At 43.2% G+C, this 72089-nt stretch overlaps 1 protein-coding gene across 1 annotated transcript; it reads left to right on the top strand.

Moving 5' to 3' along the window:
• Positions 1-49831: 49831 nt before the first annotated feature.
• NRN1 (neuritin 1) lies at positions 49832-57417 on the top strand (the record flags this gene model as incomplete). The annotated part of the gene is made up of 3 exons (XM_080709889.1): positions 49832-49886; positions 54017-54161; positions 57189-57417. 3 exons carry the CDS (start codon positions 49832-49834, stop codon positions 57415-57417), a joined length of 429 nt encoding a protein of 142 aa, XP_080566015.1.
• Positions 57418-72089: the final 14672 nt, after the last annotated feature.

The raw sequence follows: 72089 nt of genomic DNA, 5'->3' as shown, positions 1-72089 counted from the left end.
TTAGGAGTCCTGCTGTGTCCTAGCTCTGTGGAAAACCACAGTGATTTTTGCATCACGTGGGTAGATTTCTGCTGTTAAACTGCTGGACTGAGTGGCAGGGGCCACACTAAAAAGCACTCGTTGCCATAGGTTGCCCAATCTGTCCATCACGTCCTTTCCAAGACAAAGAAAATATCGAATTAGGATATAAGAGGACAGTGAATCCAGATGCCCAGCCAGTAGAAAGATGGGTAATGAGAAAACAGAGCTGACCTCTTTCAGCAGAGCTAGGAAATGGCAGGGGAATGCAAGAGGCAGCTGCTCACTTCTGGCAGCTGCAGCGAAGGGCAGTGTTGCGGAATGTCAGAAACCGGCATCTTCTATGGAGCCTTCTCCACCGGCCTTTAATGATTCAGAAGCAGAGCCATCTTTAGTGACACTTGGCAGGCTGTCTGCTTTAAAGGCAAATAAAATGTCCTCATCTCATCAGCCTTTCCAGACAAAGAAAATTTCTAAAAACCAGGAAAAAAAGTTAATGGCCCAAATATGTCCTTCTCATGTACCACTTGAGTATCAGCCTGTTACCTGGGACATCCATCTTTGCTCATGAAATAACTTCCTACTTTGCTTGGAGAACATCCAGTAAGCTACTATGGCATCTAGATATGCTAAGTAATATAGATTAGAGTTTGGGAATATAACACTAGGTCAAAGCTGAAAGAATTTTTTGTTTTGTTTTTAATTTATTTATTGTGCTACTGGCAATTGAATCCAGGAGCATTCTACCTCTGAGCTATTCCCCCAGCCCTTTTTATTTTATTTATTTTAAAACAGGGTCTTGTCAAGCTGCTGAGGCTGGCCTTGAACCAGCTATCCTCTAGTCTCAGCCTCCTGAATACTGGGATTATATGTAAGTCACCACATCCAGCTGTGGAAAAAAAAATTATAACCAATGGCTTTACCTAGGACCTTCCTACTTCAACAGCAAACAAACCTGATTACCCAGTATAGTATGTTAATTTCAATGAGCTCTTCCTGAAAGGTATCCTTGCCACAACAGTTTCTAAACAAAATGTATGAAAATGTTTTCTTTGAGTTCAGCTCTATGTTTATAGTATGGATATAGAGAATGTGATTATTTACTCAAGGAGAACCAACTACTTTTGTTAAATAAGTCAACATAAACATCACAACTTAAAATTTTTACTTAATGTTCACTAGACCCAGATTCAACAAAAGAACCTTAGAAGTTATTTAGTTGACATCATTTCTGTCATTATGACATACAATGCAAAATTTCCAACATCAAATGGATTATGTTACATGAAGTCATTAATTTTCAAAGTGCTGTGATTTTGAGACAGTTGGCTTGTCAATATCAATTCTGAGGTGCATAATAAATAATGTGTCACGTCTAATTATTAACGTACTGGAGTTTTTTAATAAATTGTCCTATATATTGACCACATAAATAATTCTGTGTGTAAGTGTGTGTTTTAGAGGACACCCAAAGTTATCTATCCTTCACATGCCATTACTCTTATTACACTCTAACTTGTTTTCTTGGGAAAGTCAGAAAAGAAAGAAAGAGAACTGGAAAGAACAAAATGGCAGTGGAGAAATAACCATTGAGTCAAACCTGTACATGGGCAATGATAACTCGTCATTGTAAAATCCTTCAGTAATTGTGATGAAATGTGCCCTCTGACTTCCCATTCCACTCCGCAGGGACCTCCCACAGTGTTCCCAGTGGGTATGTCTCAATAGAAGGCCAGCTGTAGAGCTGCTCTTATAGCCCACCGCATCTGAAGGAGTGAGAGACCAGGGTCTTGGGAAGCGACCTGCCACAGCTGAGCAGATGGAAGGGAGCGAGGCCCACCAGAACCCAGCCAGTGTTCCCAAAACATTGGCAGAAACCACACCATCTTCCCAAACCGAACAACCTACATTTTAAGAATACAAACACAAAATAGAATGTTAAAGCAATCTAAACAATTGAATCCCACAGAAATGAAATTAAAACAAAAAAGGGTGGAACTCCTGAAATAGTCCAGTTGGGATCCTCAGTGAGACTGAAGAGGTTTAGGACAATGGGACAAGATCAACAAAGGGATGGTATGAGAACAAGAACTAATCCTCGGGAATAAAAAAATAAAATAAACAGATGAGATCTTTTCACTTAGAAAAATCCACAAGGGTTAGCTGATAAACCATACATTTTTTAAAATTATTGAGTTTAAATTTAGAAGTCAGTGATAGAATTATTGAGTTTTTTAAACATCCTAAATCCCCTCATAAAACAGAAAATAGAATTTAAAAATCATATATTATGGTTTGGATTTAAAGCATTCCCCCAAACCTCATGTTTTAGACAAGGCAGCCATGTTGAAGGTGGGGATAGGTTGTTGGGGAGGGTTCCCTAGGGACATGGCTGGGGAAAGTGTCTTTACAGGCTGTTGTGGCAGTATCATTCTCCTCTCACCTTCCTCTCTGCTCCCCACAGTGATGCCCTGAAATCAACTGTGTGGGACCAGGATGTCTGAGACCTCCAAAACTGCGAACAAATAAATTTCTTCCTTTGAGTTTTGTATGCCAGGTGTTTGGTCACAGGAAGAATGCTGACTGCAACAGTGTAGTCCCAAAGCCAGCAGAAGGCAGAAAATTATTAAAATCAGAGCAGAAATAAATGAAATAGAGAACAAAAAAAAAATTCAGCTGGGTGTGGTGGCACAAGCTTGTAATCCCCGCACTTGGGAGGCGGAGACAGAAGGATCGCGCTGGTTCGGAGCCAGCCTCGCTAGCTTAAGAGACTCTGTTTCCACATAAAAATGTTAAAAAATAGGTCTGGGAGTGTAGCCCGTGGGAGTGTATCCCGGAGGTAGAAGGGCTCCCAGGAACTCCAGTACCACCAAAAAAAATTTTTCAAAAAATCAAAATAACAAAAAAAACAAAAAGCTGGTTCTTTGAAAAGATTATTAAGATTGACAAACCCCTGCTCAACATAACCAAAAGAAAGAAAGAATCAATGAAAATTATTAAAATCATAAATGAAAAAGGAGACATCACTACAGACAGTGGGGAAATTCAAAGGATTATCAGAAACAATTTGAAAATTTATACTCCAATAGACAGGAAAACATGGAAGAAATCGATAGATTTCTAAGCACATATAACTACTTAAATTGAACCAAGAGGACATAGCCAGCCTAAACCAACCAATAGCAAGAAAAGAAATAGAAGCAGCAATAAAAATTCTGCCATCAAAGAAAAGCCTGGGCCCAGATGGACTGACTGGTTTCCAGCTGAATTCTACAAAACCTTCAGTGAAGAACTAATCCCAACACTTCACAACTTCTTATAGGAAATTGAAAGAGATGGAATTCTCCCAAATTCCTTCTATGAGGCTAGTATCACATTAATCCCCAAACCAAATAAAGATACCTCAAGAAAGGAAAATTACAGATTAATATTCTTGATAAACATAGATGCAAAATTCTAAACAAAATACTAGCTATATGCAATCAAAACCATATCAAGAGAATTGTACACCATGACCAAGCTGGTTTTATCCCAGAAAAGCAAGGCTGGTTATATGTATGCAAATCAGTACATGTTATTCACCACATAAATAGAACTGGGAACAAAAACCACATGATCATATCGATAGATGCTGAAAAAGCATTTGACAAAATACAACACCCATTCATGTTAAAAAAAAACTGCAGAAAATTGGAATAAAAGAAATATATTTCAACATCATAAAGACAATATACAATAAACCCAAAGACAACATCATATTGAATGGAGAAAAACTGCAAGAATTTCCTCTAAAATCAGAAACAAGATAAGGATGCTCACTATCACCACTCCTTTTCAATATAGTCCTCAATACTCTTGCCATCACAATAAGACAAGAGAAGGAAATCTAAGGAATTCAAATAGGAAGAGGGGAAATAAAACTATCCTTATTTGTAGATGACATGATCCTTTATTTAGAAGACCCAAAGAACTCAACCAAAAGACTTCTGGAGCTGAATAACCAATTCAGCAAAGTTGCAGGATACAAAATCAATCTAAAGAAATCAGTTGCTTTTCTATATGTCAACAATGAATCCACAGTGAAAGAAACAAAGAAAATAATTATATTCACTATAACCTCAAAACCAATAAAATACCTAGGAATAAACCTAACCAAAGATGTAAAAGACCTCTACAATGAAAACTATAAAACATTAAAAGAAAGAAACTGAAGAAGATCTTGGAAGATGAAAAGATCTCCCTTGCTCATAAATAGGCAGAATAAGTATAATCAAAATAGCCATTCTGCCAAAAGTTATCTACAGATTCAATTCAATTCCTTTCAAAATACCAACAACATTCTTCATAGACCTAGAAAAATCAGTCATGAATTCTATATGGAGAAAGAAAAGACCCAGAATACCCAGAGCAATCCTCAGCAATAAGAACCACACAGGAAGCATCACAATCCCGGACTTCAAATTATACTATAGAGAAATAGTAGTAAAAAAAGCATGGAATTGGCACAATAGGGATATATACCAGTGGAACAGAATAGAAGATACAGAAAGAACCCACACATCTATAGTCAATTAATCTTTGACAAAGGGGCCAAACTCGTACACTGGAGAAAAGACAGCCTTTTCAACAAATGGTGCTGGGAGAACTGGCACCATATTCATTTGTAGAAAGATGGAACTATATCCTTACCTCTCACTGTGCACAGGAATCAACTCAAGATGGATCAAAGATTTAGAAATTAGACCAGAGACTGTGAAGTTAGTAGAGAAGGGCATAGGCTCAACACTCCAACATATAGGCACAGGCAGTAACTTTCTCAACAAGACCTCCAAAGCACAGGAAATTAAAGCAAGAATTAACAAGTGGGATGGCATCAAACTAAAAAGTTTCTTCTCATCAAAAGAAACCATCAAAAACCTAAAGAGGAAGCCTACAGAATGGGCAAAGATATTTTCCAGCCACCACTCTGATAGGGGGCTAATATCCAGAATATACAAAGAGCTTAAAAGACTCTACACTAGCAAAACAAACAACCCAATCAAGAAATGGGCAGATGAGTTGAATAGACACTTTAAAAAAGAAGAGATAAAAATGGCTAATAGATTCATGAAAAGATGTTCTTCATCACTGGCCATCAGGGAGATGCAAATCAAACTATGCTGAGATTCCATCTAACCCCAGTCAGATTGGCAAGCATAAAGAAATCAAATAACAACAAATGCTGGTGAGGATGTGGGGAAAGAGGAACTCTTTTACACTGTTGGTGGGAATGCAAACTAGTTCAGACACTATGGAGATCAGTGTGGAGATTCCTTAGAAAACTGGGAATGGATATGTTGAATCCACCATATGATCCGACTGTACCACTCCTGGGTATCTTTCCAAAGGGGTTGAAATCAGAGAACTACAGTAACATATGCATACCTATGTTCATAGCAGCACAATTCGTAGTAGCAAAAATATGGAACCAACCTAGGTCTCCATCAACAGATGAATGGATTGCAAAATTATGGGAAATACACACAATGGAATTCTACTCGGTTATAAAGAAGAACAAAATCATGTCATTTGCAAGAAGAAGGAAAGACCTGAAGAACATTATGTTAAGTGAGATCAGCCAAGCACAGAAAGAGAAAGGACATATGTTTTCTCTAATATCCCCAAACTAGAGACTATTAGGAATACCAGAGGGACTCCAGATAATGGAGGGGGACCTCAGCAAAGCTAAAATGGAAGGAGAGGAGACAAAGAAGGCTGTGGTTGATTAATGGAGGAGCTACATCTGAATATTTGTAAAAGTATGAATGTAGCATGGTTAACCTGGACACTCATATTTGGGGTGGGGAGAAGGGGAAGTGGGGGTTGGAGAGGGCACCAAGCAGAGTCTGAATGTATGCCATTTTAAATATGATCCACTTAAAGATTTTTTAAAAGATAAAAAAATAAAATAAGAAAATTAAGAAAATAAATAAAAAGTCAAGGAAAAATAAACACATGAAAAGAAAAAAAGTAAAATATATAAATAAACAATTCACAATCCCTGCAATAGTTTGGATCTTGAGTACCCTCCAAAGTTCCATGTGTTGAAGGATTAGTCCCCAGCATGGCACAGTATGAAGTGATTTTGTTGTTTTCTTGTTGTTTTTAATGCAAAGTTGACTGTGTCACTCCTCTAGTTAAAGTCTTCCAATGGCTTACCATTGCTCTTAGAATAAAGTCAATAATCATTAGCAGGGCCACACTAGTTGACCTGCCTGTCTCCGTGTCCTCCTATTAAACTCTTCTGTGTGGCAGTGATTAAAAGGGATGGTAGATCTGTACGTACTGACATGGAGAGTTAACCAGATTATTTTGTTAAGTTTTAAAGTAGGTTACAGAATTATCACACTTTAAAAAAATAGTCCCCAACTTATTATGGCTGACTTATAATTTTTCAACTTTCAATGGTACCAAAGCAATATCTGTTGAGTAGAATTATTTTTCCTTATCCATCCATCTTTAAATATACTTTCATTGGTGCATTGTAATCACATGTTATAATAAAGTTTAGAGAGATAGAGATATACATACACTCAGCACTTGTTAAGGATCCCACTCCACTCCCTCTCCTTCCCCATATATGATACTGAGATTGGCAGTGAGTAGAATTTTGAATGTTGCATCTTTCTCAGGCTAGTGATGTGTGGTCTCACCCTCTCTTGATGTTTCTCAATGCTGGACAGAGACACCAAGCTATAACTCTCAGGTAGCCATGTAAATTGGGGAGAATTTATTTAAAAAAAAAAAAATATATATATATATATATATGAATGAGGATCTCCAAAGTGTTTGTTTTATTTGAAAGAGTGATTATGTAGCAGGGAAGCCAACTCTCTACATTATACACTTTGTCTTTAGATTATATGATACACATGTACTACTTTTCATAATAAAAATAATAAAAAACATTTCATTCAATTTAAATTTTTCTTTGGGAATTAGGCATGTTTGTATTGCTTCTCAGTTATAATTTTGCATACAATTTGATTTTTTTAGTTGATCTAAGGGAGAATGCACCAATGGGTCTTAAAAAAAACGTGATTTACAGATATATCTTCAGTGCACATGAGTAAGAAGGGTTCTATAAATGTACTGTTTAGTTACATCTTGACTATGTCAAAATCATAGCTAGATAATTATTATACATGTGAAATCAGCAATAGTATTTATAGTAATTAGTGTGTTGAAAATCAATAAATCTACGTTATAATCTTGACATGAAGTGACTTTTATTTGTGTATATTTCTTAACAGCACATACTTTCTAGTATGTTAATATTACTTATAGAGTGACAGTCTAAAAGCATCAAATCTCTTTTTGTAAGTTCAATCACTTTTTTCAAAATATAACCCATATTTTATTTGTAAAAGGACAAGTTTTTATATCTTTAAGAGGCTGATTCATTATTCACATGGTTATAAAATATAGTTTATGGCACCATAAAAATCACAGCATTATTTGCTTTATTTCTCTGCAACATTTTGTGGAGATTCATAAAAACTCAGAAATATGTGTAGTAATATGTGGTGCATGTAAACATCAACCATCATGTGTTTGGAAGAAGGAGAGAGAGAAAAGTAGAGAACTGCCACTGGTCTAACAAGCAGAGGGCAGAGCCACATGATTGCCCTCTCAGCCTTAGTGCCCATTCCATGGCTGACTTCTGTAAAGCTGAAATTCTTTAGCTCCTTTCTCTCCATCGGAATATTATTACAATGTCAGTATCACAAGATCAAAATTCTAAGTTCAAAATCCTCAAGTAGAAGGCACAGTACATAACTATAGAGAGATAGGACTGTCATGCTCTTAACCTGTCATGAAGATAGGAATCTGGTGGTGGAGCAGCTCCCTACGAATATTTTGGAAACAGCAGCATGGATGTTTCAGGTTCCAATCTGATACCACTTGTCACCTGTCTGAGTACCTACAGTGATGGAAATGATTTTGACTAGTAATTGTCATAAGTAATGTGACTCCAGAGTTTAGAAAGAGCATGGAATCATTTTTATTTAAATCTCTGCCTGCTAGTATTACACATAAGTTCATGAGATAAATGTGAAGCCTTAGGCGCATGTTTTTGCACAGCTGTATCATTGCTCAGTTAGTATTCCATTCCTCCTGAAAATGTCATGGGCAATTGTTTTGTTACCAACACAATCTATTTTCCATCTCCCATCTGCTTATAACTCCTAGGAGAGAATGGCACGGGAAGAATATATTGTGTTTTGTTTTCCTTTCTGTGTTTATGTTTTTTTAATGGGGCCATTTCAAGTATTAATGGTGGGGGATTTTGTTTAGAGGTTTTCTATTTATTGATTAATTCTTTATCCAAGATTCCCTTCTGTATATAAGCTTTGCTTACAATGAACAGTTAGCCTTTGGCAGCTAGTTCAGTTCTTCTGCTGTATGGACCCCAATCAGTAGAACCCTGATAACAAGTACGAACAAGAGGCCTCCTCTCCAAATTTACGACTCAACCTATACACAACTGTTTCAATCTGCATTCTAATTGCTGTGACCCAAAATACTTGATGACCACAACTTAAAGGAAATAATATTTATATATTCACAGTTCTAGATATTTCAGAGGGTTTAATCCATGTTAGCCCACATCTGATGAGCTGAGGGCATAGCAGTGGGAAGCAGAGAAAGAGAAAAGCAGATGTGTTCTGCTCTCACATTATAGAGACCAGAAACAGAGAGAGTCAGAGAAGTGGGTTCAGGGACATATGCAGAGTCCAAAGAAACCACATCTCCAGTAACCCAAACTTTCTAGTCACATGCCACCTGCCTAAATTATCACCCAACAAATCCATTACAATGGATTTTTTCCACTGTTGAGATTATAATTCCCATGACTCAACTATATCACCACTGGATATCAATACATGAGCTCTTTAGGGGACATTCTATATCCAAACCATAACACAAACCTATACCAGAATTCATTCTTACTATCCTTATTCTTCACGCTTTTTACTTTAATGGTCTCTAAGCACTCCAAAATATTTTGGCCATTGATGTGGGATGAGGGTAAACAGGTCCAACATGGCATTGTGTAGTTGTCACATGAGCAGGGCTACATGGCTCCAGGTCCCTGCTGTGCTCTGGATACACCCCAGGGTTATCTGAATCCCAGACAGATGTAGTTAGACTTGTTCAAGCATCCATATGGAGTCTCTCTAAGATATCCATTCTCCTCATGGATTGACCAATAAAAAAATTCAAGCTCTGAACTGATTTCATAAGTCCTTTCATAAGATACATTAGCCCCCTTCCCAGTACTGAAAGAAGGAAATAATCTGACATCAACATGTCCATTCCACAGGTGTTCATGACAGAGCCCCAAAATACATACCACTCCCTCTACTCCAAGCTACTTTTGGATTTAGTGGGTCATATGAACTCCTATCAGCAGCAGGATTAGAATAGGTGACCCGAGGTTTTCTAGAACCAGTCCAAAGTACAGGGGTGCAGTGAGGACCTCTAGAGGGTCAAGTCACCATGCACTTCCCTTTCATCTCTTGGGCCATAGCATTAAAGAACAATTTGACCTCCTGAACTACAGAAGTCAGAGAAAATATACCTTCACATGCCTCCTACCTGTACTATACACACTGGCTCATTCATATTCCAATCAGTGCAGGACAACCTGGAAAGAGAAATTTGGAGCCTTTTGGTCTTCAAAGCGTGATGAATAAAGCTATTACACACTTTTTAAGTATAGTTTGGGGCTCTGCTCTTTATCTCACAGTCCTAAGTTTCTCCATAAATAAGATAGAAATAAAAGTAAAAAAGAAGAATTAAAATAAATGGCCTCTATTATCATTTCCAGCACTCCCACAGACAGAATCTGGGTGGTCATGTTGTGTGTGGTGAAAGGACATATTTCTGGAACCCACTGTCCATTTTGCTTAATGATCAACACAATTCATGCATCAAATCCAAGCTTTTTGTTATAAGTCTGTTGCAAGTAAAAGACTTCTATTATTAGAAAAAGTTGTTATATATCTCTAATGTTAACAGATGTTCATAATTTCCAACTTGAAGCACTACAAAATGTTGATACCATCAGAGGAAAACATAGATTGTGTGTGTGTGTGTGTGTGTGTGTGTGTGTGTCTGTATGTATGTATGTATGTATGTATGTATGTATGTGGCACTGGGGCTTGAACCCAGAGCCATTATACTTCTGAGCTAAACCCCTAGCTCGATTTTATTCCTTCTATGGAAACAGAGTCTCACTAAGTTGTTGAGGCTGGCTTTGAACCTGCAATCCTCCTGTCTCTACCTCCCAAGTACTGGGATGCTCAGCCATTTAGTTTAGTTTTGAAAGACTTGAATATAGTCTTTGGAAAATAGGTTCTAATATCCCTCTTCTTAACTTATCAAAACATTTCAACCATTCTGGAAAATTTTATAAATAAGTCAACCTGGGCTTTCATCAGTGATGCAAGTAGAACATTCTGACACCCTGGCTTTCTGACTTCAGGGCTGCATTTTGTGAATATTCTTTTTCTCAGTCAAATGTCAAGAATTGATCTTGGCAAGTCCACATAGGGGCTGGTGGCTGCCAGAATCTGGCAACTCTCAGAGACCAACTCCAGCAAAGAAGTTAATCTTATCAAACCAGTAATTGTGGAAAACCAACACCAAAAGCAATCACTTTCTTCTCTCTACTCTTGATAATTCTCCAAACCACACATTCAAATCACCCAGCTAACTCCTATGCTGCAGCTGATCTCATCTGGACCGAGAAACTTCAGACTCTTCCGGCAGGGACCTGATCGGCTACAACGGAGCTTGTCAAGATCATGAGTTTATAAACCATTCTAGAAGGAGCCTGCACAACTGCAGAGATTTTCATGGCAAGGAACAAACCCATGGAGTCTGTAAGTTTGTAATTGATGCAGAGGTGAGGTGGGAGGTACAGACAGACACAGCAGAAATGTGAATTAGCAGATAGTCCCTAGGAACACTTCAGAGGGACACACTGTTTGCAGTTCATCCCATTATTGCAAGGTCTTCATTAGTCACCATAGGATTATCATCAGTGGTATCTTTGGGGTGAAATAACTCAGCCAACTGTGCTATAGACACAGAAGGATATAAATCCTCTACCAGTGGTGTTTGGGGATTACAAGTATCAAAGGTCTCACATGATTGCAGCTGCACTGAGCAACAATGTTTCTAGGAATAAATAATTTGGCCAACCAAGCTCCAGGTTCAGAATAGTACAATCTTTCCCTGGTGAAGTTTGAGCCATAGAGGCCAGGAGCCTGCAGGGTTTCATGTGATCACAGTTGGCAGAGCAGCAGCACTGTCTTTGGGGCAGTTTCACTCAGCCACACTCAAAGTTGGGAATGCAACACTCTCTCAGCCAGACTCAAAGTTGGGAATGTCACACTCTCTCAGCCAGCAGATTTTGTGTCTGGTAATTATGCATGCCAGCAGCTCATAGTGCTCCATGTGATCACAACCAGAATATTGGAAGATCAAAGTTCAGCTGGCTAGGCCACAAGCTTGGAACATCATCATCTCTGGCCATGCTAAGCTTGTGCCTCGTGACCACAGAGGCTGGAAGCCAGCACTCTGCCGCATTTCACATGTTCATAACCAGAAGACTAGCAGTAGTGTTCCTGGGCATTAATTTTCATCCAGTAGACCACAGGCTAAGAACAGAACATTATAGTCTCTGACCTAATGAGTTTGGGCACAGAAAGCATGGAGGCCTGCAGCCAATCAGAAACTTCTGCTTGCCTGCACTGACTAAGAAGTATATCCTGTTAAAGAGGTTCTTGGGGACTAACTCAAAAGTCCAACTATTTGAGACATATTCATTGAGGCAAATATATATACCCCCAGCATAGGCCTTATTATAAAGGAACAACAAATACACATAAGACTGACACTTAAAAAGGAAAAGGGTGCCAAGACAACACAGATACAACCCTGAGAATTCTGAAAACATGAGAATGAAGACCAATTAGGAAACAATAAGCTCCCACAATCCAACAAAAAGAGAGATAACCAATATGGACTGAAGAAAATGCCAGGAGATTTCAGAATTTTGATTTTCAACATGATCAAATAGAAATGGAATCAGAGAAAATATGCAGTATATGAAAAAAATCATTATTAAAGAAATTGAGGTTCTAAGTAAGGACTAAAAGTAGGATCTGAATAAAATAATGGAGATAATTAATGAATAAAAGACCTCACTAAAAATCACCTCTGGCAGACTAGACCACATGGAAAATAGACTCTCATTCTTCTAAGAAAACTAATTCAAATCTGACCACTCATGGTGCCAGGCATGGTGGTAATACTTGTAATCCCAGCATTCAGGAGGCAGAGACTAGAGAATCACATTTTGCGGACGGCCTCAGCTACTCAGCAAGGTCCTTCACAACTCAGTGAGAACCTGTTTCAAAAATAAAAATACCAAACAAAAACTGACCACACGGTCAACAATATAGCAAACATAACATGACAAAATGACCAAAACATCCAAGAAATAGAGGCTAAAATGAAATGAGCTAACCTACAGAAATAAGCATGGAAGATGGTCTAGAAGCACAAACCAAAGGCATTAGAAACCTTTTCAGAGAAACAATATCAGAAAATTTTCTAAACATAGTAAATGAGATGGAAATCTAAGTACAGAAGACATTCAGAACCCAAATAAGACAAGATCAAGGAAGGTCTTCGCCACACCACATATTAATCAAAATGACTTTATATAGAGGCCAAGAAGACAATCTTAAATGCATTAAGAGAAAAATAATGGGTGACATGCAGGGGCAAAACAATAGTAATCACTCCAGACTTCTCAACTCAAATCATGAAAACCAGGAAGGACTGATATGATGTACTCCTAACCATGAAAGAAAACCACTTCCAACCAAGACTGCTATATCCAGAAAATTTTCTTTTGAAATTGATGGGGAAATAAAACCTTCCAAGATAAGCAGAAACTAAAAGAATTCATGACTACCAAGCAAGAACTAGAAAAAATATTTAAAGAAATAAAGCACAAAGAAAAAAATAGAAAGAAATACCAGAACCAGAGAAGGGGGAATTCCACCAGATGTGAAACTAAGTGAAGGTGAAATAACAATAACACTGTATCAAACAGAATATATAACTTAAAATAACAAGAAAAATTATCTCTCAATTATGATACTGAATATCAAAGGTCTAAACTCCCCAATTAAAAGGCACAGACCATCAATGTAGATTAAAGAATATGATCCAACTATATAAAGAACACTATAAACTAAATTGACCTAATAGACATATTATTCACCAAATAAATAGAACTAAGTACAGCAATTGCATGATTATCTCAATGGATCTGAAAAACATTTGACAAAATATAACACCAAATCATGTAAAAAAAAAAAAAAAACCTCTGCAGAAAATTGGCCTAGAAAGAACTTACTATGGGAATTCCCTTTAAAATCAAGAACAAGACAAAGACACCCACTATCACTACTCCTTTTCAATATAGTACTTGAAATTCTGCCAGAGTGATAAAGCAAGAGAAATAAATAAAAGAAATACAGATAGAAAAAAAGAACTGAAATTATCTCTTCTTACTGATGATATAATCCTATACTCAAAAGATCAAAAAAATTAACCAAAAGACTTCTAGATTTGATTAACAAATTCAACAAAGTATCAAGATACAAAATCAATCTTTTAAAAATCAGTAGCTTTTCTATATGCCAACCATAAATCCATGGAGAAAGGAACACAGAAAACAATTCCATTCACAATAATTTCAAAAACAATAAAGTATCTAGGAATAAATATAATCAAGGGGGTAAAAGACCTCAACAATGAAAATTATAAAACATCAAAGAAAGAAATTGAAGAAGATCTTAGAAAATGGAAAGATCTCCCATGCTATTGCATAGGCAGAATAAATAATATCAAAATTGCCATTTTACCAAAAGTGATCTATGGACTCAATCCAATCCCTATCAAAATACCAATGTCATTCTTTATAGACCTAGAAAAAAGTTCTAGGCTTTATATGGAAAAAAAGACCCAGATTGGCTAAAGTAATTCTCAGCAATTAGAACCGTGCAGGAGGTATCACAATAACTGACTTCAAATTACACTACAGAGTCATAGTAATAAAAACAGCATGGTATTGGCACAAAAGCAGACACACAGAACAATGGAACAAAACAGAAAGTTAGAAACAAATCCATACACTTATAGCCAATTGATTTTTGACAGAGATGCCAAAAATATACATTGGAGAAGACAACCTTGTCAACAAATGGTGTTATGGAAACTGGTTAAGCATTAGTAGAAAAATTCAATTAAATCCCTGTCCCTGCCTCTCATCCTGCACAAGAGTCAACTTGAGATGGATCGAAGGCCTGGAATTCAGGACAGAGGCTTTGAAAGTACTAGAGGAGAGCATAGGTCCAACACTCCAAAATACAGACACAAGTAGACACTTCTTCAAGACCCCCAAGGCAAAAGAACTTAAAATGAGGATTAATGAGTGTGATTGCATTAAACTAAAAATCTTCTGTTCATCAAAGGAAACCATCAAGAGTCTAAAAAGAAAGGTTACAGAATGGGAAAGGAACTTTGCAAGCTACTACTTTGATAGAGGACTAATATGACGAATATATGAAGTACTTATAAGAAATAACAGTAAAACAAAAACCATCAAGAGATGGGGAATCTAACTCAATAAACACTTCACAAAAGAACTACAGATTAATAATAAATATATGAAAATATGTTCAATATCATTAGCAATCAGGGAGATGAAAATCAAAACTACACTGACCTAGCTCAATTCAGATAGGCAATTATCAAGAATTCAAACAACAATAAGTGTTTGTGAGGTTTGGAAAATAGGAACTCTTTTACACATTTTTTAGGATTACAAATTAATGCAGCCACTATGGATATGAGTGTGGAGGTTCCTCAGAAAACTGGAATGGATCCACCATATGATCCAGCTATTCAATCCTGAGTATCTTTTCAAAAGGATTGAAATCAGAATATTTATAGTAATACATGCATATCTGTGTTTATATCAGTATGATTCATAATAGCCAAATTATGGTGTCCACCAACATATGAATGGATTACAAAATTATGGGATATACACACAATGGAATCTACTCAGCAATAAAGAAGAACAAAAGCATGTCATTGGCAGGAAAATGGATGGACGTGGATAATAGCATGTCTCCTGAGATTAGCCAGTCACATAAAGTGAAGGGTCATATGTTTCCTCTCACATGCAAAAGCTAAGGAATAATTGGGATACCAGATGGGCTTTAGATAATGAAAAAAAAATTCCAGTGGAGTGAGGGAGGTGATGTAGGGAAGGGAGGGAGAGAGAATTAATGAAAAGACATTTCCATTGACATTATACACATATGTGAGAATACCAGTGCCAATTTAAATAACATGTATGAAGAAGGGGAGAGTGGGGAGAGAGCCAGGGAGGGAAGCCCACCAAGTGCTGTGTGCACGTATGTCACTATTACTGTGAACAGTAATGTGAAGACAAAGATGTGAAACTATAATGCACCATAAAATGTATGAAACTAACTAGCTAACTAAATAAATAAATATGTCAAAACTATGAAGCATTCATAAGAAACTCGTTTTTACCCTTTGCTATAAAGTGTTAATCGGGATAAGTATAATAACCTTCAAATCTAAAATATAAAGTATGACCTATTTTTTCCAAATGTGAACAAAGTACTAAAAAAGGGAAGAAAAATGCCAAGTGTTGTGATGGGATCTGAAGACTTAGGTCAAATGGAGCCTTTATAAGGCCTGTAACAAAGTCTTGATTTTGCCCCCTACGTGTGCATTGATTGAAGGTGAATCACACAGCCTACCTCTGACTGATAATGCCTTTTGAAAATTCTCAGTTTTGAAATGTTTAGGGTCTCCCATTGACCTCAGGAGAAATGCTTGACTTTACTTTGGTGACAACTGACAGCCTCTTCATTAACAGGTTTATAATACTATCAATACGATTTGGTATGGTCCCCAAAGAGCTAGGCTTTTATATTCTAAATCAGTCATTCATTGGCCACCTGTCATCATCAAGTTACCTGGCTGGGAAGGTAGATATAATCTTCCAAAGCCTGGGTACAAGAGGATCCTATTTATGAAAAGGAAATTTCCAAAAAGATGTGGCTGTGAGCTTCAAGTTAACCAACACTCACAGCAGTTGATGAGGATGGTTGATGATGGCGCCCACAGCATCTACTCCACAACAACAGACCACATCTGGTGCTAGGAGAATAGAGAAAGTTGTCCCCAAAGTAAAATCAAGCATCTCTACTGAGGTCAGTGCAAGACCCTGAACATTTCAAAACTGAGAATTTTCAGAAGGCTCTATCAGAGATAGGGAGAGAAAAGAACAATAAATTGCCTCTCTTAGAAACTGTCAGATTTGTCCATTGATTTATTGATTTAGAAAATATGTATGTAATGGATGCTTAATTTTGCTTAGCTCAACTTTAAACCTAGTGGGATAATTAAGCTTTTACCCTTTCCTTGATATATTCATCTAGGAATGAGTACAGGCATTTAAGTAGATGAGGACAGTTGTGTTATGGGATGTGCTCATGATAGATATATGGAAAGACTTACAAGGGAGAATTGCTGCCTTATTTTGGGTTACTCAGTTCCAAGTACTACAGATTGAGATAGACTATCTCACTTTAACCCCACAGTGACTTTGTCGGACAAGATCTGTAATCCCCATAAAGCTTAATCGGCAAGCAAGGCCCAGAAAGAATAGTTAATTTGCCTGAGATCACACAGCTGTTAAGTGAAAGGTCCTATTTTCTTACTCATGACTGACTCTCAAGCACATGACTGTATACTTCTGATTATATACATGCTGTTGTATAGTAAGCAGAGCAGGCAAAGAGAAGAAATAAGAAGAAAGCCTCCTAGTTATTTAACATATAAATCCAAATTAAGGGAGTTCATTGGGAAGAGAAAATATAATGACTTCTAGGATCAAGTACAATGAACAGTGTGTGTGTGTGTGTGTGTGTGTGTGTGTGTGTGTGTGTGTGTGTTGCATTCTAACCAACCGGCATATTTTATGAGTGATGTCATGAACTGCTATACTACAGTTTCAAAGAAGAAGGAAAATAATGTCATGTGCCTACCTGTTATGTGTTACTTGCTGAAGCAAGGTAAAACTCTTAAGTACATTTTTTACTCTAAAATAAAGAATATATATTATCAATGAGGCTATCAAAATGTCTGTGAATGCAGAATTGTTTATTATTTATATAGAAACATAAATGCATATGGCCATTTACTATACATAGCACCTGCTGAACAAACAACTCCCCCAAAGAGCTGAAAGAGTACAATAGAGAACAATACAATGCAGGAAAAAAACATAATTTAGGCAAATCGAAGGTAGTTTGGGTCTTTATGGCCAGAAAGCTTTATTCTATACATATAATTCTCTGTTAAAAGTATTCAATGCTCAGACTCTATACAGATTCACCTAATCAGATCTATCATTTTTATGTACTTCAGGAAACCAATAAACCTGTTTTGAAATCATCTCTTTGGGAGTCGGAGGTGACAAAAGGGCAGTGGTTTCAGAAGTGGAATTGAGAAGTGGATAGAAAAGACAGAATAGGATGTAAATATTAATAGAGAGCTGGTCATACTCTCAAAAGCTTTTGCATGAAAGATTATAGAAGAGTATCTGTTTCCAGAAGATGTGTTACTGGACTGGACTAGGCAATGGATCCGTGTGGTCAACAAGGTTCCGCAGTTATTTATTCTTATCTGCGGTCACACGATCTCCATCGCCTACACAGTCAAGTCACAAGTGCAGCTTGTGAATCACAAAAGGGAGGGCTAGCATTTGGCTTGAGTGGAACAAGTCATCCCTATTTTGTTTTTTCTTTTTTGTTTTTTCCGGTCTGTGGATGGAACCCAGGACATTCGACCTCTGAGCTACACCCCTACCTTATTTTTTTATTCTTTATTTTTTGAAACAGGATCTCACTAAGTTGCAGAGGGCCTCACTAAGTAGCTGGGGCTGTCTGTGAACCACGATCCTCCGGTCTCAGCCTTCCAAATGCTGGGATTACAAGTGTGAGCCACCACGCCTGACTAAAGTATCCCAATTTCAAATATGCTTTAATGATGATGATGATAATGCATCTACTGAGCTACTACTGAGGAGTTGTTTACAAACCATTATCACTTAAGTTACAAATATTCTTTAAAATGGTGTGAATATATCATCAATATGCCTTTGTGCCAATTATCAGTAAAGATAACCATATTATCTACTATCTAAACCAGAACATATTAGGTGGCCGGGATGTAGCTCAGTGGTAAATTGCCTGCTTTGTAGGTGTGGCACTCTGGGTTCAATCCTCGGTTCCAAAAACACAAAAAAGAACCCTTTTAAACCAGAAAATATTAGATGGGAAAAGGAGGCACTATTACTAATAACTCTGGCACAATATGGGCCAACCATGACTATTTCAGGCAAACATAGATATGTGGTCACCCTAACTATTGATAAACCATGTACAAATAGAGGAAATCAGCCAGATTACAAAGAAAAATCCTTGAAACTCAAATCTTCATTCAACTCCAGCCTTCAAGGAAGTCAGTTACACACCAGGAAGTAGGCTGAATACAAGAAAGACTATACTCTACAGAGCCTACTGGATAGCAGCCAGAATTAGGTTTCAAACGAGTTTGAAGAGTGAGTTTGTCCTCACTGCCCACTACATTTCTTCACCGTTTTTACTGACTTCAAAGAAGCTTTGAAGAAAAAGAAGAATCTTTGAGATGTGTATGAATATCATAGTGTAAAGGGCATATTTGGCAGAACTTCTGACTCATTGCTTAGGAAATATACTACCTGGCAAGTGTGAATCAACATTTATCCACTCAGCAGCTCTCTTCACTGTTCAACAGAAGATAATGAAATTGTTAAGGACAGAACCGCATTTTGCAACCTCACTACTATCAACATTTGGGGCTGGCTAATTCTTTGTGATGAGGGCCTATGCTCTCCAATGCAGGACAATTAGCAGACAAATGGCCAGTAACAACCTCCCCTTGTTGTGACAACCAAAAACATCCCCAGATATTACCAAGTGTTTCCTAAGGGGGCAAAAACACCTGGGAACCACGAGTATAGACCATGGCGCTTTGCCATTTCAACCACTATCAACTTAGCCCATCCTCTGAAGGTCTTCAGATCCTTGCATCTTCCAGTCAATAACTCAAAGTAAATGAATCCTCTTTTCCATGTACTTAGTAAAATACCTGTTATATTCCTGGTAAGTGATCATCCAGATTCTGTTTGCCTCTCCCAATATGAGAAAGCTGACTTCCTCATGGGATAATCTAGTTCATGACTAGGCATTTTAAATATGAGAAAGTTTATTAATGCTGAGCTGAAATTAGCATCCCTATGATTCCTGCTCTCCTCCTAATTTCCCAAAGGAGTTCTATACAATGTGTGTCCTCCCTCGCCTACCATACAGCCCTTCTAATATTTGTAATCTCCTTTCTTCCCAGTGAAGATGTTCTATTTCCTTCCACAATACCTCCCTTAAACAATTTACCAATTTATCTCCCTGTCTCTAGACTTCCCCAATAACAAAACTGATCATGGTAATAAGGATGATGGTGATGATACTGATGGTGGTGCTAGGAGTGATGATCATGGTGGTAATGATCATGGTAGTGGTGATGATGACAATGGCAGTGATGATGATGGTGGTGGTGGTGGTGATGATGATGATGATGTTGGTGATGATGGTGGTAGAGGTTCTGATTATGATGGTGATGATGATCATGGCAATGGTGGTTATAATAATGGTGGTAGGGATGATGGTGGTGGTGGTTATGACGATGGTGGTGGTGGTTGAAGGTGATATGGTGGTAGTGATAATGGTGGTGGTGATAATGATATTGATGATGATGACAGTGGTAGTGGTAGTGGTAGAAACAGTGTTGGTAATGGCAGCGATGGTGTTAAACACTATTTGCGAAGCTCCTTCAACACACTATAAGTTCTTTATCCATCACAATGTAATTCAATGTATCAAGTATACTAGCTACCTCAAAGTTGTCAAAAGTTAATCTATTTAAAATACTGTTTCCACCAATCTTTCCCTACTTCATGGATCTATCCCAGTTCTCTACTATATAGTCCACTTCTATAATTTGAAAGCCCTTCATAAGATGATTACACTTTTAAAAATCAATAATTGACTTCTACTAGTATGCTGCTATTAAGTGGAGAATACATTTTCACATTTACCCCTGAGAGGGTAATGTGCCAACTGCCATCTCTCACACCCTCTCACCACCCCCACACTCACACCCATCTAACCATGAACAAATGCTAACTTTTTCCAGAATGTTGACAAACAGTAAAAAAAAGGAAAATACTGCTCTTTCATATCATCAAAAGAAAAAAAAATCATTCTTTTATACTCTCAAAATACTTGGCAATGTGGGAGATACAAAAAATAGACCATAAAAAATACATGTTTGAGCAATGTTGTTTCCCTATATCAAGGGATGAGCACCCATTTCCCAATTATTTCATAATGGCCTTGGAGCAATGCTCAATAGTGGGACAACAATATAATGTTAATACTTTCAGGCAAGCAGGCAAGCATTTCTACTTTTGATTAATGGAGAGGAAAATCAACAAGAGGCTCATTTACCAGGCTTTCTCAGCATCCCCAAATATCACTTAACAATCCAACACATTGAGACATCCACGTTGACAAGTGCAGATAAATGCTATTTGTCTTCAGTGGTGAAAAAGAAAAACTCTCATTTCACTGACCATCACTTTACTCCCTCCACCCCCAATCAGTTGTTCCAAAATTATAGTAGTTGGTTTGAGTAAAGAATTTCCATCTGTATTCTGTAACCAGTGGGGAGGGCCCAAGAGGAAATCAATGATATTGCTTGTTCAGTTAAGTCTGTAGTGATGCAGAACATCAGATAACATAAAGTCCATCCTTCAACCAGGCCCTAGCAGCTTACTGTAGTATCAGCTTTCTCACAGGAGGAGCATTTTGCCACAAAATCACTTCCAGGGCACAGGTAGAGTAGTCAAAATTGGAAAAGAGCAATTAAGCTTACTGTAGAAGATGTCTGAACTTCAGTGAGGATATCATGGGCAAGAAAGGGAACCTGTGATGACCAGAAGTGGGTCATTTGATTCAAACGTCCCAGTACCCTGGCTTCTTGCCAATGAGGATTAGAATGTTCTTGTGCTTTGGCAAACCAGAGATGAAATCTTCACTGATAAGTTGGCTCCATTATAAAATCAAATCTTGGACACCCAATTTTATGACATGTTGAGACTTAATCCTCATCATGAGGTATTAAAAAGTGGGATCAGGTGAAAACTTTAAGAGATAGTTAAGTTATAATGGTTCTGCCCTTGCGAGTAGATTAATCTATTTGTTGTGGATTCATGTGTTATCTTGGTCTGTCATAAAAGCCAGTTTGACTCTGTTGTATATGTAGCCTTCTAACCATATGATGCCTTGGGACTTTGTAGAGAGTCTCCACCAGCAAGAAGTACCTCACCAAATGTGGACCTCCCAGCCTCCAGATCCATAAGCTGAATAAATCTTTATTTATTATAAAGTACTCAGTCTGCAAGATTTAGTTATAACAATAGAAAATGGACTAAGATATATTTCTGGGTTATAGCCAGTTTTCCCGATAGCTGATCTGTATTTATTTATCTATGTATATGCTTATTTAGTATAATAAAACTTAAGTATCATATTAAAGAAAGGAAAGTTGTTTCATTATGACCAAAGTCAGATTGAAAGAGTATTGGTCAAAATTTTTTGGATTTCACAACATGATAGAAACTTGGATAAACTAGTGATCAATCATCTCATTACCAATTTCTCTCCATTTTATTTCCTTCAAAGAACTTCAATAAGACAATCCTACTCCCTAGTACAAATACTACCAAGTTCTTAAGAGAAAAATGATGAATACACATTAACAAAAGTACCTTTTCTATCAAAAAAAAGTGCTTTTCTATCAAAATAGCATTGTCGGGGACAATGGTGATTTGAAAGGATAATGGTGTTTTGATGGAAAAGCAGGAAAGTAGCTTTATTAATATATATCTGCATATCGACAATAGCCAAATTATGGAGCTAACCCGGGTATCCATCAAAAGATGAATTGATAAAAAAAATGTGGTATATACATCCAGTGGAATTTTACTCCACCATAAAAAAGAACAACATTACGTCATTTGCAGGAAAATGAATGAAACTAGATAATATGCTAGTCTCAGAAAGTCAAAGCCCATATGTTTTCTCATATGTGGAAGCTAGAAAGACACTAGGAAACAAAAGGGACTTCAGATAAATAAGGAGAGTGACTAGTAGAATAGTATAAGGGATTGGGGAAGACAGATGTGGTAGGTCAAAAGGAGGATCAAGGAAGAGAACAGTTCAAATAATGCAATGTCCACATATGAAGTTTTCACTGCTAATAGCAATAGCATGTATGGAGAGGGGAAAAGCATGGTACAATCCAACGGGACATACACTTAGTGCTGTGTGCATATATATTTGTGTCACTCTGAACCTATGATATATAATAATAATGTACCAATAAAAGTATATATATATCTTTTTGGTGATACTGGGGTTCCTGGAAACCCTTCTACCTCCGAGCTACACTCCCAGAGTCTCTTAAGCCAGCATGGCTGGCTTCAAACCTGTGCAATCCTCCTGTCTCCGCCTACCAAGCATGGGGATTACAAGCGTGCACCACCATGCCTGGCTAAACATATTATTTTTTAAAACACTGTTAAGCCAGGCGTGGTGGCGCACGCTTGTAATCCCCGCACTTGGGAGGCGGAGACAGGAGGATGGCGCAGGTTCGAAGCCAGCCGCGCTGGCTTAAGAGACCCTGTTTCCAAAAATAAAAAATAGGTCTAGGAGTGTGGCCTGGAGGTAGAAGGGCTTCCAGGAACCCCAGTACCACCAATAAATAAATAAATAAATAAATAAATAAATAAATAAATCACTGTTGTCACCACCATAAAAGAGGTCTATAAATGCCACCTCAATGCTGGACTCAATTCAAGGCAAATTGCAACTAGGAATAATCTGCCACAAGTTTTTGGTGTATTTTGTCCCATTTTATGGCCTCACAGCAAGTGATTAGGTCAAAACTCAGTAAAGTTCTAGAAGTCTAAACAGTAATCTGTCTTTTGTCTTGCTGCTCATAAATATTTCATTGTTGTTTTAAGTAGAAATAGCAATTTTTTATGTGACTATCCTATTAACTATGAGGAGCAGAAACAAAACTTACCTGTTTGCCTGTAAATAAAACCTCACTTAGATATACAGCTAGTATCCCTCTAAAAAGCTAAGTAAGAGATTATTTCACTTAGTCATATCCAAAGAAATAGGTGTCATGCTTTGAAAATCCTTTGCTAAGAAGACATTTGTTCCCATAGCTGAAGTTTTCTGCAATTTATAGTTCCTCATAGCTTCATAACTTAGAGATCAGATCATGGAGAAAATATTCAAATCAATTTTTCAACGTATTTATAATTACTGAAGGGCCTCATCTTTCCAACAATTCTAGGAAATTTCTAGTTTCTTACAAAGATTAAAACTCCCTGAATACTGCAGTTTAATGCAAGTATTGTTTTTTTAAGATGGCATCATGTTTGTGAGAATCCCCAAAAATGTATTATACACTTGCCTGGTTCTTAAACAGAATATAATGTGCATATAATATAATCCTCAGTTATTAGAAAGGCTGCCAAGACTTAGTGGAGATAGTTACAGGGGAGAAGGACTAAAAGGAAACAGGAGAGCTATTGAATTCAATACTTGACCCTCTCCATGGGAGATTTGCCATGCTTATGATTCAAGTTCATAAAACTTCCAGAGAGAAAGACATTTACTCTGAGTCTCAAATACTCAAGGATCCATCCACTGCCACACACGCTCACAAAGAAATATGCAGAGGATTCACAAAAAGGAAAACTACTCTGCTTATCATAACTAGGCAGAGAAGCTAACTCAATCCCCAGAAGGACCAAGCAGGATATGGTAACTGAGGAAAGTTCTTGGGTGTAGAACAGGGGAAGGAGTGCAGACTGACAACTGCAACGTGTTCTCTCTTTGGAAAGGGGAAGCTACCACTCCGTTTTAGGTAACTGGAACCAAGAAAGATTGCAATTCTCACTGTTCCAGCTTTTCCAACTTTTGCAAGAGCAGCTAGAAATCTAGGTTTCTGTGTGGCATCCTATTATTAAAATACCATTGCAGAACAAACCAAAGCTGTCTCCGTCAAGTCACAGCTAAACTGAATGCCATCTTTGGTCATTACTTATACAAAGGCATGGACTCTGGCTCTTATGTAGATATTAATGAAATCCACTGAAGTGAAACTGATCTGTGAAGTTTAAACCTGTGAAAGCTCCAGAACTTCCACTTTAGACCACTGGCTCGAGACCTATATTAGGAATAAATCAGTCCAAAATAGTCCTGATGATTTCCTGATATTTCAGGAAATCTTCTACTTCTCTCCAGATCCATGGCCACAGAGTCATATCCCACTTACCACCTCAATAGTTGCAGGGATGTCCTTCCTCTCCATCCCCAACCCTCCTGGACCCACTCTATGTTCCAGAGAGTTTCGTTGTTATACGCCCCTCTCTGCCTTCTCGTGATTCTGCCTTCTTTTTAATCCCTTCAGTGGCTTCTCATCCTCTTAGAATAAACTCTGAATTCCTTGAGAAGGCATATGAGGTTTCTGCCTGGGTCCCATCTCTCCTTCATTTCACTCTACCTTCCCTAGATGGGCTCTCTTTCAGCTCACATATGCAAGTTCCTTCCCATCACAGTCCCTGCTGCAAGTTTATTTTTTCCTGGAATATTCTTTGCCTAGCTCTTTGGCCAGCTGTTCCTATTCTTCCATTATATCTCAACTTAAAGATCTTACCTCCTCTAAGAAAACATCCATGATTCCTGTAGTGGGTTGAACTGTGTTGTCCAAAAGATACGCTGAACTCCTAGCCCTGGGTACTTGGGAATCCAAATTTATTTCAACATAAGGTCTTTTCAAGGTAAAAAGTCATGCTATGATACAGTGCTCAAACCCAATGGTTCATATCCTTTGAGGAGAGGGATATTTAGAGACCCAGAGACACACTCCAAGGGAAGATTACCACATGAAGACAGAGCAGAAATTGGAGTGACAGCTCTAAACTGAGGAACACCAAGGATTTCCAGAACATCCGGCAGCTGAGAGAGAGGCAAGGAAAGATCCTCCTCTAAGATCTTCAAGGGATCACGGACATGAAGACCTTCATTTTAGGCTTCTGGCCACCAGAGCAGTGAGATGACATTTTTGTTGTGGTAAGACACAGATTTGTTGGCAATTTGTTATGGCAAGCCTTAGGAAACCGACACAGTCAATTGGAGGGTTGACTAGTCGGTTTCTGTTAGTTCTTCCATCTCACAGTTGGAGAAGATGTGAGCACCTTTCACAGTTTGTACTTACTTGTGTAAAATATGTCTCTCCCACTAGGCCATAAGAGGCATGCAGTCAGAAACAGAACTGTGTCCACTCTGTTCACCTCCATATACCTGTCTTATAGAGGATGCTCAGTAAAAGCTGCTCTCCTTCTTTGAACTGGGCTTTAATCTGTATTCCTTTTGGGATCTTGAGATGTGTAGATGATGTGTCCTAAAACTAAATAGTCTCAGATTGCTGTCCTTACTAGTTCTTCTGTTATCCCAAAATCATGGAATCGCAGAGCAGGAAAAAATTTTAGGAATCACCTATCTCCCTTCTACCAACCCCCATGGGTTTTTCAGATGAGAAAATTTTGCCTTCTCCATATGCTACTAGCTGTCACTTCTTACAGCTGTCAGTATATTCCTCCTTCTCAACAGCAGCCCTATATTGGCTACGGCTGCCTAGCCTGAGGGTCCAGAGGCAGCTTTCCCTCCCCTGCAGACAAAAGCACATGACTTTGACAGCTATTCACAGCTCACTGGCATTTTTGTTTAATTAGAATGATAGAATTTTAAGCCTGGAAGTGTCCTTAAGACATCATCTGAGCAACCTCATTTAATTCAGTAAGAAAAGTCTCAAGTTGTATACACTTTAAATGTAGAAATATTGATTGCTGTGAATCACCCAATTAACCACTTTCAAGGAGCTCCCCAGATATTTTTAACATTTCTATGAAGTCCACCTCCAATGAACTGAGAACTTGCCCGTCAGACTCCTCTGTTCAACACGACCCCAGGTTGTCTGGGCCAATCATGGCCAGCTCTGCCATGTCCTGGTGACCTTCTGGTTACTTCTGTTGATTTCTCTTTTTTCAATTTTTTTGTTGGCACATTGTAGTCATACATCTTAATGGGTACAATATGGTGGAGGCATACATGCTCACATCACCCAATTAGCCCTTACCCAATTCCCACCCCATTCCCTCCCCCTCCCTTCTCCTCATGTTTGGCTTAGTGATTGATATTGATATGTTTGTTAGTGTACATCATGAGCATTAGAGAATTTCCCTCTTCTCCCCTGCCATACCCTCAGTTAGGTCACCTTATTTGCTAATCTATAGTATCTCCTTCTTTATCTAGAGTTCCTCCTATGACCCATTTTCTCCCTAGCTTCCGCATATTAGAGAAAGTGTCTGATTTCTTATTTTTTGTGACTGACTAATCTCACTTAGCATAATGTTCTCCAGTTCCATCCATTTCCCTGTAAATGACATAACTGTGTTTTTCTTTGTGGCTGAGTAAAGTCTCAATGTGTACACATCCCATAGTTTTATAATCCATTCATCTGTTGATGGACATCTTGGCAATGGTGAATTGTGCAGCTATGAACATAGATATGCATGCATTAGTTTGGTAGTTTGGTTTCCATTTTTGGGGGTAGATACCCAGAAGTGGTATTGTTGGATCATATTGTCAGTTCATTTCCATTCTTCTGAAGATCCTTCATACTGCTTCCCAAAGTGGTTGCACTAATTTTCAATTCCTTAAACAATGGATTAGAGTTCCCACCTCTCCACATCCTCTCCAGCATTTGTTGTTTTGTGTTTTGAATGTCTTCTGTTGATTTCTTGTCTAATTCGTCTAAATTGTGGAGCATTGTTCCCCATAGTACATCAGATACTGAACTAATAACTTTTAGTGATATTTTTTTTAAAGTTTAGGAATAATAGAAAGGAAATCCAACACAGAAAATAATACAGATGGTCCTCAATTTAATAATGGCTCAACTTGGGATTTTTTAACTTTACTATGGTATAAAAGTGATATGCATTCAGTAGAAACCACATTTCACACTTTAAATTTTTATCTTTTCCAAGACTAGTGATATATGGGTACTATCATCTTTCCCAGTGCTCAATGGTAGGCTAATGTATGTGTTCTGAACACATCTAAGGCAGTCTAGGCTAAGCTAGGATGTTTAGTAGGCTAGGCAGATTAAATGCATTCTCTACTTGATGGTATTTTTACCTGGTGATGAGTTTACCAGATGCAGCCCATGGTAAGTCCAAGTACATTTGTATATGATTATTGCCTGTCCCCATCACTCTCCAAGGCTCTTCCTGGCCTTCCTGTGGTTGGAGAAGTGCCTCCACTTCAATGGAGGCTTCCCAGATCACAAAGAGCACAGGAATCTTCCTACAGCTTAGTCAAAGACTTGCCTCACTTTCTACTTCTAGATTAAAGACCCCACAGAACTTCATTCCCTTAGCCAGACATGGTAGTGCACACCTGTAATTATAGTACTTGTAATTGCACTTGTAATTTCAGTACTTGGGATGATTGCATGTTTGAAGCCAGCTTCAGCAATTTAGCAACTTAGTGAAACCCTGTTTCAAAATAAAAAATAAAATAGGGCTGAGGGTGTAGCTCAGAGGACAAATGCTGGTGGATTCAATCTCAGTACCACAAAAAAGAAGAAATAAAAAACTCCATTCCCTGTTAGGAAGCCACACACCCATTCTCAGCACCATCTTCTCTCATCATTTGTCAGGGTTACTATAACAAACTAGATGGTTAAAAAAAACAAATCTATTGTTTCACAGTTCAAGAGGCTAGAAGTCCAAGACTGGTAAGGTTGATTCCTTCTGAGAACTGTGAAGAACAGTGTGTTACAGGGCTATGTCCTAGATTCTGATAGTGTGGCAGCAGTGTCAGGCATTTCTTGGGTTGTAGATGCATCTCACCAACCTATACTCCACTGTCACATGACTCTAAATCATATTTCTTCCTATGTCTGTCTCAGTGTACAAATTTCATCATTTTGTAAGGAAATAACTCATATTGGCTCAGAGTTCACCCCGATGTCCTCATTTTAAATTGATTTCCTCTTAAAGATCCTATTTCCAAATAAGGTCACCCTCTTAGGTACTGGGGCTTAGGAATTTGACATATATTTTGAGGGAAACACATTTCAGCCCATAGTACCTTATAACTCCAGCAAAACAATCAGATCATAGTCTAACATCAATCTGTTTTTCAATGTCTAAGTTATTACAGTTTCTCATCAACAACCTAATCCTAGTTCAACTGCTTCAAGTTCATTCAAATTTCCTATCCAACTCTCTCTCTCTCTCTCTCTCTCTCTCTCTCTCTCTCTCTCTCAAAAATCCTTGGGGTCCAAATTCACCCATGATTACATACACAAACACATACATGATGCTATCCGCAGTGATTATATGTCATGTATTAGGGATTTCGGGGTGCTATTCATCTCTTCCTCTGCCCAAGGGCTTGACCAACATAGTCCACACATAAACACCAGACTGGCTGGGAAACAAAGAGGAGCTTCATCAATCAAAGCAACCACCCTGTACCTCATAGCAAACCTCTAATTAAAACTGAAGTAGAAAAGGATGGCATAAGTTTGAGCTAAGGAATGTCTTAGCCCATTTTGTGTTGCTATAACAAAATACCTGAGGCTGGGAAACTTTATAAGAAAATGTGTTTATTTAGCTCATTGTTCTGGAGGTCCAAAATCATGGTGCCAGTGCTGGCTTCTAGTAAGGGCCTCATGGCAGACAGCATCACATGGCAGGAATGCATGTAAGAGAGGAAGGTCACAAGGCAAGGCAGAAAATGGGAGAAAGAGAGGGGCCAGGCTCACTCTTTTATGGCAACCCACTCTTGCAGGAATTAATCTACTTCTATGAGACCAAAGCCATTTCACAAGATGGGCATTGATCCATTCATAAAGGTGGAGCCCCATGATTTTAATTATCTCCTTTCCTCTAGGTGCCTCCTCCCAAAGGTTCTACCACCTCAACACAACTACTCTGGATATCAAGGTTCCAGCACACGAACCTTTGGGGCCAAACCACATCTCAGCCAGAGCAGTGGGTCTTCAATTTCCCATTCCAAATTTAGATCTTGGGGCTGAGACACTGCACCCACTTTGTCTAGAAAGAGAAACATGAGCAAGCTTCAGTGTACTTCAGTATAGATTCCAAGTTCAGGTTCACAGCAAGTTGTCCACTGATATACTACAGGCCAATCTCAGGAGGTTCCTGGAAACAAAAGATCATTCCCCAGCATAAGAGCTGACTAATGGCATAGTTACCTGGCCCATGTGAGGAAAATACCAGGCTCCAAGAAACAAGCAAGGAATAGAGTGTCCAGAGAGACCAAAAGTCTGTGGCTCCCCAGTGTGAGGAGTGCACGTGGTGGTCTGAAAACGGAAACATGATAAGGCAACAGAGGTTTACTGTCTTCTCCATTTCATGCCCTAGAGTGACCTCTTCTAATCTAACGTCATACTTTTCCTTCTTAACCACCCCCATAAGGTAAATACCTTCATCCCCATTTCAGTGGTAAGGAGACTGAAATCTAGGGACAAAAAATAATTGGACCGTGTTTTCTGAGCCCATAAACTTAGGGAGGAAGCCAGAACTTAATCCCATGTCGGTCTGCCTGACTACAAAGTGACCTAGAAGGTGATCATTTCTATTTTGTGTTAATGAATAATTCATGATGATCAGAAGTATATTGGTTGTGATTGGCAGGGTTAGATGTACTGTCTTGCCAGGGCTAGAATGATTAACTTCCAAATGTTTATTACCAGGAGCCTCTTTATACCCACAGACGGAAAGGAAGTTTATCCAAAGAGTTTTCATAAAGATTGCACCGGAGCCCAACCTCACATCAGGGATGGTGAAGGAAGCCAGGACACACTTGTGGCATCTGCCTTGCTGCCAGCTGAGCTCTCTTCCCAGCTTCTCCACAAAATAACTGTTGGCATTTGTAGTGGTCCTTGCCTTGGTATCAGGATTCTCTGCATGTCTGAGCAGCATAGGCTCTAAAAGATACAGTCACATTTCCTGAAACTATAGTTAGGGAAAATGTTTATCTGATAAAAGCACATTTCAAACAGATGAACCAGTTGAGCTTATTTTTTTTTTCTACCATGAAGTACTATAAGAACAGGGAACATGGCACCAAGCAGACCCTTTTAGTAAAAGTGGTTGCTCTTTTCTTTGTGGGCCACAGGATCTGGATAGGCAGGTGAAGCTTTCAGTCTCTGGTGACAAATAGCTGCATTATAAATACCATGACTTCTTCTAGATGTAAACAAAATTGATGGAATCAAGTTATTTTACATTGAAATAAATACAGAATACTTGCCGCATTTAATATACAAGGTCATTAGGCAGGTAAAATAACAAAGAAAGATGAATGTTGACACCTTCGGGCTTTTGTCTCTACAAATGAGAGGGCTCCCTGCATGGCGTGGGCTCAGCGCCCTGAGATGAGATGGTGGCTAATGCTGAGCTGAGAAATCTACAAGGATCCAAAGACTGTGAATAAGAATCTTCTCCCAGTACACCTGCATTGCCTAAGATCTGTGCAAGGTCTGCAAAGATTTTTGAAGGAAAGCTGCTCTGCGTGAAGAAAGGAGATGTTTTTGCTGGCCTGAAGAGTTTAGGGTCATCTGAGAGTAAATGTCATTGGGCTCATCCACCCCAATCTCATATGTCAGAGTACCACACTTTACTCACCAAGGTCCCAGCTTTGACAAATCAAACTCTTTGAGCCAATGCATTTACTCTTCTGACCCTACTAATATCTTAAAATTAATTCCTGAGCCTCATATTCAGCATATTCTGTGGGAAATACACACAATGGAATTCTATTCAGCCATAAAGAAGAACAAAATTATATCATTTGCAAGAAGATGGAAAGCCCTGGAGAACATTGTTTTAAGTGAGATCAGCCAAGCACAGAAGGAGAAGGTACATATGTTTCCTCTAATATGCCCAAACTAGGAAACACAGAGGATATCAGTGGGACTCCAGATAATGGAGGGGAAATACTAGCAAAGTTTGAATGGATAGGAGAGGAGGAAGGCTGATCTTGATTAATGAGGGTCTACATCTGAACATGTGTAAAATTATGAATAAGACATGATTAACCTAGACAACCATTGGTGGGAGGGGGGAAGGGAAAACGGGGGCGGGGGGGAGAGGGCACCAAATATAGTTTAAATGTATACTATTTATGTTCAATAAAAAAATGTTTTAAAAAAAACTGCTAAACTTAGGATCTCATTGAATCTTTAACAATCCAATATGGTGGCCACTAGCCAATGAATCTAATGAGAACTTGAGTTGTGGCTATTCTGAATGCAGCTATACCAGAAGTGTAAAATACATACTGGTTTTGAAAACTTGTCACAAATAAAGTAACATAGCTTATTAAGAAATTTTATATGAGTTATACATATTGAAATTATATTATTTATATATTGGGTTAGAAAAAATAGACTATTGATATTAGTTTCACAAGTATCTTTTTACTTTTTGATTTGTTACCACTAAAACATGTAAAAATACATATGTGTTTCAAGTTATTTTTGCTTAGATGGCACTGCTTTTGTTGCTTTCATAAGAGCTTTTAGGCTTTCACAATGTGCCTCAATGAAAGTTGGCTAAGGTGGTTGTTATTCTCTTTTCTCAAGGGTTCTGAAGCTATACAAAAGTCAGTCCATTCCAATTGGCATTTGTCCAAATGCATACAACGATACAACCCAAACAGTGAACCTTAATGTATGCAAATTTTAAGAAAATCATTTAGGAGGTCAAGGAATCCTAAGATGAAATGCAGAATATGACAAAAGAGTCTAATTATATTACAAATGCATTAAACAACCTCAGTGAGACTGGTGAGAGAAAAAGATGCTGATCTAGGTAACTCTGAACTGAGTTTGTGAGATGAAAGGCGAAAGGAACCGTACCTGAGCACCATTCTCTAGCTGAAAGTTGCTTCTCATAAGGTTCAGGTCACTACTGATGAAAACACTGTACATGTGCACTAGAACTGAACAATGAGGTACATGAGCAGCAGGCTTTGGAGTGAGAGGTGGCAGGAGCAAGAGAAGGAAGCTAGAATGAGCTGTCTGATGACTGATTACAGTTGGAAACATCATATGAACTCATATTCAACTTGATACAAAATTAGATTGCATACCAAATTTTTATGGATATGGATATATACACATTTTAAAATATTTCCTTGCTTAGTCAACTGAGAGTACCAAAGAGCAATAATATACCTTAATAGAAACCAACACACCTCCTGTACAGATTTGGGTTTCTACTAGCATTCTACAATAAAAGCAATCAGAGATCCTTGCAGACACTGCTGATTCTAAAACTGGGGTGTACACATAAGATGAGCCTGGATAGTTCTATAGTGCCAAGATGCAATAAGTGCTCCAATAAAAGAAAAAGAGGTCCACAGTCAAGGGATCGGTCAATGGAAGACATAACCCGGCTGAAAGAGCTCTGAATAGCCAATGCTGGAACAATCTGAGCAATAAAACAAATAAAGTAGCATTGAGTTATAACCCAAATCATAAAGTAAATATGAGTGAGTCCATAATTACAAAAATAAATGACAGAAAAAATAAGCAAATGAGGGAGAAGAGGTAAATGTCATGCCCAAAAGAATCCCCTCCCCCCAAATTATGTAGCTATCAACATGATCAGTATGGACCAAATGGCTGTGCTCCTCTCCGTTCACATGTTAGTCCAACCTCAGAGGGATGACCTCTGGAAATGGTGTCCTCATGAGGCTAGGCACTCATCTGACCATCCCAGCTAGATAAGGATGGATATGAAGGATCATATGGATGTGAAGTATAACTTCACACTTCATAAGTATGGGTTGTGGATAGTGACGTCTTCCCAAAGAACACAGAATGACAAGAGAGGCAAAAAACTTGACCGTGCGAAAACTTAAATACTATCTAGCCAGGAGATCAAGGTTAACAATAACAGTAGTAGCCGGGCGTGGTGGCGCACGCTTGTAATCCCCGCGCTTGGGAGGCAGAAACAGGAGGATCGCGCAGGTTCGAAGCCAGCCCCACGCGCTGGCTTAGGAGACCCTGTTTCCAAATAAAAAAAAATGTAAAAATAGGTCTGGGAGTGTAGCCCGGAGGTACAAGGGCTTCCAGGAACCCCAGTACCACCAAAAAATAAATAAATAAATAAAAATAACAGTAGTGAGTCGCTTAATAGTCAGCCCTGGCTGCAGTACAAAATACCATAGCCTGGGTGGCTTAAATAATAGCAGTTTATTTCTCATAATCCTCCATGAGAAAAGCCCAAGATCAAGGCACCAGCAAGTAGGGTTCATATGAAGGAAGGGGAACACAGCCATTTGGTTTATACTGGTCATGTTGATAACAGAGGCTATGCATGATAAAAATGTAAGACAAATCTCAGTTGAAGAACCATACATAAAATAGCTTACCAGCACTCCTCAAAATGCCAACGTCATCAGAAAATAAAGTCTGAGAAATATTCACGGTGAGAAGGACTTTAAAATCTCAGCCGGGCCAGGGGTAGTGGCACACCTTATAATCTCAGTACTTGGGAGGCTAAGACAGGAGGATCCAGGTTCATGGCCAGCCTCAGCTACTTAGTGAGGCTCTTCACAACTTAGTGAGACCCTGTTTCAAATTAAAGAATAAAAAAATCAGGCTAGGGGTGTAGATTGGAGGAAGAATGCCCCTGGGTTCAATTCCCAGCACCACACACGTGCGCGCGCGCGCACACACACACACACACACACACACACACACACACAGACAACTAAATGTACTGGGAGCCCAGAACAGAGAAAGGACATGATATAAAAATATGCAAAACAGTGAAGTTGAACTCTTACCTCACAACATCTACAAAAATCAACAAAAAATGGATTAAATAGATGAACATGTGCCTGAAGCTATAAAACTACTTAAAAATGTATCTTAAACTGTAAATCTACTAAATGAAAATAAAGAAAAAGCTTCTGAACATCGACCTTAGCAATGGCATTTTGGATATAACCCCAAAACACAGGAAACAAGCAAAAATAAGAAAAATAGAATTGCGACAAATTAACAAACTTCTGAAAATAGAAACATAGTGTCAAAACAGCCTACAGAACAGGAGAAAATGTTTCTAAATCAAACATCTGATAAGGTGTTCATATCCAAAATACATAAGGAACTCAAAAACAAGAAAAAAAAACTAATTAAAAAAGTGAAAAGACAGCTGGGCGTGGTGACGCATGCTTATAATCCCCGCGCTTGGGAGGCAGAGACAGGAGGATCGCGCAGGTTTGAAGCCAGCTGCACTGGCTTAAGAGACCCTTTTTCCAAATAAAAATATAAAAAATAGGTCTGGGAGTGTATCCCAGAGGTAGAGGGCTTCCAGAACAGTACCACAAAATTAATTAATTAATTAATTAATTAATTAATTAAATTTAAAAAATAGAAAAGTATAAAATAGGTCTGGGAGTGTAGCCCAGAGGTATAAGGGCTTCCAGGAACCCCAGTAGCACCAAAAAAAAAAAAAGGGAAAAGACTAAATAGACATTTTTTTTTACTTTTTTTTGCAGTACTGGGAATTGAACCCAGGAGCATTCTACCTCCAAGCTACACCCACAGTCCTATTTTTTTAAATTTTTATTGGTGATTGTAGTCATACCTCTTAATGAGATACAAGATGATGGAGGAATACATACACACATCTCCCAATTAGCCCTTAGCCAATTCCAGCTCTATTCCCTCCCCCTCCCTCCTTCTCATGTTTGGCTTAATGACTGATATTGATATGTTTGTTAAAGTACATCATGTGTATTAGAGAATTTCCCTCTTCCCTCCTCCCATTCCCTCAGGTAGGTCACCTTATTTGATCATCTATGGTTTCTCCTTCTTCATCTAGAGTTTCTCCTATGGCCCATTTTCTCCCTAGCTTCCACATATTGAGGAGGGCAGAGCATCTGATTTCTTATTTTTTGTGACTGACTAATCTCACTTAGCATGATGTTCTCCATTTGCACCCATTTCCCTGTTCTTCTTTATGGCTGAGTAGAATTTCACTGTGTACAGAGCCCTATTCTTTATTTTGAAACAGGGTCTCACTAAGTTGCAGAGAGCCTCACTAAGTAGCTGAGGCTTACCGTGAACCTGAGATCCTCCTGTCTCAGCCTCTCAAGTCCTGGGATTACAAGAGTGCACCACCACACCTGGCTTTAAGCAGACATCTCTCAGAGACATACAAATGGCCAACAGTTACATGAAAAATGCTCAACACCACAAATCATTAGGGAAATGCAACCAACTCCACAGTGAGGAACCCACACCTCACTCAATAGAATCTGGTTTGCAGTCTAGGACAAGGTAAAAGTTCACCAAATTCACTGAGCATTCGGGAGGCTGAGACAGGAGGATCACAGTTCGCAGACAGCCTCAGCTACTTAGTGAGACCCTTTGCAATTCAGCGAGACCCTGTTTCAAAATAAAGAATTAAAAAAGGGCTGTGGGTGTAGCTCAGAGGTAGAATGGCACTGAGTTCCATCCCTGGTACCAGAAACACGCAAAAGAAAGTTCACCAAATTCAGCCAGGCGTGGTATAACATGCTTGTAATCCCAGTACTTGGGAGGCCGAGACAGGAGGTTTGCAGGTTCGTGGCCAGCCCCAACTTGTTTGTGAGGCCCTCTACAACTTAGTGAGTCCCTGTTTTAAAACAAAAAATAAAAAATAGGGCTGGAGATGTAGCTCAGTGGTAGAATGCCCCTGGGTTCAACCCCCAGTTACACACAAAAAAAGTTCACCAAATTCATAGAGAAAACATCAGCAACAAATCTCTCAGTAACTGATAAAATGAACATATAAAAATTCAGTTTAAAAATAAACTGTGTAAACCAGGTATGGTCATGCCTGTAATCCCAGTACTTGGGAGGCTGAAACGGGAAGATTGCAGGTTCAAGACCACCCTCATCAAATTAGACCCTGTTTCAAAATTTAAAAATTTATAAAAGGGCTGGGAGATATAGCTCAGAGGTAGAATGCCCCTGGGCAGAGAAAATTTTCCAAAAATAGTTTGAAAGTATGCAACATATTGCTTTTATTTTTTTTTTAGTTTTTTATTGGTGCATTGCAATCATACATCACATTGGAATACAAGACTTGAGAGGATATACAAGCACACATCATCCAATTAGCCCTCATCCAATCCCCATCCCATTCCCTCCCCCTCCCTCGATCCCATGCTTGTTTGGTGATTAACTTTGATACATTTGTTTATGTACCTCCTGCGTTTTATGGCACTGGGGGTGGAACCCAGATGCTTTCTACCTCTGGGCTATACTCCCAGACCTATTTTTTGGAAACAGGGTCTCACTAAGTTACTGAGAGCCTCACTAAGTAGCTGAGGCTGGCTTCGAACCTGGGTGATCCTCCTGTCTCAGCCTCCCAAGTGCGGGGATTACAAGTGTGCGCCACCACGCCCGGCTCACCTCCTGCGTTTTAAAGAGGTTCCATCCTCCTCCATCCCATACCCTCTGATTGGTCACCTTAATTGCTTCGCTATAGGGCCCTTTCTATAACTTGACCTCCTCCTGTTACCCCTTTCCTCCTAGTTTTTGCTAAATAGGGGAAGCATCTGGTTTTTATTTTCTGTGGTATTTCTCTGTGCATGCCACATTGCAAGTTCTGATCCCACTCTTTACGGCCCTAGTAGTGGACTCTGATCCCGACCTCACTGGCTCTAGCACTGGCCTTGCCTCATGGGAGGCCCCGATTCTGGCCTCGCTGGACCCCTCACTGGCCTAACCCCTTGGCAGGCTCTGAACCCGGCCTCGGAGGCCTCAGTAGCAGCCTTGCCTCAGGGCAGGCTCCTATCCCCGCCTCACTAGCCCCGGCACCGGCCTAACCCATTGGCAGGCTCTAATCCCGGCTTCAGAGGTCCCAGCACCGGCCTTGCCTCACGGCAGGCTCCGATCCCAGCCTCCCTGGCCCCGGCACAGGCCTTACCCCTCAGCAGGCTCCAATCCAGGCCTCGGAAGCCCCAGCACCAGCCCTGACTCACGGCAGGCTCCAATCCCAGCCTCAGAAAGCCTCAGTAGTGTCCTTGCCTCACGGCAGGCTCCGATGCCGGCCACTGGCCCCGGGACCAGCCTAACCCCTCGGCAGGCTCCTATCCTGGCCTCAGAGGCCTCAGTAGTGGCCTTGCCTCACAGCAGGCTCTGATGCCGGCCACTGGCCCCGGCACCGGCCTAACCCCTTGGCAGGCTCCAATCCCGGCCTCTGAGACCCCAGGACTTGGAGGTTCCAGCACGGGCCTTGACTCACGGAGGCTCCAATCCCAGCCTTGCTGGCCCCGGCACCGGCCTAACCCCTTGGCAGGCTCCTATCCCGGACTCGGAGGCCCCAGCACCAGCCATGTCTCATGGCAGGCTCTAATCCCGGCTTTGCTGTCCTTGTCACCAGCCTCACCCCTCGGCAGGCTCCGATCCGAACACCCTCTTCACCCAGTAGGTTGTCCTACATTCCCGAGGGTGCGTGGTGGTAGCATTCTGCCTCTGGGGTTATTTCTTCAAAAGTTCCAGGTGTAATGCATCAGATCTCTGCCTCCCCTGAGTACTGGCCGCTGCCCTTGCCACTGCCTCCACCATTTCAAATCTTTCCCAAGCTCTTTTTCCACTCTGCATGTTGCCCACTGTTTCTAAGCATGGCGCAATGGTAACATTCAATGTTTGGGGTAATTTCTCCAGAAGATAAGGTTGGTAGGATCAGATTTCTACCTCTCCCGAATACAAGTGTCCACCGCCATTGCGGTGACCACTTCCAAAACTGCCTTCCTCCTAGGTCTCCGCTAAACTTTCTCCTTACAGGTGATGTCCAGTATTCTTAAAGATGTAGAGAAGAAGCAGTCCTTCTTTGCGAGGAATTTTTTCCAAAAGTTCCAGTTCAGTTGGATATGTTTTGTCTGCATCTCCAGTATCCTGGCCACTGCCATGGGCATTTTGACCCCTCTGTGACATTTTTCTTTTCTTTTTTCTTTTTCTTTTTCTTTTCTTTATTTTTTTTTAAATAAGAGAAGACAGTATGTGTGGTTTGAGGAGGTTGTGGGATCAGGCACTTGGTAGCACTGTGTGGCCCAGGCCATGGCCCCGGTTTTCTGAGAGTTTTCCAAGGGTCCCGGTGTGCCCTGCACAACCCCCGCCTGGGGCCCAGGGCCTTGCGACCCAGGCCCTGGTTCTGCTGGGGGTCCGGCATGCCCCATGCGACCCCGACTCAGGCCCAGGGCCTTGCAACCCCAACATATTGCTTTTAACTATATTGACATTCAACTGTAAATAAATACCAAAAAGCCAACCAAAATATTCTGGTCTTGAACAATAACACTCTGTTCTACAATCCCAAAGCCAACCATAAAGAAATTAAGGGAAAAACAAACAATAAAATTTTGTTATTGGTGCAGTATATTCATACATCTTAATGGAGTACAAGATGGTAGAAGCATACATGCCCAAATCACTCAATTAAGAGTGATTAACCCTTACTTAATTCCCACCCCATTTCTCCCCCCCTTCCTCTTTCTCATGTTTGGCTTAAATTGACTTTGATATGTTTGTGAATGTACATCATGTACATTAGAGAATTTTCTTCTTTTTTTTTTTTTTTTGGTGGTACTGGGATTTCTGGAAGCCCTTCTACCTCCAGGCTACACTCCCAGACCTATTTTATATTATTTTTTTTAATTTGGAAACAGGGTTTCTTAAGCCAGCGTGGCTGGCTTCGAACCTGCGAGATCCTCCTGTCTCCACCTCCCAAGCACAGGGATTACAAGCATGCGCCACCACACCCAGATCGAGAATTTTCTTCTTCACCTTCCCATTCCCTCAGTTATTAATGACCCTTATTTGCTCATCTATAGTATGTCCTTCTTCATCTAGAGTTTCTCCTATGGCCCATTTTCTCCCTAGCTTCCGCATATTAGGGAGAATATCCAATTTCTTACTTTTTATGACTGACTAATCTCACTTAGCATAATGTCCTCCAGTTGCATCCATTTCCCTGTAAATGACATAATTGTGTCTTTCTTTATGGCTGAATAAAATTCCATTGTGTGCATATCTCACAGCTTTATAATCCATTCATCTGTTGATGGACATCTTGGCTGGTTCCATAGTTTGGCTATGGTGAATTGTGCAGCTATGAACATAGATACACATGCATTAGTTTGGTAGTTTGGTTTCCATTCTTTTGGGTAGATACCCAGAAGTGGCATTGCTGGATCATATGGTAAATCCAATCCCATTCTTCTGAAGACCCTCTATACTGTTTTCCAAAGTGGTTGCACTAATTTGCAATCCCACAATGTATTAGAGTTCCCACTTCTCCACGTCCTCGCCAGCATTTGTTGTTGTGTTCTGAATGATTGCCATTCTAGTTGGTGTTAGGTGAAATTTCAGAGTAGTTTTGATTTGTATCTCTCTGATTGCTAATGATGTTGAGCTTTTATTGGCCATTTGAATTTTTTCTTTTGTGAAGTGTCTATTTACTTCATTTGCCCATTTTTTTTAATTGGGTTATTCGTTTTCTAGTGTTGAGTTTCTTGAGTTCTCTGTATATTCTAGACATTAGTCCTCTAATGGAGGAGTAATTGGCAAAAATCTTCTCCCATTCCGTTGGATCTTGGTTGAGGTTCTTGATAGTTTTCTTTCCCATATAGAAGCTCTTCAGTCTAATGAAATCCCATGTATTGATCCGCCTTTTAGTTTTTTGTGCCTTTGGTGTCTTATTGAGAAAGTTTTTGCCTGTGCCTATGTATTGCAATGTCGGACCTATGCCCTCTTCAAGGAGCCTCAAATGTCTCTGGTCTAATTTCCAGTTCTTTGATCTATCTTGAATTGATTCTTGTGGAGGGTGAGAAAGTGAGGTTTATTTCTATTTTTCGGCCTATGGTTAACCATGGCTTACAATTCCAATTATCTGTAGCTGCTTACTTTTTTTTCAAGTCCTGAGTTCTTTTCCTGTGAGTCTCTAGAGTTGGGTACAGTGAGGCAAGATAGCATCGCCATGGTGCCCATGACAAAAAGGTGGACATGTTTTTTTCCTGCTCTCTGATCAGTCTTTTAGCTTTTTTTCCTGCTGCCTTTTACTTATCATGTTCTTTTTAAAGTTATGGTGTTTTCTTGCTTTTGTAAGAATGCTGTTTTTAAGGCAATGGAGATCATGGGTCAGCAGGACTGATATGTGCTGCTTCCCTCAGCCACCATCTTCCCAGAAATCTAACAATGAAAACTTCTGAGGTGACAAAAGGTATTTTAATATGCGGTGATTGGGTGGTGGCTCTGCACTAGACAAGAAGTCTTGACAAGTCTAGGATGATAAAATAGAGAAGTTTTGAGCTGGGTGTGGTGGTGCATGCTTGTAATCCCAGCATTTGAGAGGCAGAGACTAGAGGATCGTGGTTTGCGGACAGCCTCAGCTACTTAGCGAGGCACTTTGCAACTCAGTAAGACCTTATTTCAAAAAAAAAAAAAAAAAAAACTAAAAAATAGGGCTGGGGGTGTAGCTCAGAGGTAAAAAAAAAAATGCTTCTAGGTTCCACCCCCAGTACTAAAAAAAAAAAAAAAAAGAGAAAAGAAAAGTTTTCCTAAGTATTGTAGATCATGACTGTTGTAATCTTAGTACTTGAGATACTGAATCAAGAGGATCACAGGTTGGAAGCCAGCCTCAGCAACTTAGGCTCTCAGAAAATTAAAGAGATCCTGTTTCCAAATAAAATATAAAATAGTACTGGGAGTGTATCTTGGAGGTAGAATAACCCCAGGTTCAATCTCAGGGCCACAAAAAATAAAAAATAAAAATTGAGTTTTGCTTTTTTGCCTCTCTTGCCATTTCCTTGACCAAAGACACCTACCCCATTCCTGCTGTGACTCAGGCTTCTGGTCTCTGTATCCACTGGAGTTGAACTGGGGCAGAACAGAAATCACTGAGAGTGGGGAACTGAGGAGACAGTGGGGGACTCATTAGCCTAGGATATTCATTTCCCCACCCTGTGCCTCCAAATCTCCTCGGGTGATAAAGTAAAAAAAATCTAAAAATATTCTCCTCAACATCCAGGAGGTAAAAGGCATTCTAAAATGAGAGGGAAGAGCAAACAGGCAAATTGTTTGAGCAAAGGATAACAGGAGCCAAAATTCTGGAGATATTTACATACAGGGAATGGCAGAAGGCTACAGAGAATGTAAGTCACTGGATTGACATTGGAAGAATAAATAGAAACTCATAATTTTATAATATATTCATACAAACTGAATAGATATGGAAATAGACCAGCATGTATACATGGATATGAATGTGTGTACATAGGTACTTGTGTGTGTTTCCTACTTCTATCTTCTGAGAAAGCCCGAAAGCAATAGGGAGCATTAGGAGCCATGAGCACTACCAGGGCCCGTATATTGGGGTTTTGGGGTGTGTGTGGTACTGGGGATGGAACCCAGGGGCCTTCTACCTCTGGGCTAAACTCCTAGGCCTATTCTATATTTTATTTGGAAACAGGGTCTCACTAAGTTGCTGAGACCCTCACTAAGTAGCTGAGGCTGGATTTTTTTTTTTTTTTTTTGTGGTACTGACTTCGAACCAGCGAGATCCTCCTGTCTCTGCCTCCCAAGCGCGGGGATTACAGCCATCCACCACCCCAACTGACTGGCTCTGAGGCTGGCTGTCTCAGCCTCCCAAGTACTGGCATTACAAGCATGCGCCATTACACCCAGCTCATATATTGGTTTTAAAACTTAAAGGAAGCAGAGTTTTGGGGAAATGACTGATGATTCCACAGCTGGGTCAAGACAAGATAAACCTAGAATATCTTTCTGTGCCAAAAAGTAATCGTGTGTGTGTGTGTGTGTGTGTGTGTGTGTGTGTGTGTGTGTGTGGCACTGGGGATGGAACCCAGGCCTTCTCCCAAACCTATTTTATAGTTTTATTTGGAAATAGGGCCTCATTAAGTTTCTGAGAGGCTCACTAAATTGCTGAGGCTGGCTTTGAACTTAGAATCCTCCTGTCTCAGCCTCCCAAGTACTGGGATTATAAGCATGCACCACCACCATGCCCGGCTCACAAAGTAATCTTTTTTTTTTTTTTTTTTTTTTTGTCAGTACCAGGTATAAAATCCAGGGGCATTCTACTTCCAAGCTACACCTCCAGCCCTATTTTTTATTCTTTATTTTGAAACAAGGTCTCACTGAGTTGCAAAGGGCCTCATTAAGTAGTTGAGGCTGTCCACGAACCACATTCCTCCTGTCTCAGCCTCCTAAATGCTGGGATTACAAGCCTGCGCCACCATGCCCCGCAAGAATTCTAAAAAAATGATCAGAATACACCAAAAGAACACAGAAACTAGCTCCAAGGGGTTCTCAATGGTTAGAACTATGTGAGCATTAAAATAATAATAACAGGACAGGGAACATGTCAAGTAACACTACATACATATATGAAATTATCAATACTAATCTCGTAAAGGGAAGGGGAGGGAGTAGGGAAGGGTCTGTGTAGAAAGCTCACCAAGTGCAGGGTGCACAGATGCTCCTATCACACTGAGCTCCATTATGTTGTATGATTACAATGCACCAATAAATTGTGTGTGTGTGTGTGTGTGTGTGTGTGTGTGTGTGTTACTAGGGATGAAACAGGGTCTAACTAAGTTTTGAGAGTCTCACTAAGTAGTTGAGGCTGGCTTCAAACCTGCGCAATCCTCCTGTCTCGGCTTCCCGAGTACTGGAATTACAAGCATGTGTCACCACGCCCAGGTCCACCAATAAAATTTTAAAACAATAAAAATGAATTAAAGTATATTAAATACAATAGTAATAATGAGTTTAAGCCAATTAATTAACTAGTAAAAGTTACCAGGTATGAAAAAGGAAAGCTATTCCTTATATTAGAATGACAAATAAATTTAGGAGAAATTACAAAAATAGAAAATCACCACCGGTCAACCATTATCAATGTGGTTGACTGAGACAGGAGTGGTGACAGATGCCAGAGCTGTTGAGTGGAGGATGAATGAGGACTGTGATCCCATGGTAACCTCCGATGCTTCCCCACAAAAGACTCATCAGTTACAAAAAGGAAAGAGTGAATATAAGGAAGAAACCTGGCAGACACCAAGCCAAGATAACATCACAAATATTAGAACAGGTTAATGTGGTGACCTCATTCATCTTAGGAGATGGATGGAAAACAGAGCTTCATTTCAGAGGTAATCCCATCACAGGTGCATGGTCCCAGTGCGGTCATGAGCCAACATGAGATGGGCTCCAGGGAAGTCCTCCCAGAATGAAATCCCTGGAGTCTGTAAAACCACCCAGGACCTGAAAGACACAGAGACACTAAGAATTTTTTTAATATATTTTGTTAAGCCAGTTTGACTGCATTTCTGGAATAAGCCATATAAACTTGCTTTTCTGTGAAATTTATTTTAGGGTGTGTGTGCATGTGCTTTTAAAAAATTAGGGAGTTTTAAAGTTCCTGATACCAGTTTCTAAGATGGTTTATAATATGCATTTTCACCTTTTTGAAGATATTACTTGATAAGTTTTTTTCATTTATTATAATCAGGCTTATCAATATTTATCAGTTCATGCTATTTATTTATTTATTGCTGTCCCAGGGTTGGAATCCAGGGGCATTGTACCTCCAAGCTGCACCCCCAGACCTATTTTTTTATAGTTTGTTTGTATTTATTTATTTATTTATTTATTTATTTATTTATTTATTTTGGTACTGGGGTTCCTGGAAACCCTTCTACTCCAGGCTACACTCCCAGACCTATTTTTATATTTTTATTTAGAAACAGGGTCTCTTAAGCCAGTGCGGCTGGCTTCGAACCTGCCGATCCTCCTTTCTCCGCCTCCCCAGCGCGGGGATTACAAGCGTGCACCACCACGCCCGGTTCACGTTCTATCTCTTTTCATATATCCACCAATATTCAGTTATGGAAGCTCTTCCCTGATGACCTAATCTAATCCTAATCACCTCCTAAAGGCCCAGTGTCTAACACCACAGTCAGATGAAACAACCACTCTGTGGATACTTCACAATCAGGATTCAGTGTCAGTATGTGAACCCTTCAGGGACACATTCAAACCATTACAAACTATAGCAACGCCCTTAACCCACCTAAAGTTGTGTTTTTAATAATTTATTTTGAAATAACTTCAAACCTGAAGAAAAAAAATCCAGAGCAATACAAAAATACCCAAGTACCCTTTCACTTCGATATGCCCCAATGACCCACATTTACTGTGTTTGTTCCATTGCTGTCTATTTACCCCTACTAAAGCTGTGTCTTTTTTGAATCTTTTAGAACAAGCTACAAATATGATGCCTTATCATCCCTAAATACTCTAGCATGTGTCACCCCCAAACAAGGACATCCTCCTCTACAATCAGCACACAGCTCTTCAATCAGAAATCAACAATAGGAGCCGGGCGTGGTGGTGCAGGCTTGTAATCCCAGCATTTGGGAGGCTGAGACCGGAGGATGGTGGTTCGCAGACAGCCTCAGCTACTTAGTGAGGCTCTTTGCAACTCAGTGAGACCCAGTTTCAAAATAAAGAATAAAAAATAGGGCAGGGGGTATAGCTCGGAGGTTGAATGCCCCTGGGTTCCATCCCCAGACCCGCAAAAAAAAGAAAAAAAAAAAAAAAAGAAATCAACAAGAGTAAAAATACCAGTGCCTAATTATTTAAAAAAAAAAAAAAAACATTCAGGTTCTCCTGTTTCCACACTCTCTCTATCATTTCTGGTTTAGGATTTTATCTGGAAATAGAGCGTGCATTTAGATAGTCTCTTAAACCTGTTTCAACATGAGTAGAGACTGTAGAAATGATCACTTTAGGATAAGCCCATGGACTCCCCATTCTAACTTTGTGCATTATTCTGTGTGTACATTCCATATTTAAGACAAATATTAATCACACTTATATAATTCAGACATAGCACTTGCTTCCAAAATCCAATTTTCCACATTAAAACCAAGTTTCTTCAGACAGCCATTGATTTCAAGCCAAAAGCTTTCAACTAATTATGGAAAGAGTCTCATGACCAAAGAATGAATTAAAAAATCACCCTCCCAAGCAGCAGTTGCAAAGGTAGACACAAGCCTCCCAGCACGGCTTGTTATTGGAAGCCCTACTGACATGTTGTCATAAAAATTTCACTCTAAGTTATATAATTTTTTACATATGGTATAATTATTTCCATAGAAAGAGCTATACACATTTATGTTCATACTATGACTTAAAGGTTTTAGTTCAAGGTTAGAAAAAATGGTTTCTGCAGGGCATGGTAGCACACACTTGTAATCTCTGTATCTGGGAGGCTGAGAGAGGAGGGTCGAAGGTGGTTTTAGTTGAAGGTTAGAAAAATGGTTTCTGCAGGGCATGGTAGCACACACTTGTAATCTCTGTATTTGGGAGGCTGAGAGAGGAGGATCGAAGGTTTGAGGACAGCCTCAGCAAATAATGAGACTCTCATCAACCTAGCAAGATCTTGTTTCCAAATAAAATTTTTTAAAAATCTGGCTGGGGATGTACCTTGAAGGTAGAATGCCTCTGGGTTCAATCTCCAATACCACAGAAAGAAGAAAAAAATGGTTTCTTGCATTTATGAGAAAAATGTATTGCTAGACCAATCCATTTTAATATAGCAGTGGGTTTTTCTGACCTAGGTGACAGAGATAGAATTTCCTAGTGGCCCTGGCAACTGCTCTTGTTAAATAATTTCAAGGGGATATTTTTTGAGATGGCAGAGTTCTGAAAAATTCATTTCTGATAGATTGAAGGATAGAGTAGGGAATCAACTGATTTACTTCTTGGCCAAACTGGGGCTATAGCAACCTGAGCTGAAAAGAAAAGTTGCCACCATCCAGGCTTAAAATTAGGTATGGTGTCTTTCTGGCAGCTACAAAGAGTTGTATATATGTATGTCTTAATTATGCAGACCTACTTTAGGAGCTCCTTTAGCTTTCGGACCCAAACAGCACCAGTAAATTTCTTTTCTTTCTTGAACTGTGATTCCTTGCCTTTAAACGATACTGCTTATTTTTTAAAAAATTAAAAAGCTCTTTGCAAGAAGTTATCACAAGCTCACAAGCACTTGCATGAACTATATTCTTTGAGCTGTGCATTACATTCCCACTTCCAAACCCACCCACAGTATTCTAGAAAAGCTGTGGTTCGCAAAATGTTTAAGGTTGAGAATAGCCTTGAGATTAATTACGTCCTAGTCGTGTCCCCTTCGTTGTTTCAGATGAGGAAACTGCAACCCAGACAAGCATAGAGTCCAGTCAAGGTCATCCAGCCCCTGACAAGGTCAGAACAAGACCTGGATTTCTCTGCAGGCGTTCACTGCGCCCTCGATGCGGCTTTCATCACGGATATGGCACGGCGTGGGGCTTTCAAATCATTTTTTTTTTTATAAAGGAAATGTTCTTCAGTGCCACCTTCCTCCAAGGATGCTGCCCCAGTGTTCCCAAATAGTCCGCGTGCGATGACAACGAGGGCCGGCGTAACCCTTTAATTAAGAAACTAGAAAGAACCAAGCCTGGTTGGAGCCTCCACTGCAGAACGACCTGTAATTCAACAGATAGGATATTTTAAAAACAAAAACGCCTCTGGCATCTGCTTTCAACTCTTTATCTCCCGCTATCACTTATGGAGAGTACCAACTCAGTTCACTTTTTAAAAGACCCGTGCCAGCGTGGGTTGGTCAGGACACAGAGAAAAAGAGCAGCCGACGGTCCAGGGGCGGCGCCGTGCCCCAGGCCCCAGCCGCACTTCAGGGGACCCGGCTGGGGGCGCGGGGCCGGGCGCGCGGGGACGCGGGCATCTACTCCGCCGCACCCGCTTCACACCGCTGTATTTAGCCTGTCGGTGCTGATTTCTCCCAAACCCTTAAAGCCTCATCAAGTTCAGGGTGACAGAGGATGGGGTAGGAAGGATCGCAGGGAAGCCTCAGGAAACGCTTTGGGAGACCCTGGGTGCAGGAGCGGGAGGAAGACGTGACATTGCAAACCCGGGCACTGGAGGCGTCAGAACGAAGACTGGGCAACTCGGCTCCCAGCCGGAGAGGGAAAGTCAGCGCCGGAGCCCCCGACCCAGCGGGCGGGGCTGCGACACCCCGGAGACCCCGCCCCGGCCCCGCTCCCGGCCTGCCATTGGAGAGCATGGGGGTGGGTCCGAGGGACGCCTTTCTCTCGCCACCAGTCCCCGGCCCACCCCCTGCCCGCCCACTTTTTTAGCTTTTCCCGCAGCTCGGAGGGAGTGCGGGGAATGGGAACACCCGGAGCCCCCGCGGCGCCCCGGAGGCCGCCCCGCCCGCCGGCCAGCGGGTTACATCACCAGGGGCGGGCGGGGGGCGTTTCAAGTCACCGCGCGCCGCAGTCAGGACCCCCGCGGCTCCCCGTCAGCCCCTCGCCCGTCCTAGGCGGTCTCGCCCCCTTTATTTTACACTTTTCTCTCCTTTCGCTCACCCCCAAAGGACGGTGTGCGGGGCCGCCGAGATGGGCGCTGGGCCTCGCTGCTTGGTGAGGCAGATACAGAGCCCGCGTTCCTTAATCCGTTTGCATTTCTGCTGCTTACTCGCTATCTTAGCATTTAGGAAGTCTTGTGAAATTAAGAGAGATCGTTTTCTTTTTTTCTTCCCCCACCCTCCCCAGGCTTAAGGAATAAAGTTGCCTTATTCCTTTCCGTTGTTTTTCTAGTTTCGTAAGGGATAACCCAACCCGTGGCTGCCAGCGCTTTCTTTTACATTTGATCCAAGAAGCTAGAATGTAGCCTTTGGATAACGGGGCAGGGTAAAAGAAGGAAAGAAAACCAAAACTTCACGGTACTTAGACAGGGAATGGCTGTGTTTCATCCCCAGCCGAGTCCGTCTTTGTGGCACCTTGCACGAACGCAGCTGCAGAAGCGTTTCTTTGCCAAAGGAGTGTAGGCTGCGTCTACAGAGGGTCTGTGCCCATCATCAGAAAACATCGCAGGTGTGTGCGTGCGTGTGTGTGTGTGTGTGTGTGTGTGTGTGTGTGTGTGTACAGGCGTGCGTGTGCGTACGTGAAATACGTGGGTGCGTGTGTGTGCGTGTGAGTGAGGCCCAACAAATAGCCCCAAGAGGCGCGTCAAGATCAGAAACCAGCCTGCACACTAGAGCTTCCCTGGGAAATTTCCTAAAGCTCTGAGTTTGTAAATCCGAATTTCGTCTCATATGAAGCGTCCTTCCCGCGCCCCCATCACCACCCCATAGGTGTCTCTGCGCCTCGGGAAGCGGCCTCTTGCCCGCGCCGGCTACACAGGGGATGGAATTCACCGAGGGCACGCCGTGTATATCCCCGCGACCCCAGTCCTGAGAAACAAACCCCGGGGCCTGGGCGGGTGCGCGCTCCGGAGACGAGCGCCGGGCGGACGCGGGGGCGCCGGGTTCGGCTCCCGGGTGTGCGCCTTGAGTGTGCGCCCGTGCCGGGCCGGGCTCGGGGCTCACGCGCTCCGGGTGCACCCGGAGCTCAGCTGCTGGGTTGCAGAAAAAGAGGGTAGGCCCGTGCTGGGCGGAAAGAGGGAGGCGGAGGCGGGCGGCCAAAGGGGCTGGTGAATTCTTAGAGTTGGCTTAGCGCTCCCGGGCGAGAGCTCCTCTAAACCTCGCTGCAGCGTAAGAAGGGGGCTGGATTCGCTGCAGTCCCGATGGAGGAGGGGAGCTGGTTGAAACAATCGAGTGGGCGCGCCAGGACTCCCCAGCTCCAGGCGGGGAGAGGAGGGGAGCCCCCATTCTGCGCAAGGAGGGGGCGGGGTTGGGGGCCCGGACCCGGGAGGAGGCGGGGTGGCCGCGAGGTGGGGAAGTGGTCAACCCCGGGAGACAGGATTTTGTTCCGATCGCACGTTCATTAGAGATATCTGATTAATCCAGTTTCTGGTGACTATAAATGGCGATTCTCTACCAAGGTGTCTATATTAAAAAAAAATCATTCCGTGTCATCCCCCACGTCAGGCCTACTCGTGGGCGTGAGGCTGTACTTCCTCCGCCCCCTCTTAATGGAGCGAACCATTCCCAGCTCTTCTCTCTCTTCTCTCTCTCTCTCTCTCTCTCTCTCTCTCTCTCTCTCTCCCTCCCTCCCTCCCTCCCTCTCCCTCTCTCCCTCTCTCTCTCTCCCTTTCTCTCTCTCTCTCTTCCTCGCACCCTCTCTTTCTCTCCTCCCTCTGCCTTCCCGGTGCATAAAGTCTCCGTCGCTCCCGGAACTTGTTGGCAATGCCTATTTTTCAGCTTTCCCCCGCGTTCTCTAAACTAACTATTTAAAGGTCTGCGGTCGCAAATGGTTTGACTAAACGTAGGATGGGACTTAAGTTGAACGGCAGATATATTTCACTGATCCTCGCGGTGCAAATAGGTAAGTGGCCGCGGGGCCCGGCTCTCTGCGGGCGCGCAGCCGGCCCTGGCCGGAGGGCGGAGGGGACCGGCCGCGCTCGGGGCCCGAGGACCCTGCCAACCCCTGAGGGTGGGGGCACAGACTCCTGGGGGCTCGGACATCCTGGTCTGGCTTTCCTAAAGAAAGAGCCATCCAACGTTCTCCAGGCAGTGTGTGCAGTGGGTCGTTTTCCAGAGGAGGGTTCCCCCTTTTTCCTCCAAAGAGCACATCCATTTTTGCTCCTCTCTCTGGGGTTAGACCAGCTGCGGTGCGCCCGGGAGCATCAACCCGGCCCCTGGCGTACTGCAAGACGGGGTTCTGAAGGGTCCTAAGGTGAATGCAAGAACAAGATGGCTAGGCAACCAGGACTGGAAAGTTTATCTGCAGAAAGCAAAAATATTCCAGGCTCCGCTCAAACTGCAGCGTTTAGAACTTTGTCATTCTCCCGCCCCCTCCCCCCCCCATCCTAGCTGCAGCGCTCGCACTGGGCACCGCAGACCCCGACAAGGGGCAAATCGGGTGTGATAGGGAACCCGGGACCACACATTTTATTATGCTTCCCGCTGAGGAAGATAAAGTCAACCAAATATATGTAATACTTATATTTAATACTTTTTAAGGCACATTTGCTGGTTTCTTTGCACACTGCCTTCTGTTTTATATATAGGAAAGGGTTAAGGAATGTTTGCAATAGGTCATCTCAGGTGTTTGTTGTGTCCGTTTGGGATTGATTGCTGGTGAATTTTATTCAGTTCCCATTTTATGTTGAGGAATGTTAAGTCGTAGTTACACTGTCAGGGGATTGAGTCGTAGTTACACTGTCAGGAGATTTTTTTTTTTAAGTTCACATTTTTTTCCACCCAGAATGCAGTAAACATTATGAGAGGAGGCACTAGGGGAAAAAAAATCCACTCCTCTGATGCCATGTCAGAACATTAATTAAGGTGGCCTAAAAGTGAAAATTGAGGCAGGTTATTAATAGGATGGACAAGAGAAAAATAGAAACTCTTCAAACGGGATTTCTAGAGCTGAAGGGAATTGTGACTTTTTATCATTGCAGGCTGTAACACTCTGCAGACAAATCCTTGCAGTATTGGGGGGTTCTTTGGGGAATCGGTTTGGAGCAGGAGAGTAAATGCATAGCATTTTCCTCCAAGAGAACCATGGAGGATGCAGGGTTTGGGGCTCTCTGGTCATTAAAATGGATTCTTTGCAGTGGGGTCATATACACTTGACATGATTTAGAGAATTTGATATTTGGGGCAGAAACATTATAGGGGTGTGTGTATGTGGGACATTGATGTTTTCCTTTAATGCTAAGAGATGATTTAATGCATTAACGCTTACTGTTTTGAGGCTTGGACACAGATCAAAGAGCTCCAATAAAAAATATTTAAAACTAATGACAGCGAATCCCTTAAATGTTAGAAACAAGTTCATGTGGCATTGTTCAATTAGACTACACGTTTTTAGAGAGCAGGGGATGGTAATTACGTTTGAGACTGGGACTTTAATTGAAGAAGGTTTAGTGTTTTCCTGGTTGGTAATAACCTTACTTTGAGGTTTAAGGGGGGAGGGGGTCGGTTGTGCGTGAAGGATGCTTTTTGGACACATTAATATCAATCTGAAAATGACCATTTATTGGCTGTGGGGTTGCAATTGGACGTATTTGTTCCCGAAAGCCTGCCCTTTCCTGCACCAGAGCCTCGGTCTTCATTAATTCATGGCTGGGAGCTGTCCCAAATCACTGGCATTTGGCACGAAAAGTGGGGGCCGCGGAGGGGCGGGGAAGTGGAGAAAGTGGTGAACGGATGAAGATGCGGCGGGAGGAAGTTTAGAATGAATGAGAGGTCGGACGACTGAATGAAAAATGGAAACCGCACGAGGCCGGGGATGCCCGAAAGGACCGGGAAGGAGCGGGGTTGCTACTGGAGCCTTGTAGAAAGGGGTTCAGGGAGGACAGCAGGGGCGCCTGGGCAGCGTGCGCCTGCAAAATCCGTCCCTCGCGCAGGCTCCGGCCTCCCACCGCAGCCGAGAGCCCGAGAGGTCACAACTGCAAAATACAGGAATGTTCCCGATTTTTTAATTTTACACACGCACACACTCACACATGCGCCGTCTGCGGGGTCTTCTCCAGCAGCGCCTAGAAAGATAACCTGAGAGGAAAGCTTCCGGGGCCCCAGTGAGCCTTCATCCCCCCTTTAAAAAGTGCCAGTGCATCTTCAGGGCTTCCTTTTCGACACTGAGTTTGGGGGTGGAAGTAAGGGGTGAGGAGACGCCGGGGCAGAGGGAAGGGTGGTCTGTATTTTGTTTTCTTCATTCGCTGAAAAGCTGTATTCGTAACTCGTATCATACACGAAGACGTGTAGGGTATATTTCACTTTGAGTGCCGTGAAAACAAAGATTCATTAATTCGTGAGATTCGAGGTCAGTGTTCGATCTGCTCTTACGGTAGTCGCAAGGGTGTTCGTGTGTGTGTGTGTGTGTGTGTGTGTGTGTGTGTGTGTGTGTGTGTGTGTGTGTGTAATAGAAACCAGGAGGTTTCGGAAGATTTACGTTTCCGCCCCGGCTGAGGTCGAAGTTAACCTTGGTCCCTTCCCCTGCGCTTCCCGTTCCGGATTAGAAAGCGCTAGATCCGCCCCGGCTCTCCCCGCAGCAATCTGCAAACGCGGCGCTCTCGGCGGCCTTCCCACGGGTCCGCGCCGGGCCCAGCGCCGGGGGTCGGCGGCTGAGTGGGGGCTGGGGTGAGGTGTTCGTTCCTCGGGAGACACATCCACACACCATCCGCGGGTCCGAACACTGCCCACCGCAGAGCAGACGGCCTACGCCCACCGTCCTGGGAGCTGGAGGCGGATTCCGATTCTAAGATGCACCCTCCATCTCCTCCCCGCCGCCCCAACAGCGCAGACGGCGCTCCCCTGGCGCCTTCAGGGCGCCCCAGGTGCTTTGGCCGCGAGGTACCGAGCCTCTGGCCGGGTCGGTTAGCCTGGGATGGAAGGAAATGGCCACCGCAGTGCGCCCGCCGGCCCGAGCCTGTCTCTGGAGTTGGGCGCTTCGAGGTTTGGTCGACTTAAGGCCAGGAGCCCCGACCTCCGGTCTACCTGGGTTTTCTCCTCCTCCTCCTCCTGCCACCCCGGCTTCTATTCCGTTCCTCCACCCTCGGAGAAAACCTGGAGCTAGAGGCCAGAAGCCCCTGGCACCGGCGAAAGAGCTCGGCCCCCTCAGCCTGGCTGGGACGCGGACGGCACTGGCCGCCGGCCTCTGGGAGGAATCTGAGTTAGCGGGGAGATGAGGACCAGCCCGCGGAGGAAGGAAGCGGGGAGCCGGGGTTTTGAGGTGACCTGGGTCACCTGCGCAGATACATCCATGACCCGTCCGGCCGATGGCCCCGCCTGACCAGGGACCGTGTCCCCGGACTGCCCAACTGCCCTCTTTGCAGATGGAGGGGGCGTGTACCCAGGGTCTCACACGGAACACACTCCACGGTGTGCAAGGCTTAAAATATATATAATAACGAAACAATCCCCTTCGGTGACCGCTGATGGCTTCCAGAGATGTATCCATTCGTTTATTCATTCAGCAATGCTTGGTGAGCGCCCACCAAGGGCCGGGGCCTGGAGGCTCTTTGGGGGATGCGGCCTTGGTTTCTAGATGTGTGCCCCCCACCCCGTCCTCGCCCCCACACTCTGTGGTCCAGACCCCCCTGTCACCTCAGAAATAAAAGCTGACACTGCGGGGAGCTACAGGACAGGGCTTGCTGGGGAGTGTTGGGGAAAAGAAGGAGGGAGTCAGGAAAAAGAAGAGAAGAAGGAGGTGAGAAGAGGGGGCGATAAAAACAGAAAAAGATACGGAGCACGATTCGGGAGGATGCTGGGGGAAAGGAATGAACTGTCCTCCCTGCCCACAGCCACCTGCACCGCCCATGCACACACACAGTGTGCACGCTGCGTGTCCATAGGGCGAGCGGGCCAGGTCTCTGGCCTTTAACACTGGGGCGCCCCGAGGCGGGCAAGAGGCCAGACTGCTGCGCAGGGCCAGGCCACAGGCTGGCCGGCCTTGGGTCGGCGGGGCAGGGTCTCCCACTGCTGACCGCTGTTTCCTCCTCCCCGCAGCATACCTGGTGCAGGCCGTGAGAGCGGCGGGCAAGTGCGATGCGGTCTTTAAGGGCTTCTCGGACTGTTTGCTCAAACTGGGCGACAGCATGGCCAACTACCCGCAGGGCCTGGACGACAAGACTAACATCAAGACCGTGTGCACGTGAGTGTCCTCTCTCGGGTCTCCCTTCTGGGGGCGCTGCTGAGGTCAGAAAGAGCCGCGCCTCTCAGCCTGCACTCCTTGTTTGGCGCCAAAGCAAGTCGCTATTCTCTGGCCTTTGGGCTCCCACCCCCAGGCCAAAACCTGCAGGCAAGCCCCTGACCCCCAGGCCCAGGCCTCTGGCTTGGAATCTACACGACCTAAGGGGACTCCATAGCTTAAGATGGGCTACAAAAGATGGCCTACTACGCCCGAGCTAGGTTCTCTCCAGCCTCACTGGCTGGCACAGAGGTGGTGCCCAGCCCGCTGGGACTGAGGGTGAGCACAGGGGGCCCTGCTACCAGATCCTCCTTCTGCAGAGTCTCTGCTTTGAGGCAAAATCTTCATTCTTCCCTCTCTTCAGAATGAATGAGTGACCTGCTGAAAACTCTAAGCAGTCAGTTCTGGTTTGAGGAGCTTTGGGGGGGGGGGATACCTGATTTATCTGAAGGGAAAGTCACTTGCCTAATTCTGTACCTTTCTGATGATAACAGGACCCCCCTCCAACACACAGAGAGAAAATGCCGGCAGGGCAAGGATGTGCAGGTCTCTTCCAATTTCTGGGTGAAAGGCTCAAGCAATATTCATTCTGTGCCAATGACTGCCCAACACACTGAGGCCATCTGTAGCCCTGTAGCCCAGTGCCTCTTCCATTATCTGCTTCCATTCTCTCCCAGATCACCAGAGCTGCAGGCCCAGGGAGAGCAGAGACTTCAGAGCCAGCCCCCTTGGTGTTTTCTTAGAGATTAGTTAGAAAAACTGTCCCACTGGCAGATGAGGTAGCCAGCAGGGCCTTCCTGCAGTGGACTTGGGGCTTGAGAGCTGCTGCACACCTCAGACTGTCTCCATCCTCTGCAGCACACTGTCCTTTTTCAAAAAACAGCTGCCTCCCTTCTCTCACAATGTCCCTCCCAATAAAGCCAAGGTAAAAGGCCTCCCTTGTTCCCAAAGGTTGAAATTATCATTTTCTACGTCTCCCTTTGCATATTATGAAGTCCTTCTTTTCTCCTAAGAATAAGGGGTGTCTTGTTTAAATTATGACTACACACTTTCCTGGATAGCCCAGTAGGAGCCACAGGGGCTAAGTGCTTGGTACCTTCTTATCAGGAAAGGAATCAAAGGTGTTTGATTCCCATTGTCTGACAGATAGAATGTGTCTCTAAGGCACCACAAGGTTACATATGAGAAGCTCCCAAATCTCCCATCATTTACTGGATCTTGGTTATCTCAAGCTATTTTTTTAAAGCCAGACTGTGGTGGAAGATGGGGAAATGAGGAGGTTGCAGGCCAGAGGGGGGTCCAGGGTCCACTTACTGTTGCTGTTTTCTCAAGAACAGGATGAAACCCTCCTCTCCCAGCCCCAGGAGAAAGTCTGTTTGTTCTCTATGTCCCTCTTCTGGGAGGACTCTATCCCTATCTGGGGGTGTATAAAGAAAGGAATGACTTAGAAATTCTTTGAGAGGTGCAGTAGCACAGAGCCTCCTAAGGAGAGCTGTCCCTGGGCGTCTTGGTGTCTCCAAATACTGCTATTTATTACAGACCTGGAGGTCCTGTGCCCTGCTCCCAATGCCACCAATTCTCATAAACTAGAGGGACTCAGGAGGTCCTTGGAACGCGGCTGAGCTCAAGGCAACCCAACATAATCTGTAACTTCAACGTTGGCCTGAAGATGGGGAGGGAGTGGAAGCCAAAATCGAGGAAACACCATGCTGCCTTCAGCATGCTTCCAATCCTGGCCAGCTTGCAGAAGGGAGAGGAGAAAATACCAGCAGAGTGCGCGGTGCTGGGGAGGGGCTGGCTGTTGCTGGGCCCCGAAGTGGGAGCCAGCCCTTTACTGAGACGCCCAGATCGACCCAGCTCCGAGAGGAGACAGCGCCCCAGGAATCGATCACGGCTTGGGATTATATTTAGTTTCGTGATCTATTCTGGGTTTTAAGAAGAAAGGGGGACAATTTAAAAAAAAAAAAAAAAAGAGCAGGTTGGATGAAGGTTGTGGGGGCGGGGCTAGGAGCTAAGCCGGAGGAGAAAGTGGATGCTGGAGCTGGGCGGCTCGGGCCACTCACCGGAAAGGGAGGACGGGGAGCGGGCGCGGCACCCCGAAGGCGGTGGGGAAGGCGCCCCTCGATTCCAAGCCCGAAGAAAGACTGGGGAGGACTGAAGAGGAGCACCCAGTGCGCAGGCCTGGAGCGCTGGGGTTTGCAAAAGCGGGAGAAGGCCTAGGCGCTGGCCTAGGTGTGGGGGCACAAACTCACCGACCCGGCAGGAGCAGAGCTGGCTGGAGTCTCCGGGCGGTGTTTGAGCCGAGGGACGGGGGAGAGCCAGGCCGAGCTGGTGGGGGACGGCGACGGAGGAAGTGGGGAAGGAAAGAGGAAAACGGAGGGAAGGGGAAAGGAAGGAAAGGGGAAACGAGGAGGGGCGAGAGACAAAAGAAAGATGTACGGGTGGGGGGATCGAGGGCGAAGGCGAGAGCGGCTTGGCGAGGAGGAGGGAGGCAGAGGGGCGAGGGGGAGGAGAATGTGAGACGCCCGGAGGGAGGGGAGGCCGGGCCCAGAGCAAGTAACCCATCTTGCAAGCTAAGAGGCATTAATGGGCGGCAGCTTGCACGGCTTAGCGCTGTTTTCCTAGCTTTCCCCCGAGGAGGCCGAGCAATCTGTTGGAGCCGGCAGAGGTGCCAGCGCCACGCCGCGGGGGCGTCCCGGCGCCCGGCTGCCGGGTCCCTGCCCGGCGCGGGTAAAGGGAGACCGCTAGGGAAGGGGCCTCACTGGCACCCAAAGGGAAACCACGCGGCGATTCTGGGATGGGCCAAGGTGCTGCGAGGCGTGACCTTGCGCGGCCCTAGTGCCCGGGCTGTGGGCGCCAGGTAGGGAAGGGGCTCCCGGGCAGGTTTGCGAGGCCGCCCAGCGGGATGGGGGGGCGCAGGTGCGCGGGCCCGGGGCCCTCCCCGCGCCCCAAGTGAACCTGCTCCTTCTGTTTTGTTGTGTTCCTCGCCAGATACTGGGAGGATTTTCACAGCTGCACGGTCACGGCCCTTACGGATTGCCAGGAAGGGGCGAAAGATATGTGGGATAAACTGAGAAAAGAATCCAAAAACCTCAACATTCAAGGCAGCTTATTCGAACTCTGCGGCAGCGGCAACCGGGCCGCGGGGCCCCTGCTCCCGGCGCTCCCCGTGCTCCTGGCGTCTCTCTCCGCAGCTTTAGCGACCTGGCTTTGGTTCTGAGCGCGGGCCGGCTCCCCCAGCCCGCGCGCACTCCCTGCTCCGGAAACCGAGAGGAAGATCCATTCGTTCTTTGGGGACGTTGTGATTCTCTGTGATGCTGAAAACACTCATCTAGGATTGTGGGAAATCCCGGTTCTCTTTTTTTGTTTCCTTTGATTTCTTGTGTTTTTATTTGCCAAATGTTACCGATCAGTGAGCGAGCGAGCACAGCCCAAATCGGACCTCAGCTTTAGTCCGTCCTACACACACACACACACACACACACACACACACACACACACACACACACACGCGACAAACTCACCCACCTCCATTTTTTTAAATTTCAATTTATTTTTTTTTTTTTTTTGGCAAAAGAATCTCAGGAACGGCCCTGGGCCACCTACTATATTAATCATGTTAATAACATGAAAAATGACAGGCTCCTCCTCCTAGGAAAGCGAGGAGAGGACAAGGCCAGGGGGATGAATTCAGGAGAGATGTCCACGTGAGGAGTGTACAGTGAATAATTCGCGCTCACGTCTTTCTTCCACAGCATCTGGTTTTCATCGTTTCCGCTGCACATTTCTCCTCCAGAAAAGCCAAGCGACCGACTGTAGGTTTTAGGTCTTACAGAAAGGAGGGAGAGGGGAAGGGGTGGCAGCTGCCCTGGCAGGATGGGAACTGCTGTCAGGAGGAGTCTGCTCAGGCCACTGAGGGGTCGGCTCCACCTGCTGTTGTCCATGCATCTTTCTGTCCACTGCCTTTATTTTCCCTCCTCTCTCTTGTTTTAGCTGTTACACACACAGTAATACCTGAATATCCAAGGGTATAGATCACAAGGGGGGATGTTAAATGTTAATCTAAAATATAGTTAAAAAGATTTTGACATAAAAGAGCCTTGATTTTAAAAAAGAGAGAGATGTAATTTAAAAAGTTTATTATAAATTAAATTCAGCAAAAAAAGATTTGCTACAAAATATAGATAAGTATAAAATAAAAGTTATTATTTGAAACTGGGGTGTCGTTCTGTTTGCAACCCGGAGTCGGTTTCCTCCTCCGAGTCCAGGGACACGAGACGTCAGGCCATAGACCTGCAGGTCCACGAAGCGGCCGGACCGACGACTTGCGGGTCTCCGAGCAGACCCTCCTCGCCTTGCCACGCCCCTCAAATCCTGCTTACTTGAGGGAACAGGGAAATCGTTTACAATTGATTAAAAAGCCAAGGTGCCTTCTAGCAGAGGATTGGAGGAACTGGGCCGGTACCGCAGCTGAAAAGGCGCACGCGGACCCCAGGCCAGAGGCCAGCGCGCTGCCCACGCCCCTGGGGGTCTGAGCCCCGCAGCACCCCTGCAGGCCCTGGCTCGGCCGCCATTCGCCTCTTCCTCTGCGGTGGCCAGAGGCAGCTCGCGGAGGAACCGCCATTAAGGCCTCCTGCCGAGGGCCAGAGGCAGGGATCAGGTGAGTCCTTTCATAATTAATAAGACAGCTCGGCGGAGACGGCGAGGAGACGGGGCCCTATTGATCTGGCAGTAGAGTTGCTTCCACCTTTCCTATTTATAGTCCCCGCATGGCCTTACGGAGAAATAAACATTCTGGAGTAGACGCGGGCAGAGGAGACCCAGGTCCGGGGTCTGCGGGCGTGGAAAGGTCGGGGGAGGGAGAACCGCACGTAGGTCTCCGAGTTCGATGAAATCGTATTTCTTGGTGAGAGCAGGGCTGGGAGGGGGCTGCGGGGGGGCCGAGGGTGCGTGCGGAGGGCTGGGGAGGGTGGAGGGAGACCCTGGCGGCGGCTGCAGGTTACCGCACCGCGGGGCCCGCCGCCCGCCGCGGGGAGGGTGCGCAAGGGCTCTGAAATGCAATGTGTAAACAATCGCTAGTGTAACAGTTCATAAATCAAACCCAGTGGGTCGCAGCCCAATCTGCATTCCCCCCACGATTGAATCCAGCAACACATGCGTCCCCGCGCCCCCAGCGCTGGAAGCCGCGCGTATTCTTAATGGCAGCATACATTACCGCGGCCGGTTCACGCACGCGCGGCGCGGGGCCGCTCCCCCCACCCAGCCCGAGAAGTCACGCCCGCCATCCCCCTCCGGCCCCCTCCGGGGTCGATTCCCGGCCCTCAGTCAAAACCCGAGGAGATCCGCTGCCTGGCCTGGGCGGAGTAGTCACCCACCCCGAAAGCTCGTTATTCTGGAAAATAGTTGGGTTTTGTTTGGTTGGTTTCAACGGTTATTTTCGGCCTAGGTATAAATGGGGAGATTCTAGCCTTTGCTCAATCCTTGGAATTCAAATTAAAACGTCTGAGCTCATTTTAAATACAAATCTACTTAATGAGGGGGAGGAGACAAGGAGAGAGAAGGAAGGTCTTCTTTATTTTTTTGCAGTAAGAGCGCGCCACCTCGGATCGGGTTTCCTCTGCTGAGGAAACTGAGGGCGAAACGGTTGTGGCGCTCACAACTGAGCCCCTTGTTGCTGAAATTAAATGTGCTGGGTGTTCTTCTCAAGCTGGGTCGGGGGAGGGAGAATCCCTTTCCAGCCTGGGCTTCCTACCTAGAAATCAGTTGCCGGAGGGGTCTAGAAGGCCACACCTACGGACGGGAAGGCCCAAAGGGTCCTGGAGGCGGGAACTCGAGCCTGGTTTCCTTGCCGTGCTAAGGGATTCGTCCCCAGGACCTCCCAGGCCCAACTGCTCCCCCGGTGGGGCGGCTCTAGAAGTGGGCGCCCAACACCCGGTCCCTCCAGCCCCCACCCTGCCAGTCTCAGACCTCCCGAGGTGGCTGGAAACCTTGGCGCCCGGTTTAGGGCTGCCTGGAGGCCCGAGGCCACGCCCGGAGAGATCCCAGGATCCGAAATGCCGGCTTTGGCGTCTGGCTCTTTGGAGAACGTTTCTCCTCGCGGTGATTGTTTAGATTATCGTCGCTCCGTCTTCCACTGTAGTTTGTTATTTAATCATGATGACACCCGCATTTGTTAGTCGATGTTATTGTTTTTAAGCAGCATCTCCGTCGCCCGGTTGCAGCTCAGGGAGACGGTATTAACCAAGGCCTGTGGGTCCGTCCTTGGGGTGGGAGGGGAAGTGGGTGTCAGCACCGAGGACTGGACACACTTTCCTCCTCCGACCCACGTGAGAGCATTCTGGCCAGCTCTTTGTACCGCCCTGGCTCTCCGCGAGGTCTACTTGCAGGAGAGTCCCAGAGCTGTAGAGACGGAACCGACCTCCTTCACTGGGTTCGTGTCAGAGAGGCCTGTTGCAGGGCCCCAGCCTCATTCGAGGAACCTCAGTGCCCCTGTGGGAGGGGGCAAGCAATCACGGGAAACTGAGGAGCTAGAAAGAGAGAAAGCTGTGGGCTTGGAAACTCGAGATGGGGGGGGGGGATAGGACTGGAAGACAGATTATGAAGTAGAGTTAGCAGAAAGGCGCGGGGGGGGGGGGGGGATGGATCATGTGACCCATCAACTCCAGAAAGGAGATGATGAAAAAACTTAGATCTAGAGATGACAGATGAGACATAAGGAATAGACATGAAATTGGGACTTAACTTCAGTTCAGCAAGTGAACACGGACCAAACCACACAGGTGCACCCAAAGATCCTATCACTCCCGGCTGGAACCCCCAGGTCAGGGCCACAGGGAACCTGGCACCTTAGTGCTAGGTGGGCTTGAGCCAGAGCACCAGCTGAAGTGACAGCCCAGCTGCCCCCCAGGCCTCAAGAAATTCAGGAGGAGATGGAGCCAGGGCTTCCCTACCCCCAGTCTTCAGCCACCTTCACCACTCTCTCTGCCTTCACATACACAAGGCTTCTCTGTTTGGGGGTGGCTGCCCTCCAAGGCTTCACTTTCTGGAACTGTCTACAGCCCCAGCCCAGGGCCTCCTGAGAGAGGGATCCCTGCCCGGCTTTTCCTCCTCCAGAACACCCACCAAAGGATAGCCAAGTGTGGCTCTTCCCTCCACCTTCTGCCCCTGGCCTGGGAGGACAGGTGAAGGGGTGGGTGGGGTGGGAGGGGGAAGCAGGGAAGCCAGCTGTGGGGGCTCAGAGGACACCCTGTGTTTGCCCCTCTGCCCAAGTCTCCATGAGTCCATAAAAGCCTGAGAACTTCGCAATGCTGTAACTGTGCCCCACCCCACACACACACCCTATACCTTCCCCAAAGAGAAGAGCAGCCCACAGAAGTCCCCCAGGCCCCTCCATGGGAAGGTCGATGCTCGGGCAGCTGCAGCCTCAAACCCAATGTGCAAAGGGGGAAAGCTAGCTCCGTTCTGAACTGCTACCCCAATCCAGCATTCCCACACTCAGAAGCTCTCTCTCCCTCTCCAGTACCCCAAATCCAGAATCCCCACACCCAAAATACCCTCTCCCCTTTTCTAGCACCCTCAATCCAGAATCCCCACACCCAGAAGGCTCTCTCGCCCTTTCCACCACCCCCAATCCAGAATCCCCACATTTAGAAGATTTTCTCCCCCTCTTCAGCACCCCCAATCCAGGATCCCACACCGAGAAGGCTCTCTCCCCCTCTCCAGCACCCCCAATTCAGAATCTGCACACCCAGAAGGCTTTTTGCCCCCTCTTTTGCACCCCCCTCCCCAGCAGCGGGATCTTGGTGGATAGAGGGTAACTGTAACTTTCACTCAGATTTATGCCTGGTAAGGATTGAGGCTTCCCAGAGCCAGGTTTCTGGAGCCAGAAGAGCTCTGCTACTGACTAAGCATGGCGTGTGACTGAATTCTGCCATATCTCGGTTTCCTGTTCTGTAAAATAAAGATAATCAACCTACCTAGGTCAAAGGATCATATCTTGAACAAATAAATGCTAGTAAAAGTAAAACACTTTCCTACAACATACTGAATACCTAGTGCTGGGTAATATTAATCTAATTTCTTCTTGCTTTGACCTAAGCTTAGCCTTATGGGTCTCACTTGATTTCTTCAAAATAACTTCTGACTTTTAACTCTTTGGGCTGGCTTTTATTTATAGTCCAGGAGTTTAAATTCGTCTTGCTACAAGTTAGCTAGACTCCATCCTTCTCTATGGTCTTCTCCCAGGATGCCCTAGATAAACTCCTTGAATTAAGTTACCTGGGTCACTTTGACTGCACCCAGATTATTCCATCCTGCCCTTCCTGGCTAGATCTCTGGTTTTTACCTCCCCATCCCAAGTCCCTGAGTTCTTTCAGCTCCAGATTCCCCCTCTAGCTTCCTCCACAGTACCTCTTTCCCACTCCTTTATTCCTGCCACTCATATTAAATTCCTCTCCCAACATTAAAAATGAAAAAATAAGATAGCCATTGTAACCAACAAAGCAATTTAAAGATACATGGGAAATTAATCCTCCCACCACTAAGAATGTTAGTAGGCTGAAATGCATCCTTCCACACATTTCCCTTATATAAACATATATTGAAATATATCTATGGGAGCGTGGGGATGGTTTCCACTGGATTGTGTATCTCTTTACAACCAAAATATTCAAGATCAATGGCTAAATGCATAGTTACTTTGTGTGTGTATGTGTGTGTATATTTTGGGAGGACGGTAATCAGGATTACTCAAGGGCATTCTACCCCTGAGTTATATCCTCAGCCTTTATTATTATCATCATCATTTTATTTTGAAACAGGGTATCACTAAGTCTTTGAGGGTCTCATTAAGTGTCTGAAACTAGTCTCAAATGCACCACTGCATCTGGCTTTCTCTTTTGAAATAAATACACATATTTCATAGGATGGCTATTATATAGTTTAATTTTTCACCTACTTATGAACATCTAGGTTTTTCAGTTGGGGAGATGATCGACAAATATCATCATAAATATTCCTGTTCAAACAACGTTCTATACTGGTATTTTTATTTCTTCAATAGAAAGGATTCACCCAAAGTTGAATTGCTAGACAGAAGGTATGTATGTGTGCTTCAATATGAAAAGATGTATGGCTGGCTTTCCCAAAGGATCTAGAGTGCTAGTTTTCCTGCATCCTCCTCAACTTTGTTAACATTTTTTTTCTTTTTCAACCCAGCAGGTAACTGCATAGCTTTGTGGAAGGTTGAACTTCCCTGACATTCAGTGGTTATATGTATCCCGCTTGGACCCTGATGGCCACCAGAGTCTCTGCCTACACAGGAAGAAAGGTTTATCTAGACTTTGGATCCTCCTCCCCAGGGCCAGGGCTGTAGTCAGGGTCCACAATCAGTAACTAGTATTCATAGCGGGAACTATTCTGGGAAAACCTAGGCTCTCCACCACTAATCTAATCAACATGCCATAGGGAGCTTGGGGCTGGGGGTGAGCTTGGCATGTGATTGTGGCTCAGCTGAAGTCTCTGCTGCACCTGCGGCTTCCACGGGGGCACAAACGCCGCAGCCTGCTAGCTCCCTGGCCTGTCTGCAGTAGAAGGCCAACGATGGAAGGAGGCGATTCAGGAAAAGAAAACAGCAGCCTGGAGCAAGGACAGCAAGGATGACAGATGAATTTGTCTCTTTCTAACCCAGTAAGACCCAGAGGATGAGCAACTAGGACTAAACCATCTTCCCAAGCATACATCTATCTCTCTCTCTCTCTCTCTCTCTCTCTCTCTCTCTCTCTCTCTCTCCCTCCCTCCCTCCCCAAACATACCTTATTTGCTCTGCCTAACTAAAAACTAAATTAGCTCTCACTGAGCAGTCACTACATGCTAGGCATTATGTTAAAACTTTACAAGTAATCATCCCATTTCCTTGGCATCTTCCTTAGGAGGATTGAACTATCCCATTCTACAGATGAGAAGCTGAGTCTTAGAGAGAGGTTAGTAACTTGCCCAAGATCACCAGATAGCCACAGAGAAAGCTGAAATTATATCACTCATCTGTTTCAGGAATCTGTTTTAAGATTTCTCTTCACTTTGCTTGTTTTGTTGCTATTTTGAGCCCAAAGAAAACTAACACAGTTAAAAAGACAACACTAAAGAAATTTAAGTCCCATGGTAGGCAGAATAAAGAACTTGCAAAGATGTCCCTGTCCTAATTAATCCCTGGAATGTGTGAGTATGTTAGTTGTATAGCAAAGGAGAATTAAGTTTGCAGAAGTAATTAGGTTGCTTATCAGCTGACCATAGCTAGGAATATTATCCTGGATTGTCCCAGACTATGATCACAATGGTTCTTAACAGTGGATAGGGAGGCAGAAGAGGCCATTCACCTGATGGCAACCCACCACTGCTGGCTTTAAAATTGGAGGCGAGTAGGCACATAGGCACAAAATGTGGAAATCTTTCCTCCAGCAACCGGAAAAGAAAACTTCAGAAAGAAATGTTGTCTGGTGATTTTAGCTCAGTGAAATCTGTGGTCAGACTTCTGGTCTACAGAACTAACTGTAAGATAATAAAGTATTTAAGCCACCAAGATTTTGGAAATTTGTTAGAGCTGTAAACTGAAAACTAATACAGGGCCTGATTTGAATTGTCCTGAATTAGTTGAGGGAGAGAATATATTATATGCAGAGAAGACAGGACATCCAGAAATAAGCATACTGGGGATTTTGCAGGGTCCCTTTTTGGTCTTGTATGTATTAGGGGAAGATGGCAGCTTCATCTCAAGCCAGGAAGAGTGGGCAGTGATCTATGCAAAGAAAGAGGATATTATGGAATAAATTTCTAAGGCCAACAAAAAATATGTTGCTATTTCACAACATCTTGGGATAGAACCTCTTTCATCATGTGGCCACCCCCTTTGTGTGGCCTGTTTTGAGTCTTCTGTTTGTTTTCTTTTCCTCCAGAATTTAATAGACATTCTGGCAAGGTCTTTGGTTCTGTAACGGTTATGGGCCTACCCAGATATGAAAAGTTCACCATTGCAGTGATAGATGGCTTGACAGTATATTCATGAAATATATCACCAGCTAGTTATTCTCTTGATAAATCACAGTGACTAGTATTAGCTACATACCTTATCACCTGGACAAATCATAGGCTGGATTGATTTTAATGGTGTTGGCATTTCCAACTTTGTACATTACCCAGAGCACAAAAGGAAGTGGGTCCCATCTCTATGGAATACCTGGAATGAATCACTTGCTATGAATGTCATAAAAAAGGAAGAAGTACAGGAAAATGTAAAGCCAGGTATGCCCCAGCAGTTACCACCTTCTGATTTGAAACTCCTTAAAATAGTACAAGCCAGTACAGAAGGGAAAGGAGAAAATAACTCATTTGTTCATTCTGGGTTAATCAAGTCATAAATTGCGTTGTTTACATTAAGGTACCGCCAGGAAGTCTTTTCTTGATTAAGAGGCAAGACCAAACATGCAAGCTAGGGGGGTCTCCAGGCAGGGAAACATGCAAGCTAGGGGGGGGGGCTCCAGGCAGGGGTAATTGACTCCAGATGCCTCCCTGTCTGAGTTGCCATAGATTTCAGTGCCTGGGCCTGCCCCAGTCTTTCCATTTCCTTGGAAGGGTTTGTGAGCTTCAGTAAGAGACTGTGAAAAATGGCTCTGGAGCCTCGCAGTCCTCTGGCTACCTTGTCTGGCTGTTGCCTGAAGCACATTGAATTGTTACCTCCCTTAGGCAGGAAGAGAAATTCACAACAAAGTGGTTCATTTAGCTCTGGCCAAACACAATTCTTCAAAATAGGCACTTTTCAGGAGTCCAAGAGCACTGGTATGTATGAGAAAGATGCAACCATCAACTCCAGTCTGGAGCTGTGATGGCTGGCTGGGTCTGGGTACCAGCCATCTCCCCAACATTGCAAATACCTACTGAGGCTGACGGCCCCGGTTGTATCAAACACACCTTCCACCTTTGACAAGCAGCCTATGGGAGGTGTGTTTTCCTGAGTGACTATTTTTCTCTCTAGGTCTTTACACTATTTTTTTCTCTTGGGCAGAATAGAGAGGAAACTACATTTTCTCATTTGCTTTGTTTTTAGGGGTTTTCTCTTTTCTGTTTCTGAATAGCCCTTGGACACTTATATAGATAACAGAGATAAATGGTACAGTCTCTGCCCTGATCTTTATTTTCAAAAGTTGCTGTAAACTCAAGACCAATAAAGTATTTGGGTATACCTTCTTACACAGATATTCATAGTTACATATTCTCTAATTTACATATTATCTTTACATATTTACATATTTACACATAGAGATACACAGAGGCTTGGGTGCACACCCATATACACACACTGTGCCCTACAACCCAGACCTTGTTTCCTCTGTTTGGCTTTTGATCTTGTCATATATATATGACATACATATATATATATATATATATATATATATATATATATATATATATATATATATATGCTAAATTTGAAAAAGTCAGTACTGGGGACTGAACTCAGGGTACTCTACCTCTGAACTATACCCCCAGTCCTATTTTATTTTGAAACAAGGTCTCCCTAAATTACTGTGTGCTGGCCTTGAACCTGTGATCTTCCTGTTTCAGCCTCCTATGGACTTGGATTACAGGTGTATGTCACTGCACACAGCTTTCCTCTTATGTCATCTTTACCAGTTTTTGTTTCATCTTATAGATGCTTCTTCCTCTCACTTATATACATACTTAAGTCCTTTGTAGTCTGAAAGAAACTCCCCTCCTTATGTTAGTCAGCTTTCTGTTACTGTAACAAAATACCTGAGATAACTTAAAAAGAGGCTATGTTTATTTTGGCTCACAGTGTCAGAGGTTCAGTCCATAGTCCTGTGGCCCCATCACTTGGGGCCTGTGGCAGCACAGTCCATCATGGCAAGAGCACACAGAGAAGGAGGCCTGGTTACCTCACGGTGGACAGAAGTGAATGAGAGAGGGGCGGGGCCAAGTCCCAGTCTCCTCCTCCAGGTCACACCCCAGCAACCTAATTTCTCCCACTAGGCCCCACCTTTTAAAGATACCCTCTCCCAACAGCACCATGGGCTGGCAATCAAATCTTTATATACACCTTTGGAGGACATTTAAGATTCAGCCGATAGCACTGTCTATCCTCCTCTGCGTTCACCCTATCTCTATCATGCTCCCAGAACAGTGTCTGGCCCAAGTTTGATACTCAGAAAGCATAAGAAGAATAGGAGGTAGGGGATAGCTCAGTAGTAAAATGTGTGCTTAGCATGCACAAGGCCCTTGGACCAAACCCCAGCACCCACAAAAAAAAAGGTGTGTGTGAATATGAAAACATATACATGAAGAACACATGAACGAAAATATTAGAATGTGTAACAACATATGTGTGAGGCAATAAGGACTGGAAATGTTCTTTATTCAATAAACATCTACACCTGGTACAGTGCTTAGTATTTTGGGAAATCTGAAGATGAGTGAACATAGTTCCTGACTTCAAAAACTTGACCATAGTATCACAGACTGGATAAATTACAGAAAAAAAGAGGTTTATGTGGGCTCAGGGTTCTGGTCCAAGGTTGAAGGGCCATAGCTGGCGATGGCCTTACTGTCAAAGTCCTAAGGTAATGCCAGGCATCATGTGGCAAAAGACAGGTATCATGTGAGGCCTAAACAAACTGGCTTTTATAGCAAACTCACTCTCATAAAAACCCATTAATTCATGAATACATTAATCAAAAACGGATTTACTTGTTTATAAGCCCAGATGTCTATTTCTTAAAGGCCCTACTTCTTAGTATCACATAGTGAGGGTTAAATTTTGATACTAGTTTTGGAGGGAAAAAAACATGTACAAAACAAAGCCCTTGTTGATGGCTTCCTGATGCTCCTCAAGAGCCAGATGCTTCTTTTCCCAACTGCAGACACTTGGCTCTCCTCAGCCTCCTCCTTTTTCCCCATTTGTATTTTACCCTTTAAAAATGATTTTATGTATTCTATTTTTAAAGCTTATGTATTCTATTTTTAAAGCTTTACCAAGAGTCCACACTCACTGTGGGAAAATTAGAAACTGCAGGTGCCCCAAAAGGGAAAAATTAAAATAGCCATAATTTTCAAAATCAGAGATGTGCACATTATTCTCAGTGTCCCTGTACTAACATTCTGCATGGGTATGATGGCATTGTTTCTCTCTTCAAGAGCCTTCACTTCCTTCCCACTGCTGAATCATTGCTAAGTGGTGCTGACTTCCTTCACAGCGCTGGAGATCTGGTCTCATCTCATCTTGCCAGGTTCCTCCCTCCCCATCCACAGCCTTCTGTCTCCCCACCCCATAGCCATCCTGAGTTCCCTGACCATCCTTGAATGAACACCATCCTCTCCCTCATTCCATGTCTTTACCCATGTAGTTCTCCAAGGCTGAAGCACACTGGACCTCTGCCCAGTCACTGCTCTTCACCGATGGAGAGTCTACTCTTGCTAGAATCTTCTCAGGCTCAACCTTTCAAGAATCCTTCTTTGATCCCCTAGTTAAAAATATTGAGTTGCCTCTTGTTCCAAATTCTGTATTCTAATTAGCTATCTGCTCATCTATTTTGCCTTTAAATCATAGGTCCCTTAACATCAGGGACAATGTCTCACTCAAGTTCGAATCTCTCACGGTACTCGCACTGTGCCTGCCACCGATGTTTATTGAATAAAACACATTCCCAGTCCTTATTGCTTCACAATGTGGTTGCAAATGCTAATTTTGAAAAGATAATTAAAAGGATTTCTGATGACAACCCTTTTCGGGGCTACATCTTGCTGCTGCATTTCTGCCTCAGAAACTCTTCCTTGGTAGCCCCAGGATGCACCACTCCTAGGAAAATGAAAGCATAAAGTTGTTGGCTGCATGTGTGGAATCTGAACCACTAGTTACAAACAAAGGCATAGACTTACCCATCACAGTGCAGATAAGAGGAAATGAACAAATGATGGCTAAAGCAAGAGGGTAGGAAGAGAAAAGAAGCAATTCCTACTTTACTTTGGTTTGGATCTTAAATGTCCTCCAAAAGCTCATGTATTTAATGCTTGGGCACCAGCCTTTGGCACTACAGAAAGGTAGTGGAACCTCTAGGAGGTGGGGCCTAATGTGTGAAAGTCAGGGCATTGAGGGTGTGCCCTTAGAGAGGATACTGAGACCTCAGACACCTCCTCTCTTTCTCTTGTTTCCTAGCCACTGTGAGGTGAATAGACCTCCTCTGCCATGTTCTTCTGCCATGGTGCTGTGCCTAACCACAGTCCAAAAACAATGAAACCAAACAACTATGGACTGAAACCTCTGAAAGTGTGATCCCAAGTAGACCTGTCCTCTTTTAACCCAGTCCCCATTTTTTCCTGAGAATACACGCCTGTAGCACTTGCAGTTGCAGTGTTTGCCCCATGATTACTCACAGATTAACCCTAAGGACTTTTATGGAAAGACAATGAGAATGATGAGCTGGAAGTCTTTTTTGCAGTAATGTTACTGCAAGGTGTTGTGCAGAAACCTTAGCTGGAAATGTTTTGGTGGACAATGCCTCTTTTGGAGACACCATATCTCAGGCAAATTATTACTGATGAAACATTTTCACTTTTTCTTCAGTGCCTGCATTTTGTCAATATTTTTGTTGACATAGCCACTGGTCAATCAAAGGCCCATATTTAATCACAGAAGATCAAACCTGCATTTGAATTTCTTGTCAAGAAGTTTTCAACTGTATGTACTCCAAACAGAAACATTGCAGTCGATGAATCACAGTCAGATCTGCTTCATCCTCAAAATGTGTGTTTAAATAAAATTAAATGAACAGAGAGCCAACTGCACTTTTTTTTCCTAAATTGGAAATGGGTTAAGTTGATTTATTTCAGGTATTTTGTCACAGTGACAGAAAGCTGACTAACACATAGTTGGCATATTATTTTTGTGCCTTTCAGAACAACTTGCTCAACATTTCATTAGCTTGTTATATTTTCTCGTAGGCTACAGAAAAACCCGAAGGACTCATGTTTCCCCCTAATTAATTCTTTCTCATTCATGGAGTTCTCAAAATTCTAACTTTTCTATTGCTTTGTGTCAAGAAGAGAATTTTTCATGCCTCATCCTCACTCATATTATGCACAAAGTCACATAAATAGTGACTATAGACTCCTGGAATATGTGTATATGTGACTGTATGTATTTATTTTACACCGTAAGTCAAGACTGGCCCTGTGGCCAAGAGAATACAAATGAAGTAATGATGGGTGACTTCCGAGGCTAGGTCATAAAAGATATTGTAGCTTCTTCTTTGGTTTCTTGAGTTACTTTCTTTGGGCAAGGCCAATTGCTATTCTGTAATGATTTGGAAATAGAATACCCCTCTAGCTCTCATAGAAACAGAATAGCAATATTGGAAATGGGGCTTGGTTGTAATCTCAGCAGTGAGTAAAACCATTGCTGAGATTTCTCTGGGTGATGGCCTGGGTCATTAGGGTGTGAGTGGAGAAGGCAAGTCCCTTTGGTTGCAGCCTTGAGATTATATATGTTTTTTCCTCTCTCTGATCCCACTCTTGCTTTTGGCCTCCATGATGTGAGAGCTAAGCCTTGTAAGTCTCCCTCTCTCACTTCTACTGTCTGGGGTCCCTGGCCTCACATGGACTAAGCCCCCAAATCTCCAAAGAAAACCATGAGTAAATAAATCTTCCTTCCTCTAAGTCATGTGATCAATCTTTTAGATTATAGCAGTTAGGATGCTAAGACATGCCATGAGGACACTTAATAAGCCCTGGGGAGGATCCAGATGGAAAAGAGCTAAGATCGCCTGCCAATAGCCAGCACTGACTTGCCAGCTGCATGAATGCACCATTCTGTACAGTAGATCCTCCAGCTGTTTAAAACCTTAACTGACTGCAACCCCAGCTGACGTCATGTAGACTCTAAGCCAGGCTATCCAGCTGAGCTGCTCTCAAATTCTTTGCTCACAGGAATCATGATAGATAATAAGCAGTAATATTTGTTTAAGCCACTGATGGAAGATGGTAACTAATAAAACACACCTGATACACATTTAATGTTTGTTTGATCATTTGTAAATATGCACATGAATTTGGGTAGGTTTTGTTTGAAAAATTTTAAAAAGTGGCCTTATGTATTTAACATACTTTTATAGTGAATAAATAGCAAAGTACTTAGAACTTCCAAATTCTTTAAACAGTGATTCCTATTAACAAGAAGTGATTTAATAATCACTTTTATCAGTAAGCATATAAACAGGAAGACAGAAAACAATCTAAATATTTCAAACAAAGATAACTCATACAAAAGCTTAGTTAAAATGTGTTATAAAGGTTGGACAAGCCGGGTGTGGTGGTGCATGCTTGTAATCCCAGCATTTGGGAGGCTGACACAGGAGGATTGTGGTTTGCGGACAGCCTCAGCTACTTAGTAAGGCCTTCCACAACTTAGTGAGACTCTGTTTCAAAATAAAGAATAAAAAATAGAGCAGAAGGTGTAGCTCAGAGGTCAAATGCCTGGGTTCCATCCCCAGACCCGCAAAAAAAAAAAAAAAAAAAAACTTGGACAAGTAAAAAAAAAAAAGCAGTAACATTATTCAAACATTAGTATGAAACCATTACAAATTTAATTCTGAGAGTATTACTCAATGATAGAGCGCTTGCTCATTATGCATGAGAGCCTGGGTTTGATCCCTAGAAGCACATACACACAGAAAAAGATTTAGGTCTGAGGCTGGGCGTGGTGGCGCACGCTTGTAATCCCCGCACTTGGGAGGCAGAGACAGGAGGATCGCGCAGGTTCGAAGCCAGCTGCGTGCACTGGATTAGGAGACCCTGTTTCCAAATAAAAATGTAAAAATAGATCTGGGAGTG

Source organism: Muscardinus avellanarius (assembly GCF_963383645.1).
Source record: "Muscardinus avellanarius genome assembly, chromosome: 14".
Taxonomy (NCBI): Eukaryota; Metazoa; Chordata; class Mammalia; order Rodentia; family Gliridae; genus Muscardinus; species Muscardinus avellanarius.
This window is presented reverse-complemented; position numbering and strand designations above follow the sequence as displayed.